Genomic DNA, 72,089 nt, shown 5'->3' with positions numbered 1-72,089 from the left:
TCTCTCTCTTCCCCCTCTCTCTCTCTGCCCCCTCTCTCCCTGCCCCCCATCTCTCTGCCCCCCTCTCTCTCTCGCCCTCTCTCTGTCGCCCTCTCTCTGTCGCCCTCTCTCTGTCCCCATCTCTCGGTCCCCTCTCTCTCCCCCGCTCTCTGACCCCCTCTCTGTCGCCCTCTCTCTGCCCCCCTCTCTCTGCCCCCCTCTCTGTCCCCCTCTCTCTCTGTCCCCCCCTCTCTCTATCCCCCACTCTCTCCATCCGCCCACTCTCTGTCCCCCTCTCTCTGACCCCCTGTCTCTCCCCCACACTGTACCCCTCTCTCTCTCCCTCTGCCCCCTCTCTCTCTCCCTCTGCCCCCTCTCTCTGTCACCGTCTCTCTATCCCCCCTTCTCTCTGTCCCACCTTTCTCTGTCCCCCCCTCTCTGTCCCCCCCTCTCTCTGTCCCCCCCTCTCTCTGACCCCTTCTCTCTCTGACCCCTTCTCTCTCTGTCCTCCTCTCTCTCTGTCCCCCTCTCTCTGTCTCCTCTTTCTGCCCCCTTCTCTCTCTGTCCCCCTCTCTCTCACTGACCCCCTCTCTCTCTGACCCCCTCTATCGCCCCCACTCTCTGTCCCCCTCTCTCTGTCGCCGTCTCTCTGTCCCCCCCTCTCTCTGTCCCTCTCTCTCTATCCCGCTCTCACTGCTCCTCTCTCTCTCTCCCACTCTCTGACCCCCTCTCTGTCACCCTTTCTCTCTGCCCCCTCTCTCTCTGCCCCCTCTCTCTCTGCCCCCACTCTCTCTGCCCCCCCCACTCTCTGTCCCCCTCTCTCTGACCCGATCTCTCTCCCCCACTCTGTATCCCTCTCTCTGTCTCCCTCTCTCTGCCCCCCCTCTCTGTCACCGTCTTTCTATCCCCCTTCTCTCTGTTCCCCCTTTCTCTGATCCCCCTCTCTCTATCCCCCTCTCTCTGTCCCCCCTCTCTCTGTCCCCCCTCTCTCTGTCCCCCCTCTCTCTGTCCCCCCTCTCTCTGTCCCCCCTCTCTCTGCCCCCCTCTCTGTCCCCTGCTCTCTGTCGCCCTCTCTCTGACCCCCACTATCTCTGTCCCCCTCTCTCTCTCTGACCCCCTCTCTCTCTGACCCCCTCTCTCTCTGACCCCCTCTGTCTCTGACCCCCTCTGTCTCTGACCCCCTCTCTCTCTGCCCCCCTCTCTCTCGGTACCCTCTCTTTCTGTCCCCCCCTCTCTCTGTACCCTCTCTCTCTGTCCCCCTCTCTCTTTGTCTCGCTCTCTCTGTTCCACCCCTCTCTGTCGCCCTCTCTCTGACCCCCCTCTCTCTGTCCCACTCTCTCTGTCCCCCTCTCTCTCTCTGTCTCCCTCTCTCTCTCTGTCCCTCTCTCTCTCTACACCTCTCTCTCTCTGTCCCCTCTCTCTCTGTCTCCCCTCTCTCTGTCTCCCCTCTCTGTCTCCCTCGCTCTCTGTCTCCCCCACTCTGTCCCCCTCACTCTGTCACCCTCTTTCTGCCCCCTCTCTCTCTGTCCCCGTCACTCTCTGTCCCCCTCTCTCTGCCCCCCTCTATCTACTCCACTCTCTGTCCCCCTCTGTCTGTCGCCCTCTCTCTGACCCCCTCTCTCTCCCAACCGCCTCTCTCTCTCTCTCCCCCGCTCTCTGCCCCCTCTCTCTGTCGCCCTCTTTCTGTCCCCCTCTTTCTGACCCCGTCTCTCTCCTACCTGCCTCTCCCTCTGCCCCGCTCTCTGCTCCCTCTCTCTGTCGCCCTCTCTCTGTCCCCCTCTGTCTCCTACCCGCCTCTCTCTATCCCCCCTCTTTGTCCCACTCTCTCTCTGTACCCCTCTCTCTGTTCCCTCTCTCTCTGTCCGCCTCTCTCTGACCCCCTCTCTCTCCCACCCGCCTCTCTCTCTGTCCCCATCTTTCTCTCTGCCTCTCTCTCTGTACCCCTCTCTCTGCCCCCCTCTCTCTGTTCCCCTTTCTCTCTGGCCCCCTCTCTGTCACCCTTTCTCTGCCCCCTTCTCTCTGCCCCCTTCTCTCTCCCCCTCTCTCTCTGTCCCCCCCTCTCTCTCTGTCCCCCCCTCTCTCTCTGTCCCCCCCTCTCTCTCTGTCCCCCTCTCTCTCTCTGTCCCCCTCTCTCTCTCTGTCCCCCTCTCTCTCTCTGTCCCCCACTCTCTCCATCCCCCCACTCTCTGTCCCCCTCTCTCCCCCCACTCTGTACCCCTCTCTGTCCCCTACTCTCTGTCCCCCTCTCTCTGTCCCTTATATCTCCCCCTCTCTCTGTCCTCCTCTCTCTGTCCCCTATCTCTCTCCCCCGCTCTCTGACCCCCTCTCTGTTACCCTCTCTCTGCCCCCTTATCTCTGTCCCCCTCTCTCTCTGTCCCCCTCTCTCTCTGTCCCCCTCTCTCTCTGTCCCCCACTCTTTCCATCCCCACACTCTCTGTCCCCCTCTCTCTGACCCCCTCTCTCCCCCCCACTCTACCCTCTCTGTCCCCCACTCTCTGTCCCCCTCTCTCTGTCCCCTCTATCTTCCCCTCTCTCTGTCCCCCTCTCTCTGTCCCCTCTATCTCCCCCTCTCTCCCTGTCCCCCTCTCTCTGTCCCCTCTCTCTCTCCCCCCCGCTGTCTGACCCCCACTCTGTCGCCCTCTCTCTGCCCCCTCTCTCTGTCCCCCACTCTCTCCATGCCCCCACTCTCTGTCCCCCTCTCTCTGACCCCCTCTCTCTCTCCCACTCTGTCCCCCTCTCTCTGTCCCCTCTCTCTCCCCCACACTCTCTGTCCCCCTCTCTCTGTCCCGTCGATCTTTCCCTCGCTCTCTGCCCCCTCTGTCGCCCTCTCCCTGCTCCCTCTCTCTCTGCCCCCTCTCTCTCTGTCCCCCCTCTCTCTCTCTGTCCCCCACTCTCTCCATCCCCCACTCTCTGTCCCTCTCTCTCTGACCCCCCTCTCTCCCCCCCCCCCACTCTGTACCCCTCTCTCTGTTCCCCTCTCTCTGTCTCCCTCTATATCCCCTCTCTCTGTCTCCCTCTATATCCCCTCTCTCTGTGCCCCTCTCTCTGTCACCCTCTCTCTGCCCCTTCACCCTCCCACCCGTCTCTCTCTTTCCCCCATCTCACTGTCCCCCTCTCTCTCTGTCCCTCTCTATCTTCCCCACACTCTGCCCCCCCTCTCTCTCTGCCCTCCTCTGTCTCTGTCCCCCTCTCTCTCTGTCACCCTCTCTCTGTCGCCATCTCTCTGTCCCCCTCTCTCCCTGACCCCCCTCTATCTCCCTCACTCTCGGTGTCCCTCTCTCTGTTCCCCTCTCTCTGTCGCCCTCTCTATCTCCCCCCTTTCCCTGTCCCCTCTCTCTCTGTCCCCTCTCTCTGTCCCCCCTCTCTCTGCCCCCCCTCTCTCTGTCCCCCCTCTCTCTGTCCCCCTCTCTCTGTCCCCCTCTCTCTGTCCCCCCTCTCTCTGTCCCCCCTCTCTCTGTCCCCCCTCTCTCTGTCCCCCCTCTCTCTGTCCCCCCTCTCTCTGTCCCCCCTCTCTCTCTCCCCCCTCTCTCTGTCCCCCCTCTCTCTGTCCCCCTCTCTCTGTCCCCCTCTCTCTGTCCCCTCTCTCATTATGTCCTCCCCTATTTCTCTCTCTCCCTCCCTCACCTTATCTCTCCCTTTCCTCTCTCTCCCTCTGTCTCTCCCTGCTCCTTCGCTCTCTCCATCTTCTCTCACTCTCGATCCCCCTACCTTGGTCTCTCTCTCTCCCCACCTCCCTCCGTTTCTCTCTGACTCAATCTCTCTCCCTCCTATCCTGCCTTTCCTCTCTCTCTGACACACTCTGTCTCCCTAGTCCTTCCCTCTCCCTCTGACCCAGAGACTGGGGGTTGGTGGTGAGGCTGCGTGTGGGGGGTGGGGGTGAGATGATTGAGAGATGTGGGAGGTGGGGAAAATGGGGTAGAGACAACATTGTGGGAGGGAGAGAGAGACGGCAGGAGAGAGAGAGAGTGAGGGTGGGGGGAGAGAAAAGAATGGAGGCAGGTGGAGAAACTCATGTTGGGGTGTGAGAGAGAGAGAGGGAGAGTGAGGCAGAAAGAATAGTGGAGGCAGGTGGAGAAACCCTGGTTGGGGGCGGTGTCTGAGAGGGGACCAGAGAGAGTGAAAGGGAGAGGAGGTGAGAGAGAGAGACAGTGTGCAGAGAGAGAGAGAGAGGGAGAGAATTGAGGAGGAAGAGTCGGGGAGAGGAAATGGGGAGGCCACGTTGGAGTGGGGGGGGGTGTCAGAGGGAATTAAACCCAGCTCGTGAGCTCAGGGCGCGGTGCCCTCCCCTTCCCTGAGGACCAGGACTTGGGGCTGAGTCTGTCTCTCTCCAGCTCAGCTTCTCCAACACAAAGACACACAACAACATTGGTCACTCTGCTGCTCGGCACGCTTTAATCAACATTTTTATTGTTTACAAATGGAAGTGAAGGATACAGTCAGTGGGACGGTACCTTTTCTCACTGGCCCCTGAGTTGTGAGAAACATTGAAATGTGTCCCTGTAACCCCCCTGTGGGATAAGGATGGACAACCCAGCGCTACCCTCAGTCTGTTACCATAGCGACTGACTGCTCCATCGCTGAAACACTGAACTGAAATGAGAAAATCCCGGATGGTGTGATTAATGCGGGAATTTGATTGATGGATGGATCTGGGTGAAGGGATATTTCAGCACATTCTTCAGCTGCTGCCTGAACTTAGTCTGGGTCACGGCATAAATCGCGGTGTTTGTGCAGCAACTGAGGAGCTGCAGCATGAAGCCCAATTCCCGCACAAAGGGATAGAGATACACAGACCCAGACCCAAACTCCCACATCCGGTACCATATAGAATACAGCATTAACATTGACCATAACAGGATGAAATTGGCCGAGATCACAAACAGTAAAATGATGGATTTTTTTCGGTTTCTCATTTCAGTGTCAGACTGAGCATCCCCATTGGTGTGAGCGCGGAGTCTCCTGCGGGCTCTGCTGGTCACTACAATGTGTCTGACGGTGAGAACATTGAGCAGCAGAATCAGGAGAAATGGGACACACGCGGTTAGAATGTGGTGGAGGGACTCGATTGTGAGCCAGACACTGGAGAATACAACAGCGACTGTTACATCACAAAACCAGGGGGCGTTCACCAGCCAATACCGAGCCGTGAGCATAAAATACCAGGAAATGTTCTTTAAACAGCTCAGCACAGTCACTGCTCCCAGAACCACAGCCGCCGTCTTCTCACTGCAATATTTACTTTTCAACTTCTGGCAACAAATGGCCACAAACCGATCAAAGGTGAAAGTGACGGTGAACCAGACAGAGCAATCAGTGGCTGCATAAAGCAGGACGGCGTGGATATTACACACGCGGACGGAGTACAGGAAATAAAACTGTTCCCGATAAACAATGGGAATGTGTCTCAGGATCAGGTCGAGGATAATGACCAGGAGATCCGCCGCTGCCATGGCCCCCAGGTAACGTCTGACACATGGAGACAATCCACAATCTTTATAAAGCAGGACGTAGATGGTCACTACATTAACTGTGAGGAAGGAAAACAAACCCATTATCCATCAGCCTGGAGGCAAAGGGACCCGTTTGATCGGGGACCCAGTGAGATTTTCAAAAATGTCCCTGTATTCAGGGATTTATTAAAATAATTGGAGCTGGAATAACAAATGGGAAGGTCGGCATTACTGACAAAAATGTGACATAAACCACAAGAAACCCTCCCTCCCCAAACACACAGAGACACATCCATAAGGACAGATGGTTTCTAGAACATTCCCACACACTCGATCACTCGAGAGCAGACACAGGTCACTCCTTCCCAGTTCCTAATACGGAGGTTGGAAACGTTGCTGTCCTGAAGGATTCTGTCCCAGTTTCCTGAAGACAAACGGAGTTTGGGAATTTCTGTATTTTGGTCTAAATTATGGTCGATCCTGTGTCGGGAAGAAATGTAAATGCAGGGAAAACGTATTCACCCCTTTAACTGCCTGAGGGGCCTTCGGATCAGTGTCTCCTTCTCCCTGGAACGGGATCTCTTCCCTCGGGATCTTATCGTTTGTTCAATTCACTGACGTCCGGCCGTTCACAAACAATGTCAGGGACAGAACGTTCCGGGAATGTCAGGTATAGAATGTCAGGGACAGAACGTTCCGGGGAACCCCTTAACCTGTCCATCACCTTTCCCCCCTACCCACCCCACCAACATGATGTACTGTCCCTGGGAACACTGTAACATTAATGGAGTGAGAGACGGAGGGTCCAATCACAGGAATGGGAATTAAAGGCATTGCCAGATCAGCTGAGATGGTGAGATATACCACATTCTCAATCCACCTTCCAGAACCAGCCCAGACACCATCAACCCAGAGGGGATATCTGTTCACCGTGGAACACTGTGCAGACCAGGCCAGTGTCCTGCTCAGTACAACCCAGCAATCTGTCCAGATTCATCCATTGCACTGGTCAATACAACGCAGCAATCTGTCCAGAATGGAACACTGCGCAGATCAGATCAGGGCATTGGTCTATAAACCCAGACCATATATTTGTCCAGGGCAGTGAGCTGTGCAGATCACAGCAGTGCATTATCTATAAAACTCAACCAGATAGTCTGACCAGCACAGCGACCTGCGCAGTGATCACCCGTGAATTAATCTATAAGCCAGGAGCAGTTACCCTCCCAACATGTAGGACTGTGTGCACCACCCCAGTGCATTGATCTGTAACCAGGAGCAGTTACCCTCCCAGCATGTAGGGCTGTGTGCACCACCCCAGTGCATTGATCTGTAACCAGGAGCAGTTACCCTCCCAACATGTAGGACTGTGTGCACCACCCCAGTGCATTGATCTGTAACCAGGAGCAGTTACCCTCCCAGCATGTAGGGCTGTGTATCCCCCCCCAGTACATTGATCTGTAACCAGGAGCAGTTACCCTCCCAGCATGTAGGACTGTGTACCCCCCCCCCCCAGTACATTGATCTGTAACCAGGAGCAGTTACCCTCCCACCATGTAGTGCTGTGTATCCCCCCCCCCCCCAGTACATTGATCTGTAACCAGGAGCAGTTACCCTCCCAGCATGTACGACTGTGTACCCTCCCCCCAGTGCATTGATCTGTTACCAGGAGCAGTTACCCTCCCAGCATGTAGGACTGTGTGCACCACCCCAGTACATTGATCTGTAAACCAGGAGCAGTTACCCTCCCAGCATGTAGGACTGTGTACACCACCCCAGTACATTGATCTGTAACCAGGAGCAGTTACCCTCGCAGCATGTAAAGCTGTGTACATCGCCCCACTGCATTGCTCAGTAACACTGTGATAAATCACTGCCCAGCGTGGGGAAACTTGCAGCCCATGCTGGAAGTGACGGGATGGGTAGCTCCCATCCATTTCCAGCTCCATCTCTCCATCGTGCCCTGACAAGGGGGTGCTATGGGTGTGAACATCACTGCCAGAGAGAGATGGCGGGCGAATCACTTTAAATCTCACCACATGCGATGCGTTTGGGGTATAGACAGAGACGGGGAGACTGAGAGAAAGTGTCATGGAAGGATGTGTTCCCAGGTTTCAGAATGCTGAAGTGTAGACACTTCGATAACATCCTGTAACATGAGCCTGTCTTCCCAGGAAAGATGGGAAAAAGGGATATTGGTGTGAGGTCAGATGAGCATTTGTTCTGCATCTTTGTAACTGGAATTAGTTTCAACCGAATCTATGACTCATTGGGCAGATTCTAACAATAATTTCTCTTTGTTTGATTTTCCTTGAGTGTGACAGAGGGATTGTCCACACGAGGCTGAGCTAGTTTCCTGGTGCTATCGTATCTGACTCACCTCATTAACTGCCCAGCCCACCCTATGGTGTCCCTCTCATTCAATACCAGCCCGATTCTCCCACCCATCATGGCCGCAGTAACTCACCATCGCCCGGATGCCCCTGGATATTCTCTGATCCCTGGCATTGGTGCCATCTTTAAAAGGCCAATGGGCACATGTTTGACCTTTCTCCGTTTGGAGTTGCCCTGCACATTTTACTCCGAGCATGGCAGGTATTGGGCAATTACACCACGGTTTGTCGACAGGGACACGGAGTTCCTGGCGGAGGGCCTAGTACAGAGGGGGCCATTCTCTTCCTAGAGTGGGGGGCACACCACCAGACCCACCGAGCATGGTCTGAGCTCCCCACCCAGCTCAGTGCAGTATCTGCGGTCTGAGGAAATGTCCAGCAATGCAGGACAAGCATCAATAACCTTCTCTGCTGTATCAGGAAAAGGGTCACCGTATTCTCTCTGCTCCCTCACACTCACTTTATATCTGTTATGCCACCAACCCTCGAACGAGGTTCCTGCTCCACCATTCTCACTGCTGCATGCAGCACCTTCTCTCTCTCTCTCTGTCTCCATCCACTTTACCACCTGCATAGATACAACACTGTGGACTGACTCCCTCCGGACACCCCACCATACCTCCCCCAACCCCCACCTACACCAGCACTAACAGCAGGGCCTCCCACTCCCTCCCTCCCTTCCTCCATTCCAAGAGAAACAACCTGGAATAGCACGGGAAGGGCCAAGCCGGGCGGTGGAGTGCCCGATATCCATTCCCTCACCCCCTCTCCCCGCCATGTGGGGAGGACCCTGGTATGAGCCGGAGAGGACCGGGATGCCTCGTGTGGAGATTCTGAAACATCCACGTTCCACCAACCGAGTAAGTTGGTGAAGGGCAATGTTCAGTGAAGGGCAATTCTCACTTTAAACCCACTGGCAGCTCCGTTTCACCCGGCATAACCTAGAAGCCGTGGCCCTGATGCCATCTCCCTTTTGTGTCAAGCTGGTACAAATGGAAACCCCACGGTCTCGGTGGGCAGGAGGGTGGGCTCACAACACATCATCACCACCACCTCCCAGGGAGGGAGCACGGAGGCTCGCTCCTACACCTCACCCTGTAAACAGCTCAGATACTGAAACTAATCTGTGATAGTTACTGCTCTCCACACCTGTCCTGACATCTTCAATAATCTGTGCTCATATACACCCAGGACTCTCTGCTCCTGTACCCCCTTTATAATGGCACAGCCTGTTTTAAACTGTCCTTCATTGTCTTTCCTACCAAAGTGCATCACCTCACACTGCTCTGCACTGATCCCCAGCTGCCATCAACCTGAACACTACACCAACGTGTCACTGTCCTGTTAGAGTTCCACACTATCCTCCATAGACTTCAGAGTTCTTCCAGGTTCGGTGCCATCTAGAAACACTGAGATTGTTATCGCATCACGGTCCCCATGAAACAACTGAAATCCTGCCCCATACTCACGAGTATGAGCAAGTGAAATACTGCTATAGTCCCACGGGCAGAGTCGAATAATGACATGCTGTCAATGGAGCAACAAAAGTCCTGACCCATACGAGACAGGGTAGATGAAATATTGACAATCCACAGAACAAGAGCAATCCGGATCGGTCCCACTTATCAATATTCATCAGGGTATAATGGAATGAAGTTGAAAGTGTGTCCTGTACCTTTAAGAGAGGGTGAATGCTGTTCTGAACTGAGAGCTTAAAAGCACCTGTGATACGAGAGGATGGCAGACCCAGAAACAGTATATTACTACAGAGCTGGAGTCGGGTAATAAGCAGTTAAGAGGAAGAGGGTCCCAGAGTTGTGAACAGTTGATGTAAAATGTTCAATTTCAGAGTGAAAAAATGAATTGATGCTTTTATTTAAACAGTGGAATTTGGCAGATCTGTCACTCATATTTTAATAGTTTACAAGGCAAATTGAGCATTTCTTTATGTGTAGTTTAAGTTACCAGATGAGTTTCACGCAATGCCCTAACCATTCCCGTGTGTGTATCTGTGTGTCTCTGTGTGGGGCAGGTCTGGCAGTCTCTGTGGTGCTTAAAGTGATGCAATGCCACCCTCTGCTGACCTCCACACGCCACTGCACAGGCATTGGCAGAGGGTGAAAACCAACAGAGACTCTTTCAGAGAGGGGGAGGGCGAGGGCAGCTGCTCACAGCACCATCCAAACTGATGTCTTATAAATGGACTGTTCTAAATGTCCTTTAAACATTATAACTGTCCCTGCTTTCACCACTTCCTCTGGAAGTTCATTCCACACACAAGCCAGATTCTGTCTAAAATAATTACCTCTCATGACTTTTGGAAATCTTTTTCCTCACAGCTTAAAATATCCCTCAGTTTTGAATTCTCAACTCTGGGGAAATGACATCAGCCCTTCAGCTTATCTGTGCCCCTCATTATTTTATAAACCTCTGTAAAATTACTCCTTACTCTCATCCTCTCCAGTGAAAAACGTCCCAGCCTACCCAATCTCTCCTTATAGCTCAATCTCTCCTTTCCCAGCAACATCCAGGTTAATCTCTACTGAACCCTCTCCAGCTTAATAATATCAAGGTCAATAATATCCAAGTGAATCGTGAAGGTATTTTCTAAGGGTGCGGGAGCACAATACTAGAGGACATGGGCTTAAGGTGAGAGGGGAGCATTTAAAAGTGACCTAAGGGGCAGCTTATTCACCCAGAGGATGGTGTGCCGATGGAATTAGCGAGCAGGATGACCAGTCTAGACACAGTATTCCACAAGGGGCCTTACCAATGTCCAATACAACCTCAACATAATGCCCCAATTCCAATACTCAAAGGTCTGACCTATGAAGCCAAGTGTGTTAAGCACCTTCTTAACCACACTATCTATATGAGATTCAAATTTTAAAGAATTAAACCTGACGGCCTAGGTCTCTGTATTACAACACTGCCAAAGATCCTACTTTTAATTTATAGGTCCTACTCTTCTTTGATTTACCAAATCCCATACCTCACATTAATCCAAACTAAACTCCATCAGCCACCCCTCAGCCCAATGTGTGATATTACAACCACCTCACTCTCCCCCTTCAATTTTAAAATACCCATCCCTCTCCAGGTGGCCTGCACACTCCGGCCTTGATTTTCACAAAGACCCTGAGCTTGATTTGCCTTGTGTGATGAGGGGGAGGAGGGACAGATTGCAGACGCAGTAGGTGGGAAGGAGAGGCTGGACAGTCATCACCGGCCTGATATCATTTCATGGTTTTAGGAAGAGGGTAGTCGCAAGTTAGAGGTGGGTAATACTGATCGGTGTTGTGGGACCAGAAATTAAGCTCTTCATTGATCTCTGGTGTTCAGTAATAAATATCCATTTGAGACCCTTCATTGGGCAGAGTGTGTCTGCAGGATTTCGTTCCCTAATATTGCAGGCTACAGATAATAGCGATTAAAGTTGTTCACAGTTAATTTCGATGTAGCACGTACACTCAATATCCTTCAGTTGAGACAAATATCTTGCATTTGTTTAACAATGCAAAGTGTTTTTTGTAGTTCAGTAATGGTAACCTGATTATAATAAATCCACACCGAGCTGAAAGTGGGCACTCAAATATGACCCAAAATCTGGGTATGGTAGTGTAGTGGGTAGTGTCCCTGCCTCTGAGCCAGAACTCTGGATTTGATTCAAATTCCTGAACTTGTGTGGTAGTGTTCCTAGCTCTGGACTAGAAGGACTGGATTCAAGTCCTGCCTGTTGCAGAGGTATGTCACAGCATGTCAGAACAGGCTGATGAACAAACACACAGGAGAATAATGTTACAGCTTTGTGGGTATTGCTGAGTGATGCCAGTGCCCCTACTTCCGGGCACAAAGGTCTAGGTGTAAATCCCACAGACGTGTCTCAGGATATATCTGAACAAACTGATTAAAATGCATTTAAAATTGTGACTTGCTGGAGAAGGAAGAGGTGTCAGGATTGAATTTCAGAATTTAGGCCTAGGATGACTGAAACTGCAGCTATTTGTGCTGATTGGAGTCACATTTCGCAGCAGTAGCGGTTTATAAAATCAGAATGGTCATGGATAGAGTGAGTAGTCAGGGTTTTCCCCCGGTTAGGGGTGTCCAAAACTAGAGGGCATTGGTGGAAAGTGAGACAGGAAAGGTTTTGAAGAGGCCTAAAGGGCACCTTTTCACTCAGAGGGTGGTGTGTGTATGGAATGAGCTGCCAGAGGAAGTGCTGGAGGCTGGTACAAATACAGCATGTAAAAGGCATCTGGATGCTGACAGACTTGCCGAGCTTTTACAGCAATTTCTGTATTTCTTTAAAAACTGCATTCATTTTAACACAGGTATTCTGAATAAATTAAACATTTTATTTTTAATGGCGCAGGGCCATGTAAACATAGTTCTGCTCAGGGTATGGCTTTGTGCATGACGGCAGCTATGTTGCACCTACATGGAACAGGGAATGTGATGGAGACATAGTTTGGACAATGTAAAAGGAGACCTCACATGGTCCAGTTTGGGAGAGGATGACATTACTGTATGATTCAGCTCAGAGAGAGAGAAAATGTAATCTGCCTGAGAAGGAATGGCCTATTGCAGTATCTCTCTTTCATTGTTCTTCATCACAGCAATGCGTGCAAGCTAAAAATAAAGCTCTACAGTCATTGTGACCATTCTTATTTTTATAGAATCCCTGCAGGCCCTTCGGCCCAACAAGTCCACACCAACCTTCCCAACCCTTTCCCCTACATTTACCCCTGATTAATGCACCTAACCTAGAAATCCCTGACTACAGACAATTTCGCATGACCAATCCACCTAACCTCCACAGTTTGAGCTGTGGTAGGAATATGGAACACTCATTAGAAGCTCACACAGATACAGGGAGAATGTGCAAACTCCACACAGACAGTCACCCAAGACTGGAATCGACCCCAAGTCCCTGGTGTTGTGAGGCAGCAGTGCTAACCACCGTGCCACCCTTTGGGTGATCACTGACCAGAATTCATTAGAATCTACTCACCGCCTAAAGCAAAGGGAATTAAGCCAAATCCAACTCTCTCAGGATGAAATCCCATTGTCAGCAGCTTGTGTGTGGGTAGAATATTTTCAGAAGCAGAATAACATTTTGGACAATCTGAATTTTTACTTTTGTCATGAGTTACACTAATATTTGGACAAAGGTCTTTCAAATTAAAATTGCAGAGATTTTGTTAACCGGTTTGTGTGTGTCTGTGTGTGTATGCGCGCGCGCGCGTGTGTGTGTGTGTGTGTTTTAATCATGGAACTATCGATGATATATTTGCAATACCTGATCACTTTTCAATTCATCTTTCCATCGTAGTTTGAGTAACATTGCTGTGGATCATAAATGTGTTAAAGAAACTAGCCTGACTTGTTCCTAAAACTGTCCCTGACCCAGTCTCAGACCGATATCATCGGTCATATCACCGACCTGGTTACATTTAACATTTGTTGTGAGCAGTGGAGCAGTGGGACTAGTAAAGAAAACAGAGACCCAAAAAGTCGGGGAACTATAGACCAATTCGCCTGATGTCAGTGGTGGGTAAGTTGTTGGAGGGGATTCTGAGGGCCAGGATTGACATACATTTGGGAAGGCAAGCTAAAAATAAAGCTAGGGTAGTCAACCTGTCTTTCTGCATGGGAAATCATGTCTCATTATTTTGGTTGAGTTTTATGAAGAGGTGACAAAGAAGATTGATGAAGGCAGTTTGGTAAATATTGTCTATGTGAACCTCAGCAAGGTGTTCATAACATTCCGATTGGTAGACAGATGAGCAAGGTTCGGTCATTTGGGATACAGGGGAAGGAGTCGTAATTGGCTTGAAGGAAGAGGGTAATTTTCTGACTGGAAGCCTGTGAGCAGCAGTGTGCTGTAAGAATCAGGACTGAGTTCACTGAATTTAATCATTTATATCAAGGATTTGGATGTGAACATTGGCGCCATAGTTAGTAAGTTTCCAGATTACATCAGAAAGGTGGTGTAGTAGATTATCTCAGAGTACAACGAGACCACAATTAAATGGTACAAAGGGGCAAGGAGTGAGAGATGAAATGTAATTTAAATAAATGCGAGGTTTTGTATTTTGGGAAGGCAAATCAGGGCAGAAATTATACACTTGATGGTAAGGTCCTGGGGAGTGTTGTGGAAGAAAGGGACATAGGGCTGCAGGTACTTTGTTCCTTGAAAGTGGAGTCGTAGGTAGACAGTGGTGCAGTACACATTTGCCTTCATCAGTAAGAGCATTGAGTATAGGAGTTGTGGGGGCATGTTGCATCTGTGGTAGGAAACTGGAGGAGCACCCATTAGAAGCTCACACAGACACGGGGAGAATGTGCAAACTCCACACTGACAGTCACCTAAGGCTGGAATCGAACCCGAGTCTCTGGTGCTGTGAGGCAGCAGTGCTAACCACCGTGGTACCTTTTAGATGATTCCCTAACCAGAATTCACTGGAATCTCCTCACTGGCTAAAGCAAAGGGAATTCAGCCAAATCCAACTCTCCCAGGATGTTGGTGAGGCCACTTTAAGAATACTGCGTGCAACTGGTTGTCTGCAGAAAAGATTTATGTGGATGCTCCAGGACTGGAGGTGTGAGCGTCGGGGAAAGGTTGATTAGGTTGAGATCATTCCCCCAGGAGTGTCAGAGGTTGAGTGGTGACATCAGATGTATGGATATTCTGAATAGCCACGTTCTGATCCCAAGATAGGGGAGAGTGCGAATGATTTAGAAGGGACAGGAAGATAAATATTTCAGACAGAGAGTTTTGTGTGTACAGAAATTGCTGCCAGAGGAAGTGGTCCAAGCAGATACAATCACAGGAGGGATATTGGCCAAATGCTGGCAAATGGGATTAAATCAGATTTGATATCTGATCGGAGTGAACAGATTGGATTAACGGGCCTGTTTCTGTTCTGCGTGACTCTCTGATTCTATAAGAGGAATGACGAAAAATTCAAGTGGGAATTCTCTTCACTGGAAGTTTTTATTGCGCCTCTATGTTCACATGGACTGAAAGCTGTGTTAGTTATTCATTTGACAGGGAAGTGAGTGACAGATAATTGGACACAGACAGGAAAGTGGGACTGAGACCACAACTTGATCAGGCACAATATCGGTGCCTGGTGGAGAAGGGTCAAAGTATCTAATGCCCCACTCCTGCTCCTCAATCCCATGTTTCTGTGTTCCATTCAGGCCCTCAAATCTGCTAGACAGGTACAGTTGGAGGCTACTTTCATCTATAACCTGATGCACAGAAATGGAGGAGACCATTCACCCCTTCAAGGCTGTCACATGCTTTGAAGTGATTTGGGAAATGTAATTGAAGAATCCAGGTCGGGTATGAAAGAGGCCCGTCTCTCTATTTACTGAGCTACCGGTCTCTGAAACTGTGTTTCATTTGTTGATCATGTATAGACCCAGATTCACTGTGAATATAGCTCCCATACCTCACCCAGAGATGTGTCACAAAATCCTCTGGCCTCCTGACTGCAATGTTCAGCAATTGCACATTTATGTCAATGACACCCACTAACTTTCCAATAACAGAATGGGAGAACATCAGAAACAGGGGCAGGTCGTTCACTCCCCAAGCCTGCCTTGCCCTTCACTAAGATCATGACTGATCTGCTCTTGGTCTCAAATCCTCTTCCGTACCCAATTCTTCATAGCCCTCACCTCTCTGACAGGTCAATGTCCATCGACCTCCTCTTCAAATACTTTCAGTCACCTAGCTCCCCGAACACTCTTGAGGACAGAAATCCTGACATTCAATCCCACCTGTTTGAAGAAAACACTTGCTGTTCCTATACCATGGCCTCTTGATATGAACAAAAGAGGCTGACACAAGAGTTCAGGTAAAAATGACTGGCCCTGATATCAAGGCATTGGTTGCCTTCTGTTGACATCATGGAGCTTAACAAAACTGGACTTGATAGGAATCAGAGTAAACTCTCCATTGTTTGGAGTCAATAATGGCACAAAGGAAGATGCTCATCATCTCAGTCCTGGGTCAGCTCTGTGGGAGATCCTCAGGGTAGCTTCCTCTTCACAAACATCTTCAGCTGCTTCATCAATGTCTCCCCGCCCCCACCCTCCACACCATAAGATCAGAAGTGGGGATGGTCACTGAAGATTCCACAATGTTCAGAACATTTTGTGCCCACTCAGCTCCTGAATTGGTCTCTGTCCATGTGCAGCAAAACCCAGACACCACTCAGGTTTTTTCTGTTAAAGTGTCTGTAACATTCATGTAACAGCACTGCTTGACACTGCACATTTCCACAATAAAACAAGAGTTCATTCAGCACCTCACGCTGGTTTCACAGGAATATGAGGAAGCCATTCAGCCCATTGACACAATTGGAGAAGAACAGTGACAGCCCATTCAGTGCCCCCAGCCTATTACTCAGGAAGAGAGGGACTGTAGTGTGATGGACCACACCAGAGCCCCTCGAAAATATTTGAAGGCGGTAGCCTTGACTCTAATGTTTTCCTATTTTAAAGGAAATGTAAACTGTCTGTTCCAGATGCAATGTGACTGGTCAAACCACTCGGTGTGAAGCAAACACCATTTATTTAAACACGGAAGATAAAATGAAACCAATGAAACGGGAATTTAGAATAACGTAATTCTATTGGCCAAGTTAACAGAATAATAGATCTAGGAACTATTCCTAATGAACTGTTCCAATATAGGAAAATCGCATAAACACAACCCTTGGCAAAAAGGGATATTCAGACACAGATTGTCACAAATATTTCTCCAATCCTGGAATTAAAAACAGCATCAAGAGAAAATTCAGACAGAGTAGCAGCCAGGAGATAGTCACTGAAGCTTCCAACTCTGTGTTGACCCCATTAGTTTCTGATGTTACTGAGAAACCAAAACCCAGAGATCCTAATCTGTGAGAGCTGGCCACACCTATTCAGGCTGCATTAAAACAAACCCAAGGCCTCCCTAGCTGTTTACTCCAGTGGTCTTAACTAGCCAGCTTGGTAACTATCGCTCAATCTCTCTCTTAAAAGAAACCAGGACAAAATAACCTCTTAAAGCTGCAGCATCTTCACACCTGTCAGTACATCGAGCTGGCAAATAGGAACCAGGGGTAACCCAATCCGGCCCTTGGCCTTGTCCAATGGGACGAGGAAGAAGTCATTCAGTCCTTTGAGTCACTGACACAGCAATAGGATGACGCCATTCAGCCCCTTGAGCCACTTATACAGGAACAGGAAGAGTCCATTCCCCCTCAACGCACTTACACAGGGACAGAATGAGATACTTGATGCTGATTCCTGATGAATGGCTTATGCCCGAAACATCAATTCTCCCGCTCGTCGGATGCTGCCTGACCTGCTGTGTTTTTCCAGCAATCCATTCTCTATTCCAATCTCCAGCATCGGCAGTCCTCAATGTCTCCTAATTGATGCTCTGACGTGATGAACAAGTGGGGCAGAGGCTGTACAGACAGACTGCTCCACATTGTTCCTCCTGGCTCATGATACATACGTGGGACTTTAACGTGGTTTTCTAGTGGTGAGCAGGGAAGCTATATGTCTTGTGTGAAATCTCAAGAAAGCATATTTCATCTCCGAGAAGACAGACTGGTGTTCTCTATGTAGAGCGGAAGCTGGTGGGAATGGCTACCTGTTTCAGATGGAAGGTATTGTGGCTGCTTTTGGGGTTTGTGAGCAACCTGAGGTTCAGTACGGGTTCACACGCCGACAGCACAATAATGTGGGGAGAGTTCATCTAGGCATATAAACTATTAGGAAAATCGCGATATACGGAGGCATGGACTCTCTAAGTTCAAATAATGATGATATTATTCATGTTGATCTTGTCTAGTTCATGTCCTGTTCGGTGCAACCTGTATGACTTTTTCTGTCCAAATTTATTTTCTCCCTATGACCTGTACAGCCATGCTTCCTATGACCTGCCTCCACTGCTCATATATGAAATGTTTCCCTGTACTGAGGTACACGTGGCACAAAATCAAACCAATTAATCCTGGGTAAAGTATGGAATTTCTTACCCTATCAATGTCTCTTTTGGAAATAAGTGATCGCTTATTTCCTCGTGTTTCGGCATCACCATTTCTTCATCTCTCACAGCTCTACCGATTAAACACTCAGTTTCTTCACTCTAATCTCATGTTACTATCATCCGTGTCTGTGGTAAGGACATCATTCCTTACAAAGGAGATCAACTCTGTAGAGAGTACCCCAAATACTCTCTCAGCAAGGCTCTGCAACAGCAGGAAGATGGCTTTACTTATGTACTCGAATCATCTTACAGTGAAGGACAACATACCATTATCTGCACCCATTACGTACACAGGGATTGATTCAGAGCAGTCAGCATAGACTTGTGAGTGGGAGATCATGCTTCCCAAATTTGTTACAGTTCTTTAATGAAGAGACCAAGAAAGTTGACGAGGGCAGAGCGGCAGGCGTGGCCGGTATGGATTTCAGTAAGACTTTGATAAGTTTCCAGATGGCAGGCTGGTCAGGAAGTTTCCATCACGTGGAATGCTGGGGGGACTGACCAATTGGATACACAGTTGGCTTGTTGGTAGGAAGCAGAGGGTTGAGTGGAAGGATGTTTGTCAGACTGGAGGATGGGTCCATTGCTGCTTGTTATCTATGATTTGGTTGAGAATGTACAAGGTATGATTAGTAAGTTTGTAGATGACACTCAAGTAAGTGGGAGCATGATCAGTGAGGAAGTGTATCAGAAATTGCAGCAGGCCCTTAATCAGGTGGGGAAGTGGGCCGAGAAATGGCAATTAAAATTTAATATAGAAGTGTGAGGTCTTGCATTTTGGAAACATAAATCAACGTAGGAGTTTCATGGTGAATGGAAGGGTCTTAAGGGGTGTAGTGGGTAGAGAGACCTTGGTGTTCAGGTGTACATATTTCTCTATGAGTGGAGTCAAAGGCAGACAGGGCACTGAAGAAGGCTTTTGGAACATTGGCCTTCATCAGGCAGGATATTAAGTATAGAAGTTGGGAATTGATTTTGCAGTTACCCAGGACTTTGGAAAGGCCGCACTTGGAGTAATGTGTTCAGTTTTGTCACGTTGTTATAGGAAGCATATTATTACATTAGAATGAGTGCAGAAGAAATTTACAAAGACCTTGCCAGGACCCAATGGTCTGAATTATAGGGAGAGGTTGGACAAGCTAGGACATTTTCTTTAGCGTGTAGGAGACTGAGGGAGTCCTTCTAGAGCTGTATAAGATCACGAGGGGTATGGATAGGGTTAATCTTCTCAGCCTTTTCCAAGGTGTAGAGAATCAACGACTGGATGGGATCAGTTTAAGGTGAAAGGGGAAGGGATAAAAGGGAACCTGAGGGGCCACTTCTTTATACAGAGGATGGTACGTGGATGAGCTGCCAGCAGATGTGGTTGGTGGGGGGTACATTAACAACATTTCAAACGCATTTGGATAAACATGTGGATAGGAACGGACTGGAAGGATATGGGCCAACTGCAGCGAAATGGGGCTAACGTGGATGGGCATTTACAAGGTGGAGTGGAACCCCTCTATTAATTAAAATCAAACACCCAGAAAAGCTCGCCTCACCTCGTAAACTGTTAAAATATGAGCGACACAGATCTCCTACATTCCACTATTTAAACAAAAAATAACAAGTTAGTTTCTTAACTTTAATCGTGAAAACTAAACAAAAACTATTCACCAATACAAGCCGCTCTTTTCTTAGCTACTTACTATCTGACTCCAACTCTGTATAAATATGCTCGTCGAATTACTCACATATTAAACATTACAATCTCAAACGCACACAGAATCCATCTTCCCTGCTGTGTTCACTCTTCCAGCTGCTGATCTCCCTGGGTCTTTTTTTTATTGCACGTAGCTTTTAAATGGACATGCATCATTGATAGAAAATGTTTGAGATGGCCAGTTAGCACTCCTGCTCTACAGCAGTTACTCTGCTGTTGGATGGCAGTGGCTCTCCCTCTAATGTTCAAAATGCTGAATTTATATACTTCCCATGATACAATAATTCTCACAATTTGATTTCTTTCCAGGTGTCCAAACAATAATATTCAAATTTCGTTGGCTTCTTGTATCCTGAGCGTTATTTAAAATCTTTGGTTGCATTTGAATTGTTGTCAAAACAGCAACCAAAACTCAGGTATCCATTTCCCAGCTAATGATGACATATGGAACAGGCTGATCTTTAGCAGGCATCTGTGGCTGTATTTTCATTCAGCAAAACCCGTTCTGTCTTGAAGTGACCGGACATGCTTTCGGCTTCTTAACATGTCCCCTCTTCAGAAAAAAAAACACATGAAACAGCAGGATGAAAAGATGGCTTCATTTCTTTTCCTCTAATTCTTAATCCCATTATTATGAATTACAAGAGTATGAATCTCAGTTACACCATTCATATTAATTCTGCACAAAAATATAACACTGCAATAAGTCAAATCTCATCTAAACTTTTTCCTTTAAGTCTGCGATAACACATCTGCTACCACATTTTAGGACCCACAGCATGTACATTTAATAAATTTAATGTCGGTAAGATAGGATTCCAATTAGATATTCTCATATTCTGACCTTTAAATATTCAAAAAATGCGAGAGTTTGTCGTTATCCACAACCATCTCCGACAAGTTGTTTGTTATATACACATTAAAATATTGTCAGGCCAGTGTGAAACTTAATCATTCCTGTTCAATAATGGAGATTTTATATATTTTTTTCTGGTGAATATTGAGTTTTTTCAACAAGTCGTCAATTGGCCAATCAATTCCATCATCATCTTTCTGCATCAATACATATCCGACCCCTATATCCCGAGCATCTAACAAAATTTCAAAGGGTTTCAATATATCTGGTATAGCTAAAACTGGTGCGGTGATTAATCCTGCTCTAAAATTCTCAAATGCCACCTGGCATTGTTCTGTCCACCACAGTTCTGTGATCTTCTTCAGTAAATCCATCAGTGGTGCCAATACGCTGTTGAAGTTTGCAACAAACTTCCGATAGAATCCACGCAGTTCCAAAAATCGAAGCACCTCTTTCATCGAGGATGGTTGTGGAAATTTCTCAAAACCCTTCGGCTTTGTGTTCCATGGGGTCAACCTTCCATGTCCAATGTAATGTCCCAACAACGTCACCTCTGATTTCGCGAATTCTGTTTTCTTTAAGTTTATTACCTAGTTTGCTTCTTGTAATCGTTCAACATGTCCTGCCAACTGTAACATTTGAGTTTTAAATCACTTGCTAAAGATCATTACATCATACAAATAAACTGCACAATTTGTTCATCTGGCCACAACTCTGTTCCTGAGTCTTCAATGTATCTGGAGCATTATTCATTCACATAACATTCACATGACATTCTTGTCATATCCGGTATCTTTACCAAATAGTTTAACTGACTCAACATTTTTTTAATTTGAAAGGGGCCACTATACCTGACTTTGAAAGGATTTCCTACAACTGGTAGCAATACTAATACGTCATCCCCACCGGAAATCGGCAAAGTTTTTAATCTGCCACCTGCTTCACTCTCTCCTGTGCCCACTTCAGGTGCTGTTTAGCTAACTCACCTACTCCATCTAATTTCTCCCTCACCTCAGATACATAATCCAAGTATGACTTTGGTCCTGCCTATTTATATTTAATTAATTTCAAATGACCTCTCAGTACATGTACGAATATTAACTCAAAGGATGGAAAGTGAGTAGATTTATTTGCGCCATCTCTAATGACAAACAATATAATGAGACGCCTTTATTCCAATCATTCGGGTAATTCTGTCAGTACGCTGTTAATATTGTCTTCAGTGTCTAATGCCAACTTTCCAAGGCCCTCTGGGATTCGGGATGCGATGCACTTGATTTAAACTGCTGTGTGCCGAAGCTATCCATGACGTCCTTTAACAAATGATTGGTAAAATGAGATCCTTGGTCTGACTGAATCACACTGCGTAGCCCACAGTGAGTAAACGTACCTACCAACTTCTCTACCTCCCTTTTTGCCTTAACACCCCATAATGGAATTATCCATGGAAATCGGGTAGACACATCCATTATGATCAGCAGATATTGGTTTCCACTATTATTTTAGAAAGGAGAGCTCCACAATTGATCATAACACACGTGAAAGCTTCTTCGAATACAGGAATTGGCAACAAAGCTGCTGGTTTTATTACTGCCCGTGACGTACCTACTATTTGGAATGTATGACATGTACAACAAAAATTAACCATGTCCTTGTGCATTCCAGCCACTAGAAATGCTTTAGCCTGAGTCTTCCATGCATCAACTCCTTTGGCTTTTTCTTTCGGTTTTCCTTCCTGTTGTAACGTATGACAGTGGGATCTTTTTACTTGGTAGTCTGGAAAAATCCCTGGGTATTTTTATTTTAATTCCCAAGTTCCCTTGTGTTACTTTTTCTTCTCCACCACAAGGGGTGCCAGTCCCACCTTGGATCCTGCTAAATCATTCCCAAGAATAAACTGTATTCCTGGAACTGACACTCTCTCACTCACTCTCATTGTTATTTCCCCAATCTTGATTTGGCACTCCACCTAATGTTACACAAGGGAATGCTTAATTTCTGTCCCCAATTCACAAACTATCACGCTGTTGAATGACATGTCAGAAAGAGTGAAAATACTTCCATCTCTTACTATTAGAGGCGGAGGGAAAGTGAGGACTGCAGATGCTGGAGATCAGAGTTGAAAAGTGTGGGGCTGGAAAAGCACAGCAGGTCAGGCAGCATCCGAGGGACAGTAAAGTTGACGTTTCAGGCATAAGTCCTTCATTAGGAAAGTGGGAGGCAAGGAAGGGGGAAGGGGCTGAGAATTAAATAGGAGGTTGGGGGTGGAGCTGGGTGGAAGGTAGGGTGGAAGGCGATGGGTTGATATAGGTGGGGTCTGATGATGATAGGTCGGAGAGGAGGGTGAAGGGGATAGGTGGTAGGACAGCTGAAACCGTCAAACTATACAGCATCAACGTTGACTTCACCAATTTCCAAATCGCCCTTCCCCCAACCTCATCCCAGATCCAACCGTTCAAATTAGCACTGCCCTCTTGAGCTGTTCCAACTGTCCATCTTCCATCCCATCTATACACTCCACCCTCCCCTCTGACATATCACTAACACTCCCACCTACATCTTCCTGTCACCCTCCCAGTGACCCTCCCGCCAGCCCAGCTCCTACCCTCCTATTTATCTTTCAGCCCCCTTGTCCCCCCGCCATATTCCTGACGATGAGTTTATGCCTGATACGTGAATTGTCCTTCTCTTCAGATGCTGCCTGATCTGTTGGGCCTTTGCAGCTCCTCACTTCTCAACTATTAGAAACTGAACAGATCCCATTTCATGCAAAATTATAACTTCTTGTCCTCCCTTCACACCCCATTTTTTCTTAGTGGGTTTACTTACAGAGCCAAATTCTTTATAGTGATCAGGCACTGACTCCATACACAGCCCCTGCCTCGGCCGTGCACTCTCCTGAGGCTCCTCGGCTCTACTTGGGGTCTCCTTTACCAGGTTCACTGATGCCACTGGCTTAAACTCTTTTACCACATCTTTTCCCAAAGTGTCTTCCTTCAACGCCCAGCACTGCGTGTCCCAGTTTCCTGCAGGGAAAACAGTTTTCCCAGTGCTCTTCTTAAACCATTGGTACTGTAATTTTATGTGTTCCAATACGTTATAGCGAGACTTGAGGCCTTTCACTTCCTTTCAAACACTTTGGGCTTTTTTCCACCTGTGGTAAACTATTGCCAGTGTGCTTTACTCTATCTTTTGTAGTGTAGGATTTTCTCTCCCTCACAGGATGAAAATCCTCTCAGAAGCTAAATTTCATCTCATGCACCAATGCATACTTAACTGCCATTTCTGCTGCGCTTCTCACTTCTTGAACTTCCTGTTCATTCACATGAAATCTTACCATCTCTGGAAGTGAGCTTTTAAACTCGTCCAGCAGAATAATCTCCCATCGGGTCTCACAGGTCTTATCTATTTTTAAGACTTGCACCCATTTATCAAAATGACTGTGATTAATTCTTTCAAACTCATTATAAGTCTGACCTGGTTCCGTCTCTATATTTCTGAACCGCTGTCTATATTCTTCTATCACCAATTCATAAGCACTCAAAATAGCCCGTTTGACATCTGCGTAATCTATTGCTCCCTCATGTGACAGAACTACACATACCTCTTAAGCTGTGCCAACCATCTTAGTCTGAACTAGCATTACCCACAGATTCACTGGACACGCCATCTGCCGAGCCAATTTTGCAAATGAAATAAAAAAGTTTTTGGCATTTTTCTCACCGAAATATGGCAACGTATTAACTTAGTTGTATACATCCCGACGTTCTCCCTTCATCTTCATCCTGCTAATTTAACTTTCTTATCTAATTCCAAACTTCTGAATTTCAAATTCTCCCTCTCTTCCTTTTTTCTCTCTTTCTCTTTCTCTATCTTCTCTCTCTCTTTCTGTCTCTCTTTATCTTCTAACTCCAGTTACCCCACTTGCAATTTAAGTTTTTTTCCAACTCGACTGCAGTTGTCTGCTTCTCTGATACAACAAAGTGCTTGACCAACTCCATTATGGTGATAGCTTTTGTCCCTGGTGAAACCCAATTCTAATCTACATGCTAATTCTAAAAGTATGCCCTTCCTATGTCTTTCTAAACATTGTCGGCAAACTTGTGAATCGTCTTCAAACCTCAGAACCTGTTTAGTAATGTTAAAATCCATTTCTTTTAATTTAACCAACTACAAGGAAACAAAATTAAATGAATTTTCTCACCTGTTTTATTTGAAGGTCTAGGTCACTAACTGCCAAGTGATGGAATCTGCTGGGACCTTTTGTACCCCAAATCTGTTCAAGTCCCATACGACAAGCCCTCAAACCGTTATGATGTCGATGTCTAACCCCTCTGTTAATTAAAACCACACACCCAGAAAAGCTCAGCTCGTCACGTAATCTGTTAAAAGATGAATGACAGAGAAGTCCTAAATTCCACTATGAAGAGAAAAATAACCATTTATAAGTATGTAAGTGAGCTCGCTGAGCTTGAAGGCTTGTTTTCAGATTTTTCGTTACCATGACTTGGTAACATCATCAGGGAGTGTCTCTGGTGACGCATTGTTGGTATGTCCTGTCTTCCTATTTATAGGTCTTGGTTTCTTAAGGCGCATGATGCTATTTCCAGTTTTTTTCAAGAGAAGGTAGATAGGATCTAAATTGATGTGTTTATTGATGTACTTCTGGCTAGAATGTCATGCCTCTCAGAAGTTTCGTGCGTGGCTTTGTCCTAGGAAGTGTGTGTTGTCACAGTCAATGTGGTGTCCTTCTTTGTGATAGTGGGTCATGTCTTTTGATGGCCAGCTGGTGTTCATTTGTCCTACTAGCACGACAACAGGACAGTTTGAAATGGACGAAAAATGATTTTATATACACTGTTTAATCAGTGTGTGTGCAGATAAATAACACTTTTCATATGTGTACAACACATTCCGAATGAGCAACGGAAGTACAGTTAACGAAAAATGATGCACATGATGTACAAAATTTATAAAGCATTAAAACATTATTTGATCCTCGCCTGAAGTGATACATTCCCTTTCTCTCAACGTTCCCCTCTTTCTGATATTCCCAACTCTAGTCTCATTCTTATCGGGATGTGTGTTATAAGTTCTTGCTTCTCGTGTCCCAACTTATTTTAGTTAATCCCCTTTCTACCGGGAATTCAATACATTGGCCTGCTGGGTTCTTTCAAAAGTTAGTGTCTGTCATATTATTGGAGGAAATGTTCTGGCATCAGACCCAGCATTTGAACATATTACTCTGTTGTACGTGCACTAACAAAGGACCACATCACACAGGAATTGCCAAACATTGAGGGATGTACATCTACTTCTTTCGATAATGTAGTTTTCTCATTTTCCACATATCCTCTCTCTCGTTCTAACTTTGCATCTAGGTAAGAAATCCATCAATTATTCTTCGTGGCCCATCTCTCAAAACTTCTCCTTTCAGTTTATATCTAATGTTCTCTTCAAGATGTAATGTGGTTATAATTAAGCAATGTAACTACAAAGATATGCGGGAGGAGCTGGCCAGAGTTAATTGGAAGGGGAGCTGAGCAGGAAAGGCCATGGAGCAGCAAGGGCAGGAGCTTCTGGGGATAAGTCGGAAGATAACACCAGAAATGCAACCCCAAGAAGATGAAACATACTCATGGGAGGACAAGGCAGCCATGAGTGATAAGGGCTCAGACCAAAAGAGAAAACATACAATGTGGTGAAGATGATTGGGAATCCAGCGAATTCCTTGGCTCTGAAACTACATAAGGTTTGCATCACTGACACTACAGGGTCCAAGGAAGTTCCTGTGGAGTGAAGAGTGAGGCTTTTGCTCAGAAGTCCTTGACAAGGAGGTTGAGTGAAGTGATTACGCCACAGTTGAAGAGGGTGAAGACATGACTGCCCAGCTGGTTCAGTGCGCTACGTGCTTGATGTGGGAGGTCAACGACTCTGGTCTGTCTGGCTCCGATAAGTGTGGAAAGTGTGTGCACGTTCAGCTACTGACCGAGCATGTTGCAGCACAGATGAAAGAACTAGAGGACCTTAGAATCATCCGAGAGAACGATATCTTTCTGGGCAAGACCTTCAGTGAGGTTATTACACCGACCATACCAGAAGAGAGCAGAAGAGAGCAGATGATGAGGAAGGCAGAGAGGAGACAGGTGCAAGAGACTCCAGGGGAAATACCTGTCAGGAACAAGTTCAATCTTTTGGAAACAGTAGAGACAGATGACACTGCCAGTCCGCCAGGCGGCCAGGTCTGTCAATCAAAGGTTGGCGTGGAGACAGAGCGGAAGAGTCGGACATCGCACAGAGCCGTGGTAATAGGGGACTCCACAGTGAGAGGAACTGACGGGGTTTTGTGGCAGCAGGCGGGACTTAAGGATAGTGTGTTGCCTTCCTGGTGCCAGGGTTAAAGACCTCACAAACAGAGTGCAGGAAATCCTCAAGGACGAAAGTGAAGAGCCAAACGTGGTGATACATGTCGGCACAAATGATGTTGGGAAGAAGAGGAGGAACATACTACAGCTGGACTTCGGAGAACTAGGAAGAAGGCTGAAAAGCAGGATGTCCAGGGTGGTTATCTCCGAATTGTTTCCAGTTCCTCAGTCTGATGAGGCCAGAAACAGGGAGATAATGGACTTGAACGTGTGGCTGGGGAACTGGTGTAGGAAGCAAAGATTTAAATTCTTGGATCACTGGGGTATGTTTTGTGGTAAGCATAAATTATACAAGAGAGACAGTTTGCACCTTAATAGGTTGGAGACTAGCATTTTGACAGGCAGGTTGGCTACTGCCACACAGCTGCGTTTAAACTAAGCGGGGGGGGGGGGGGGGGGGTAGGAGGGGACAAACTGGATGTTTAAGAAGGAAATTGAAGGGAAAGTTAGAACAAGGGAAGTCAAGAAAGACAACTGTATCAATGAAGCAGAAAACGCAAAAAGGGATCATACTGTAAGGTTGCGTGAAATAGGAGTTGATGTGAAGAGTGAGGGAAGTAACAAATTAAAAAATACTTTAAATATGAATGCACGAAGTATGATAAATAAGATGGATGAGCTTGAGACTCTTTTGAAAATTGGCAGATACCATATTCTGGTGATAACTGAGGTGTGGCTTCAAGTGGACAGTGCCCAAGAAATGAATATTCAAGGCTACACGTGCTATCGTAATGATAGACTGACGGGCAGAGGGGGTCGGGTGGTCCTGTTGGTAAGAGGTGATATTCAGGCCCTTGTGCGGGGGGAACCTAGAGTCAGGGGATGTAGAGTCAGTGTGGATAGAGCTGAGAAATTCTAAGCGTAAAAAGACCCTCTTGGGAGTTATCTACAGGCCCCCAAACATTAGTCTGGATGTCGGATGTAGGTGAAATCAGGAGCTGAAATTGGCCTGTCGCAAAGATATTACTACAGTTGTTATTGGGGATTTCAACATGCAGGTAGACCGGGAGAATCAGGATTGTATTGTACCTCAAGAAAGAGACTTTGTGGAGTGCTTCAGAGATGGATTCTTAGAACAGCTGGTGCTGGAGCCAACCAGGGAGAAGGCAATTCTGGATTTGGTATTGTGCAACGAACCAGAATTGATCAGGGACCTCGAAGGGAAGGAGCCATTGGGAAGTAGTGACCATAATCCAATAAGTTTCAATCTGCAATTTGAGAGGGAGAGGATATAATCGGAAGTGACGATATTTCTGTTGAATAAAGGGAATTATGGAGCTATGAGGGAGGAGCAGGCCAAAGTTAAATGGTGCAATACATTAGCAGGGATGACAGTGGAGGAACAATGGCAGATACTTCAGTGTATAATGCAGAAGATGCAGGATCAGATCATTCCAAAAAGGAAGAAAGATCCTAGGAGGAGTCATGGGTGGCCGTGGCTGACGAGGGAAGTTAAGAAACAAATAAAGTTAAAAGAGGAAAAGTATAACACAGCAAAGATAAGTGGGAAAACGGAGGACTGGGAAGCTTTTAAAGAACAACAGAGGATTACTAAGAAGGAAATATGCAGAGGAAAAAAATGAGGTACGAAGTTAACAGACCAAATATATAAAGGAGGATAGTAAACGTTTTTTTAGGTATGTGAAAGGCAAAAAACAAAATGGTTAAGACTAAAATTGGGCAATTGAAGACAGAAACAGGGGAATATATTACGGGGAACTAAGAAATGGCAGAAGAATTGAATTGGTACTTCAGATCTGTGTTCACTGGGCAAGACACAAACAATCTCCCTGAGGTAACAGTGGCTGAAGGACCTGAACTTAAGGGAATTTATATTTGCCAGGAATTGGTGTTGGAGAGACTGTTAGATCTGAAGGTTGATAAGTCCCCGGGGCCTGATGGTCTACATCCCAGGGTACTGAAGGAGTTGGCTCGAAAAATCGTGGATGCGTTGGGAATTGTTTTCCAGTGTTCGATAGATTCGGGATCAGTTCCTGCGGATTGAAGGGTGGCGAATGTTGTACCACTTTTTAAGAAAGGTTGGAGAGAGAAAGCAGGAAATTAAGATGTAAGATTATTAAAGGAATGACACTCTGGAGGTAGGACACAGCTTAAAAATATGGGGTAGACCATTTAGGACAGAGATGAGGAGAAACGTCTTCACCCAGAGAGTGGTGGCTGTGTGGAATGCTCTGCCTCAGAGGGCAGTGGCGGCCCAGTCTCTGGATTCATTTAAGAAAGAGTTGGATAGAGCTCTTAGGGATAGTGGAATCTAGGGTTATGGAAATAAGGCAGGAACAGGATACTGATTAAGGATGATCAGCCATGAACATATTGAATGGTGGTTCAGGCTCGAAGGGCAGAATGGCCTACTCCTGTACCTATTGTCTATTGTCTACAGAGCTCTTAATCATGGTCAGGGAGGGAAACGGAGGAAACACATTCACTTTAAAGACAGAAAATGGCATTTCTCAAGGAAAAAGAGTCAGGTGAATTAAACATTTGAATTAAGATCAGTTAAATGCTTTTGTGGAATGTGTCAGTTTGGAAGCAAGACCCGGGGAGACAGACACTCAGCAGAATGAGAATTTGAAAATGGAAGTATTTTCACATCAGAAACCAGGTCAAGTCACTGAGTGCGGGGCTGATGGGTGAATGGGTCTCAGGGAGAATTGGGGAACAGACAGCAGAATTGCATTGCAGGTATTGCAGCTCGAAACTGCGTATTCATGGAGTGCTGTAGACCACAGCATCAGGAGAAGCAGACCTGCATTCAACCATAACCTGTAACTTTTTGCCAGGGTAACACCTCAGTCTGTCATTACCATCAACACCATCTATGGCTCAGTGACGAGTGTGGGTGAACATGTCAGAGTCAGAATCACATGAACTTTAACCTGATGCTAACCCATTAAAGCTACCAGTCTTGACCAACAGATCTGAACGAAGCCCAGCAGTTCTGCCACAGTCAGTCATAAATGGTGATGGACGATTAAACAAATGACTGGAAGAGAGGGCTCCACAAACATCCCCATCCTAAATAATGGAACAGACCTGCACATCAGTGTAAAAGAGAAGCATGTTTTATCTGCTAGAAGTGTTGAGTCGATGGTACACCTCACCCTCATCATGATGCCAACAAAATAACAGATGCCAGTTTCAACTAATTTGATTCGCTGCACGTGACATGAAGAAACAGCTGAACAAATAGATACGACAAAGGCAATGAGCCCTGACCCCATTCCTGCAATAGGACTGAAGACTTGTGCTGCACAACAAGCCGTGTCCCTGGGGAAACTGTTTCCAAACCTGACATCTCCCTGGCAATGTGGAAAATTATTCAGCTGTGTCCCGTCCACTAAGTAGGGAAATATTACAAACTGACCAATTACTACCCCCTCAGTCCCATTATAACAGCCAAATTGGTGAGAGTTCTTTTTGACAGAGATGTCAAGCAGCACAGAAATAACCTGTTCAGTGTGGTTTCCGATAGATCCCCATGTGGAGATGGTGCTGTGGAAATGTCACTGGATTACTAATCCAGACCAGGCTAATACTCTGGCAGCGGGTGGAAGTTAAAAGCAATTAATAAAATATCGAGATCTAAAATCTGGTGTCAGTAACAGTGACCTTGAAGCCAATATCGATAGTAAACAGAATTTCCTTCGCCAATGTACTTTTCGGAAGTGAATCTCCCATGATTTCCTGGGCTGGCCTAAAAGTGACTCCAAAGACCCTGACATGTGATAAACATTTCAATGGTCTCTGAAACGGTCAATCAAGGCACTCATTTGTATCAAACTACTCCGAGGTATGAAAGGATGACACCGGACAGAACATCCGGCCTCAGCATCAGTGTCGGAAAAGGGAATGGAAACACAGTCCTGTCGACCCTGCAGTGACCTCCTTCCTAACATCTGAGAGCTTGTGACAGCATTGACAGAGCTTTCTCACAGACTGCACAGAAACAGTGGGAAAGGAGTAGGTCATAAAACACATTGAGCCTCCCCATTCTAGTTCATGAAAAAAATCTCCGCAATGCACTTGCCCCACACGATATACATTTCCGTTAATGTGAGTAACCTTGGGAAGCTATAAAATAGGAAGAGCAGTAGTACATTTGGTCCATCGAGTTTGCTACCCAATTCAATGTAATGATGGTTGGCCCTTCATTTCCACACCGTACTCCTGCTCTCCCACCATCCCTTTACTGTCTCTAAATCCTTATTTATAATCAGTGTCTTGGTTTCCAGGTGCGAGAGAATTCCCCAGGTTCCCCAGTCAGCGAGTGCAGACATTTATTCTCATCTCAATGCAGAGTGACCTGCCTGTACCTAACACTGTGGCTCCTTGTTCTAGACGTCCCAGCCAGGGGAATTATCACCCCTGCTTCCAATCTGTCTCACCCTGTCAGACTTTTGTACATTTCTCCGATTTCTCCATTCATTTTCAAGTCAGGATGGTGAATGGCTTGGAGGGGAACCTAAAGATGATTGTATTTCCATACATCTGCAGCCCTTGTCCTTCTGGATAGACTTAGTCGTGTGTTGGGAAAATGGTCTCTGAGGATCTTTGGTGAATCATTTCACTGCAGCATATAGATAGCAAAACACTGCTACTGCTGAGCGTCGATGGTGGAGCATTGTGGATATAGGGACAGTCAGACTGGTTGCTTTGTCCTGGATGGTATAAAGCTTCTTGAGTGTTGTTGGGGCTGCACTCATACAGGCAAATTGGGAGTCTTCTATCACACTTGTGACTTATGCATTGTAGATGAAGGACAGACGTTTGGAAATCAGGATGTGAGTTACTCGCCACAGTATTCCTAGCTCCTGACTTGCTCTTGTAGTTACTGTGTTAATGTGGCGAGACCAGTGGGTTTCTGAGCAATGATTACCCACAGGACTTTGATACTGGGGGATTCAGTGATAGTAACACCATTGAATACCAAGGGGCAGGTTAGATTGTATTTTATTGGTGATGGTCACGGTCTGGCATTTGTGTGGCCTGAATATTACTTGCCATTTGTCAGCTTGGATACTTTCCAGATCTTGTCGCATTTGAACATGGACTGCTTCAGTATCTGAGGAGCCACAAATGTTTCAGAACATTGTACAATCATTGGCGAACATCCCCACTTCTGACCTTAAAATGGAAGGAAGGTCATTGACGAAGCAGCCCTGAAGAAGTTTTCGGTCACTGTTCGAGGGACTCCTACAGATTTGGAGCTGAGTTGACTGATCTTCATCCACCATGACCATCTTCCTACGTGTCAGATACGATTCTAACCAGCGGGGAGTTTGCCCCTGATACCCATTGATTGCAGTTTTGTTAACGCCCCTTGATACCACACTTGGTCGAATGCAGCCTTGAATTAAAGGGCTGTCACTCTTACCCCACCTCTGTAATTAAGCTGTTTTGTCCATGTTTGAACAACGGTAATGAGGTCAGGAGCTGAGTGGCCCTGGTGGAGCCCAAACTGGGCGTCATTGAGCAGGTTATTGCTGAGCAGGTTGCTGCTTAAAAGCACTAAGACCTTCCAACACTTTACTGATGAACGACAGTAGACTGATGGAATGGTAATTGGCCGGATTGGATTTGTTTTGCTTTATATACACAGGAGATACTTGGGGTAATTTTCTACATAATCGGGGAAAGCCATTGTTGTAACTGTATTGAAACAGTTTGGCTAGGGGAATGGCAAGTTCTGGAGCACAAGTTTTCAGTACTATTGCCAGAATGTTGTCAGATTATGGACCCTGTGGAGTATCCAGTATCTCCAATTGTTTCTGGATATCGCGTGGACTGAATCAAATTGGTTGATGACTGGTAACTGAATCGCTGAGGACCACTGGAGGAGGCTGAAATGGATCATCCACTCAGCACTTCTGACTGAAGATTGTTGCAAATGCATCAGCCTTATCTTATACACTGAAGTGCTGGGCTCTTCCATCATGGAGGAAGGGGTCATTTGTGGAATCTCTTCCTCCAGTGAGTTGTTTAATTATCCCCAACATTTCTCGACTAGATGTGGAAGGACTGCAGAGCTTAGATCTGAACCGTTGCTTGTGCGATCACTTCGCTCTGTCTATCACTTCCTGCTAATGCTGTTTGGCGCACAAGTTGCCCTGGTTGTTGGTTCACCAGGCTTACACCTCATTGTCAGGTATGCCTGGTGCTGCTCCAGCCATCCTGCACACTCCATTGAACCAAGCTTGATCCTCTGGATTTATGGTAATTGTTGCGAGGGGGATATGCCAGGCCATGAGGTTATGCGGGAGTACAATTCCACTGCTAATGATGACCCACAGCACCTTATGGACATCCAGATTTGAGCTGCTAGATCTGTTCGAAGTCTGTCCTATTTAGCACCGTGATATTACCACCCAAATGATGGAGGTTATTCTCAATGTGCAGGTGTGACTTTGTCTCCACAATGACTATGCGGTGATCACCCTTACCGATACTGTCATGGACTGATACTTCTGTAACTGGCAGATTAGTAAGGCTGTGGTCAAGTATGTATTTTCCTCTTGTTTGTTCCTTCACCACCTGCAACCAGTTATATCCTTTAGGAACCGGCTAGCTCGATCAGTAATGCTGTAGCTGAGATACTGTTGGTGGTGAACATTGAAATCCCCCACCCAGAGTACATCTTGCGTACGTGCTACCCTCAGTGCTTCCTCCAAGTGTTGGTCAGCATGGAGGAGTACTGATTCATCAGTTGAGAGAGGCTGGTACATGGAAATCAGCAGGACGTTTCCTTTCCCATGTACAAACTGATGCCATGAGACTTCATGGGATACGGAGTCGCTGTTGAGGACTCCAAGAGCAATTCCCTTCCAACTGTATCCAACTGTACTGCCATTTCTGCTGTGTGCGCCCTGCTGATGAGACAGGAGATATCTGGGGAAGGTAATGGGGAGCCTGGGACATAGTCATACTCACAGAATCATACCTTTCAGACAATGTCAGGCTATTACTTGTTGAGTCTGTTTATTTCGATTCACTGTTTCCTGCCAGCTGTCCCATTCTAGAAACATGTCCATATATTAGCCCCAATCCACTCAGATTTGATTTTGCAAATTGGGCTTGGAGCATTACCAACATTTTTCTAAAAATCAACATGTTTTACATCCATTGCTTCTCTTTCATTTGTCTCCCAGTCTGTTTCTCAAACATAATTCCCATTTCATAAATCTATGTTAACGTTGTCTATGACCATTACTTTCAGCCACAATAATTTCTGCTAAACCATTTACTTACTATGTTTATTGTTCCATGTACTCTACCATTTTCCCACACCAGACTCGGTTTTCCTTGTATTGTTAGAAAGTTCTGTGAAGACAGAACTGAAGTAGTGGCTTCATAGTTCTGCCATTTCCCTGTTCCCCATTCTCCATTCTCTGGTTTCAAACTGTAAGGAAACTGCACTTGTTTTCTCATATTTCTCACATTGACATAATTTAACAGGCTAATACAGTTCACTCTGATAACCCTTATGAATATAACTCTTCAGAAATCCATCAATTCCTGCCTTAAACTGCTCAATAATTGACCTTCCACACCGTACACTCACAGGGGCATAGACTCTGTGCCAACAGAAATACAGCACGATCTATATTAGTCCCACTTTCCTACACCAGGCCCATAGCCTGAAATGTTATGACACTTCCAATTGCTCGTCCAAGTACTTTTTAACGATTGTGAGGTGATCATTCCCCTCTCAGGAAGTAATCCCAGAACCCCAGACCTCGAGGTGAAAAAATGTTTAAATCCTCTCTGAACCTCATACTCTTCACTTTAACAGTGTTCTCCTTTGTTCTTGACCCTCTCACTAAAAGGAACAGCTGCTGCCTATCCACCATGTCCGTGTCGCTTTTAATATTATCCTTCTGAATCACTGACCCCTCAGCCTTCTCTGCTCCAAAGTAAACAACCCGAGCTTATCCAGCCTCTCTCCATAGCTGATATGCTCCATCCCACGGAAAATCCTGGTGTATCACCACTGCACCCTCTCCAGTACTTTCACATCCTTCCTGGAATGTGGTTCATACATACAGTACTCCATTTTGGCCGAACCAAGGCCCTGTATTGCTCTTATAATCTACACCCTGATTAGGAGACGCTACACACAAGGTCCAATTCTTAACTAGTCCATTAACCTGTCCAGGAGAAAGTGAGGAATGCAGATGCTGGAGATCAGAGCTAAAAAAATGTGTTGCTGGAAAAGCGCAGCAGGTCAGGCAGCATCAAAGGAGCAGCAGAATCAACATTTTGGGCAAAAGCCTTCTTCAGGAATCTGCCCGAAACATCGATTTTCCTGCTCCTTTGATGCTGCCTGACCTGTTGCGCTTTTCCAGCAACACATTTTTAAGCATTCACCTGTCCAGTCACATTCAGGGATGTGTGGAGAAGCACAATCTGAGGTTCCCAGTGTGCTGCCATTCATTGAGTCCTCCCTTACCTGGTTCCATCTCCCAAAGTGCATCACCTCATATTTATCAGGGTTACATTCCATCTGCCTTTGATGTGCCCATCTGACCATTCCATCTGCATCTTCCTGTAACGTAAGACCTTCCTCCTCACTGCGAACCACCCAGCCAATCTTTATGTCAAACATACACTTACATATCACACCTTCCCCACTCTCCACCTAGCCTCCCCCCCCCCCACATTCTGATCTATATTTTGTTATAAATAACACAAACAATAAGGGACACAACACTGATCTCTGTGGTACACCAGGGGACACTGGTCTCCAGTCACACAAACAGCCTTCTCCCCCCACCCTCTGTCTCCTGCTACTAAGACAATTTTCGTTGTAACTTGCCAAGTTATCCATCATATTGTGAGATTTTACTTTATTTTTCAGTTTCCCTGGTGGAAATTTGTCAAAGGCCTTCCTACAAAACTAAAGAATCGACCTCCTCAAAGTAATTCAATCAAATCAATTGGATGTGACTTCCTCCTGATAAAGTCATGATGATTATCCCTGATCAAACCTTGCAACTCTGATTGGAGTTCGATTTTCTCCTTCCCTATTTTCTCCAGTAGTTTCCTTATAAGTGATCTAATACTCGCTCGTCTAAACTTCCCTGGTCTATGTCTCCCACCCTTACTGTGAAGTGGAATCGTATTAGCGGATCTCCAGTTCTCTGACACCTCCCTTATGGTCAGAATCTAATTAAAATATTCAGTCAGGGTCTTTCCTCATTTGACCCCAACAGCCGCCTGTGATACAACTCATTCAGACATGGAGATTGGTCCAAATTTGTACAGAACAAACCTCAAATCCAATCTCGTATTTTACATCAATCTGTTCAAGAGCTTCCCATTCCATCTTCTTGAATTCTGTACCTGCCTCCTCCTTCTCCCAAGTAAAATAGATGTGAAGGTCTCATGTAACAATCCAGCAATGTTCTCCAGATTGACACACAGATTGCCCCTTTGATTTCTAATGGACATTAACTGTTTGCTGATTATTCTGTTCTACTTGTAGAATATCGTGGTATTCTCCCTTATATCGCCGACTTGTACTACTTCATGTCCCTCTGTTATTCAGTCCTTTCGATGTTTCTAAGATTTACTACAATGAACTCTCATGTTTTGAAACTCGAGATTACAGGCTGAGGTTCCCCATCAGACAATCTTGCCATTTTACGGATTAATCTGGATAATACCTTTTAAAGTTCCTCTGTAGTCAATATATTCTTTATTAGATTGGGACTCCGAACGATACATAATATTCTACGTTCAGTCTCACCAACGCTCGATGCAACTGGTGCACGACATCCTCTAACTTCCAATTACATTCACATGAATGTAAACCTAATTTTTACTTTCCCATTTGCATATGTTCTTCCCAATACCTCTCGCTTTAATTTTTCTTATGAACTTGCTGTGTGAGTTCTTTAAAAGAAAACTCAGGAATATCCAACTATACGTTATCCAATGGTTCATCATTGCCTATGTCCACAAGAATCATCTTCAAACCATTCGAAAAATATTTTTGCCACTTCTGGTTTTCCTTTCATCGGTACATTCTCACACTCCCCAGTTATGTTATTACCTTCTAAATATCTAGTAGCATGTTCTTTGTAATCGAGTCCAACAGATACATGACTGCGGATGACAAGATAACTGGTCTGTAGTTCACCATTCTCCAAATTCATTCTTTCTTAAACTATTGGATAATATTTATATCCTTTGCCTTATCCTGATTGGCTATTTGCCTTTCGGCAATGTATTGGAAAGTAAAGTGAAAATCCGCGATGCAATCAACATGTCAATTGCTGCTTCCTCTGAAATTCTTGTATGAAGTACATCTAGTCTGTCAGATTAATAAATACTCAATCCAGCTTTCTTTTCAAAGATGATCTCAACATTGATAAGAATGGTCTTAGACTTTACTTACACAAGTCCCATGGTCAGTTAGTATTTCTGGAAGAATTTCTGGACATTCTTCCATGAAGTTAGACACAAAGAAACTGTTTCTTTTCCCTGCGATTTCTCTGTTCTCTGCAATAAATTATCCTGAACGCATACCACATTTGACCTTGTTTTTAGGTTTTTTTGCATACATTGATAGACGCTTTTTAGCAGTCTTTATGTTTTTCTTTCATTTGTTCGCTTTTTCTCTTTCTGATTTTCTTCTCAGTTTCTTGGTCATCCTTTGCTGGATCCTTCATTTCTCTGAATCCACTGGCTTACTGAAACACTTGGCATTTTTCTAAGCTGCCTCCTTTCATCTAATAGGAAGATGAAGGTGGGGTTGAAAGTGCCAGTCGGAGAGGAGGGTGGACCAGATTGATTGGGAGGAAGGTGGACACATAGGAACGTTCAAAAAGACGGTGCTGATTTGGAAGTTTGGAGTAGGATAATGTGGGATTAGGGGAAATGGGGAAATGGGGAAATCCACTATGATCCCCTGTGGATGGAGGGTCCCAAGGCAGAAGATGAGGCTTTCTTCCTCCAGGCGTCTGGTGGCTCGGGTTTGGTGATGGAGCAGGCCCAGGACCCTCATGTCCTTGTCAGAGTGGGAAGGGGAGTTAAAGTGCTCAGCCACAAGGTGATGGAGTTGTTCAATGTGTCTGTCCCAGAGGTGTTCTCTGAAATGATCCATAAGTTGACCTCCTGCCTCGCCAATGTACAGAAAACCACATTGGGTTTAATGGATGCAGTAGATGAGGCGTTCTGTCTCCCTTCGTCACCTATCACTTTCAACCCCACCTTCATCTACCTATCGAAATCCCAGCTACCTCCTCCCTCCTGCTGCACCCCCTTCTCATTTATCTCTCAACCCCCTTGGCCCAGAAGCTTAATTCCTGATGAAGGGCTTATGCCCGAAACATCGATTTATCTACTCTTCGTATGCTGCCTGACTGTGCTTTTCCAGCACCACACTCTTCGAATCTGATCTCCAGCATCTGTCGTCCCCACTTTCTCCTCACTCCTTCATGGCTGCATGGCTCAGATTTATAACGGTTACTGCAAATAAAACAAAACCTGTCGTGTACTCAAACACCACAAAAGAAAACCAATACATTTTGGTCACTGTTCCCAAAAGGTCCTTTCCAGCAAGATTTTCAATTAGCTCTTCTGATCACTCGACACCAATTCCTAAATAACCTGATCTCGAGCTCAGTGCTCGACATAATGTTCATGTAAACCATCTCACACCTGGTCATGAAATCCATTTTTCCCAGCATTAGCATTCAATTGGGTTAACACAGTTTAGATATAATTTAAAGAGTACATTATTACTGAATACCCACAAATGTGTGTATCTCATTTCCTGTTTTATAACAGGTCCAGCATTTGTATTGCAGCTTTCACTTTGATATATAACTCCCATCAATGTTTGCTCCTCCTTGCTGATTCTGGGCTCCACCTTACTAGATTCTGTGGAATCTGAGCGACGTGGGCTCTGGGGACATTAATGGTAGACATCTCTCACATCATTTATGATCTTCTCCAACTTTAACTTCTCCAGATCTCCCGTTATGCTGATGGAGTAGAAAAGGACAATGATGTTCCAACAATGCCCTGTATTCGGCAAGAGAGCTGAGACAGCTCTAACTTGGGTGAGAACTTTACAGCAGGCTGGTAAAGTGTTGCTGCTGCTATACAGAGAGACCACATTCTACAGTAGTGTGTACAGATTTAACCTCTTCTATGAAGAAAGGATGTTGTTATATTGGAAGCAGCTCAGAGATGGTTCCCTCAACTGATTCCTGCAATGAAGGTGCTTGCTTATAACGAAAGGATGATCAAGTTGACCCAGTAGCCATTGGAGTTTACAAAAATTAAAGATGATCTTATTTGAACATAGCTGACAGAAGGAGTTAACAAGTGAATCGAATTACACAGATAGTGGAGGAATCCATTCTGTTCTCCAGCCTGTTACACAGGAACAACAGAAGGATATTCAGGCCTTCGAACATGTTACACCAAAACAGAACGAGGCTATTCAACCCCTATACATTTACAGAAGGAGGCCAATCAGCCACTCGAGCCTATAACAGTAGGCCATGCTGCACCAGTATCCTGTTTAATAGCAACAGGATCTGTCCATTCAGCCTCTTCAAGTCTGTAACAGAAACTGGAAGAGGTCACACAGTGACTGGAGATTGTTACACTGGGATAACAGGACGCCATTCGGACCCACCGAGCCTATTGCAAGGGATTTTGATAGGATAAAACTATCTGAGACTTCTTTCATGAGAAAGAAGAGGTAATTTCGACACGTGTCTGTTGTATGGGAACAAGCGAAGACCAATCAATCCCTCGGTCCCATCTCCGGGATACATGAGGAGACCGTTCAGTATATCCACCTGTTGTGGAGAAGTATGAGAAAACCCATCAGCCCCTCAAAATGTTACACAGCAACAGAAAGATTCCATAATCTCCCAATCCTCTCAAGCATCAACAGGAGCAGGTCATTCTGGTCTTGAAGATGGCAACATGAGAACACCAGAAAGACGTCAGCACATCGATATTGTACACCAGCAGGATGATGAGTCCATTCAGCCACACATGGCTCTTACTCAGCAATTGGAGCAGATCTCTTAAATCCTTGTGCCCATTAAACAGGAATTCAAAGAAAACGTAAAGGTTATCAAAAGGGAAGAGCTTGTAATAATGGTATATATTAGGGAGTAAAGTGTAACATTAAACTAGCGGCACGGTGGCACAGTGGGCGGCACGGTGGCACAGTGGTTAGCACTGCTGCCTCACAGAGCCAGAGACCCGGGTTCCATTCCCGCCTCAGGCGACTGACTGTCTGGAGTTTGCACATTCTCCCCGTGTCTGCGTGGGTTTCCTCCGGGTGCTCCGGTTTCCTCCCACAGTCCAAAAATGTGCAGGTCAGGTGAATTGGCCATGCTAAATTGCTCGTAGTGTTAGGTGCAGGGGTAAATGTAGGGGAATGGGTCTGGGTGGGTTACTCTTCGGCGGGTCGGTGTGGACTTGTTAGGCCAAAGGGCCTGTTTCCACACTGTAAAGTAATCTAATCTAATCTAAACTATTGCAATTTAAGGCAAATTTTTAGAGTCCATTGTTCAGGACATTTGCAAACTCAAACCACAATTCGTCAGAGTCAGCATGGTTTTCCGAAGGCTAAATCGTGTTTGAATTGTTTGCTTGAGTTACTTGAAGATGTCACAAACAAGGTGGTTAGTGGGAATCCTGGAGATGGAACATATCTGGTCTTCCTGAAGTCATCGGATACGTCACTTCTCCAAAGAGTAAATGGTAAGATCAGACAACATGGGTTTAGGAGTAATTTATTAGCTTGGATGGAGGATTGGTTAACCAACAAAATGTAGTCAGATGGAATAAATATGTCATTTTCGTTTGGCAAATGCAGTTTGTGCCATTGATTTCAGTACTCATGCCTCAAACATTTGCAATCGATGTTATTACTGTACTCGGTTGACGGGAGAGAAAATACAATGCCACATTTTCAGATGACACTAACATCGATGGGAAACTACTTCGGAATGATGATGCAAGAGATTTTAAAACATATGGATGGGTTGGGAGAATGGGCCAACATTTAGCAAGGAAAATTAAAGTGAATAAATATGGGGCTATTCAAGTTGGCCAGTATAATAGAAAGACAAATTAATATTTAAATAGAGAGAAATTTCAAAGTGTTTAGGTGCAGAGGGATCTGGGTGTCTGCTTGCATATCACAGAAAACCTGCCTGCAGGTACTGCAAGTAATGAGAAATGCAAGCATAATTTCAGTGTTTATTTATAAAAGGATAGAGTAGAAAAGTAGGAAGTGTTGATGTAGCTATGCAAGGCATTAGTGAGGCTGCAACTGGAGTACCGTTTGGGTGTCCTGCAGAATGAGGTATTTGCATTGGAGGCAATTCAGAAGAGCTTCATTAGATTGATTCCATATTTGAAGTATTTGTCTTATGAAGAGTAATTGAGCAGTTTAGGCCTATCCTCTCGTTTTTATAAGAATGAAAGGAGATCTCATTGAGGTGTATAAAATGCTAAAAGTAAATGAATGTGTAGATGTGGAGTGAATTTTTTTTTCATGTGGCGCAATCTACAGCAAAAGACTAGAGTTTTAGGATGGAGAGATGGCAGGAAAGTGGAACAGAGGCCGCGTTGACATCAGCCTCATCGAGGGGCTGGATAACTCACAGATGCTCCTTGTTCTTATTCAACTCTTCTACTGTGTTGCCCAGGAATGGGGGAGGACTGGGTATCATACAGGAAGCAGGCACTCAGGATAAATCAGTTAGAGAGAACGTAACCAGGAGGGTGAAACAGTGACCGCGCTGGGTTCTCAACTATTTACAATCTATATTAATGATAAGGAGGATGGAACAGATATACAGATGCTGAGTTTGGTGATGTCCATAAGACCATGAGGCCATAAGACATAGGAGTGTAAGTAAGGCCATTCGGCCCATCGAGTCCACTCCGCCATTTTATCATAGCTGGTGGGCATTTCAACTCCACTTACCCGCGTTCTCCCCGTAGCCCTTAATTCCTTGTGACATCAAGAATTTGTCAATCTCTGCCTTGAAGACATTTAGTGTCCCGGCCTCCACTGCTCTGCGCGGCAATGAATTCCACAGGTCCACCACTCTCTGGCTGAAGAAATGTCTCCGCATTTCTGTTCTGAATTGACCCGCTCTAATTCTGAGTCTGTGCCCACGGGTCCTAGTCTCCTCGCCTAATGGAAATAATTTCCTAGCGTCCATCCTTTCCAAGCCATGTATTATCTTGTAAGTTTCTATTAGATCACCCCTTAACCTTCTAAACTCTAATGACTATAATCCCAGGATCCTCAGCCGTTCCTCGTATGTTAGACCTACCATTCCAGGGATCATCCGTGTAAATCTCCGCTGGACACGCTCCAGTGTCAGGATGTCCTTCATGAGGTGTGGGGGCCAAAACTGGACACAGTACTCCAAATGGGGCCTAACCAGAGCTTTATAAAGTCTCAGTAGCACATCGCTGCTTTTATATTCCAACCCTTTTGAGATAAATGACAACATTGCATTCGCTTTCTTAATCACGGACTGAACCTGCATGGTTACCTTAAGAGAATCCTCGACTAGCACTCCCAGATTCCTTTGTACTTTGGCTTTATGAATTTTCTCACCTTTTTGAAAGTCGTCCATGCTTGTATTCTTTTTTCCAAAGTGCAAGAACTCGCATTTGCTCACAAATTCCATCAGCCATTTCCTGGACCACTCTCCCATACTGTCTAGATCCTTCTGCAGCCTCCCCACTTCCTCAGTACTGCCTGCCTGTCCACCTAACTTCGTATCATCGGCAAACTTCGCTAGAATGCCCCCAGTCCGTTCATCCAGATCATTACTATATAACGTGAACAGCTGCGGCCCCAACACTGAACCCTGCGGGACACCGCTTGTCACCGGCTGCCATTCCGAAAAAGATCCTTTTATCCCAACTCTCTGCCTTCTGTCAGACAGCCAATCCTCAAGTAGCTCACCTCGAACACCATGGGCCCTCACCTTACTCAGCAGCATCCCGTGTGGCACCTTATGAAAGGCCTTTTGGAAGTCAAGATAGACCACATCCACTGGGTTTCACTGGTCTAACTTACTTGTCACCTCTTCAAATAATTGTTATGTTGCTGTGGTAAGCAAGAGATTAAATTATCAAGAGAGGGTGGAGAGTCTGCAAATAGATTCAGAGAAGTAAAGACAATAGATAATAGTTTGGCAGGTGAAATTTAACATGATATAACCTGTCATTTCATTAACAGGAATAATGGAAAGCAGCATGTTACTGAAATGGAGAGGGATTACAGGACTTTATGATACTGTGTACTGGGGGGGGTTCACTCAGATCCGTTCAGACATGGGAGGTTTTGCTCCATCCTTGATTGTCAGCTCCCAGACACTCCAAGTGACCCCATTGCTCTCCGTACACATGGAATACTTTGATGTAGTTGATTGGTGGTGGGGATGGTGTTTTGAAACGTGCATCATGGGGACGGCCTTTATCCAAGATATATTCATTTCTTTCCACGTGGAGACCCGATGACGAAGGGAATGGCTGACTGCTTTTGAATGAAGAGGCCGTGACTGCTGCTAGGACAGTGGGTATTCACCAACATGATGTACTGTGCATGGGTACACTGTAACATGAATAGAGAGAGAGAGAGAGCTCCTACAGTTCCTCGACCTCTCCCCATTGACATGAGTACTCTGCAGATGCCATGTACACCATCTGGAATCCCACTATATTGGATACACCCGGCAGCTCCCTGCTGGGGGAGAAACAATCTATTGACCTCATCCACCAAATATATCCTCCATCACCGAATGGTGACATTGATGTTGAGATACTGGGAGATGATGGATATGTCACCTAGTCCTGCCTGGAAAGTTATGGATCATAGAAGCTGAATGAAACAGTGACCCTAACAGCCACTGGCAGCACCATGCTACCCCTGGTGTGAAGCTGCAGGTCGTGTTGAAGGAGGTGACACGACTCTGTGACCAGCTTCTTGTTCAGTCAGGATCCCCTCACACTCTGCTCCTGGGTTAAGTGAAGCTTGGGAAGCTGTTCCTGGAAAACCCGATGTGGATACAGCAGATTACTTTCCCCACACACACTCACTGCGTGGTTTCAGAGCTTCCCCTCTCTGCAGCCTCTGCTCCATTTGTTGTTCATGTTGCAGACCCAGATACTGTAACTACAGTCCCCAGGCTCCATCCAGAGTTGGGTCACCAAATCCTCAGGTCTCCCTGAATGTCTGAGGCAGCTCACAGCACAACCTCCAGCAAACCATCCCCAGCCCCTCCACTAAATTTTCAATAAAAGGAGTCAGTCAGAAACCCCTCGGCTACAAGTGTTGTGGACCAGACCAGTTCCCCCCAGAATGTTTTAAGAAGGCCGCTTAGACCCAAACTTGTTCTTATTTTGAATAAAGATGTGAAGTGTGTGTTCCAGGTATGTTGTGACTGGTCAAACCACTCAACATTAAGCAAAATATAATCTATTAAAATGCTTTAGTTAAAATACAATCAAAGGAAAGAACATTTTGGGATAGCTTATTTGTTGGAACACTTACACAAACATTAGATACCGTACCTTCTTGGTATACACCACTTGGCACAAAGATATATTCAAATACAGATTCTTACAGCAGTTTTCCAATCCAGGGGGAAACAACATCAACAGAGATCTCAGAGAAAAGCAGCTAGGTATCCTGTAATAAAACCTCCACCCCTCTGGGATCCCCAGCAGCTTCTGAATGCTGCAGCTAAAAACAAAATGAGAAACCCTGGTCTGGGAGAGCTGGCCACTGCCCTTCCATTGTTACCACCGTTTTAATGAAACCTAAAGGCTTTCTCAGTTATTTACTTGGAGTGTTTTCAGACAGCAGTTCTGCACCTCTGCCTTTAAAACCTCTCTTTAAAAAAAACCCAAGCGAAAATACAGTGGTAATATTCTCACAACTCCATCTTTAATCAAATAATCCGTCAATATACAAAGGTAATTCATTTTAGACCTCCTAATCTTCCTCTATTCGTAGACTGAAATGCATATACATTACATTGACTGTGAGCATACAGATGTTCACAACTAGTTTCGATTTCAGGCATTTTACTCCTGCCACAGAATGCCTTTGTCTTTCTTCATCCAAGGGTCCACAACGTGTCAAAACTTAAGTTTTCTCGCCCTGTCACCTGTATAATTTCAAACTGAATGGCAGCAATAATAAGCTCAATCGAAACAGACTGGTATTTTTCTCCCTAAACTTCTCCAAAAACTTGAAGAGGTCACGATCAGTGATAAATATTTGTCTCATGTATGTTATTCGCAATTTAAATGCTGAAATGTTGAAACGCCAACATCAAGCTCAAAGCCTCCTTCCCCATTGTGGAATAAATCTGTTGATGTCTCCACTGGACACTCCAACCACACGTTACATAATGGAGCACTTCCCATCTCTCCAATAATCCTTCTGAATGGCATAGCTCCTCATGTCTCAGCATAAAAGAGTTACGTACGTCTGTACGTCTTAATGCTCTAATCTCTTTACCTGCTTCTCCTGGCCTATGCCAATAAACCTTACTCTCACAGGTATATCTTTTAAGAAGATCTGGCACATGCTTCTCAATCTCTCACAGAAACCAAACTTAGATTTCTGAACTTAATCATCATCATCAGCCATTTCAGCTTCTAATCTTGCCATTGTTACTCTCTGCTCTTCCACACGAGTTCTCACGACTGCAGGAAGTGAATTGTTGAACTTCTCCAAAATAAGAATCTCTCTAAGAGTGCCATAGGTTTGCTCTGCTTTTAATACCCTTACCCACCTTTCAAAATTACTTTGTTTGATCCTTTCAAACTCAATGTGCGTTTAACCACGGATGCTATTTTAGATCCCTGAAACGCTGTCTGTTGGCTTCTGGCACAAGCTCATATGCACTTCAGATGGCTTTCTTCACCACCCCATACTGGTCAGATACCTCCTTCGATAGGGATGCAAATACCTATCGGCTTTGTTTGGATAAACTAAATCCACATGGTCACTGGTCACTGCATTTGTTTAGCCACTTTCTCAAATGAAATTCAAAAGGCTTCCCATCATTCTCATCAAATTTAGGTAATGTCTGGATGCATTTAAACAGAACCCCATTAGGCCATTGGTTACAATAGGGTTGTTCAACTTCATTATCCTCCTCATCCCGCCGACGTCTACCTTCATCTCCGCCCTCTATGTCAACTTTCCTCTCTAATTGCTAACTTTTAAAGTTGAAACTCTCTGCTTTTCTTCTGTCCTTTCCTCTCTTTCTTCTTCATTTCCTTTTCTTTTATTTCTACTTTTCATCATAATTCAAACTGTTTCAATTCCTTCTCATGTTCAAAATGCCTCATTTGAAATTGAATTCCAACCATTTCCAAGAGTCTAATGGCAGTTCTACCAAATGTAATTGCCGAGCTAGAGCTGTAACTATCTCTCATTTTCTCACAAACAAACATAACCCCAACTCCAGCTTGTCTGTCAATTCCTACAGCTTTGCCTTCATTACCTTTTGTAAAACCCCCAACTTCACTTCGTCCACACCCAGAGAACTCTTAGTGACTGAAAGAATCTTTATTCACAAAACACTGTTTAAACCAACCGAATGCAACATCCGGAACAAAAGACGCTAACAATTACTATACACAACCTTTAAACGCAATAGTCTTCCGGTGCATAATCTCCAGTGTCTGCATGAGCTTATTCTAGATTCTCTGGTTTCCTCCCACAATCCAAAGATGCGCATGTCAGATGAATTGCCCATGCTAAATTGTTCACAGTTTTCAGGGATGTGTGGGTGAGGTGCCTTAGTCGGGGTAAATGTGTAATAATAGGGTAAAGAAATGTGTCTGGGTAGGTTACTCCTACCAGTTTAGTATTATCGATTTAGAACCAGACAAGAGCCCCCTGTTTACTATAGACCAACCAGACTGCCTCAAACTATTTGAAGAGGGTAGCTTAGATGCCAACCTTTTCTTATTTTAAAGGTAGATGTGAGTTGGGTGTTCCAGATGTGCTGCTACTAGTTAAACCACTTAACATTAAGCAAAACACACTATATTTTAACACTCTAATGAAAATCCATTCAAAATGACGACGAATTTAAAATAATTCAACTATTGGAAACCTTAACTGAATAATGGATACGGTACCTTCGACAGATGAACTGTTCCAATATACTAACATCCCATAAACACACCCCTTTGCAAAAAGGTACATTTAGACAGACATTCCTGCATACAGTTCTCCAATCAAGGAGGAAAAAGCATCAAGTCAGGTTTCAGAGAGTAGCAGCTGGGGATAAGTTACTAGGCCGTTGTTACTGCTATTTATTAAAAACCCTAAAAGCGTCATAAGTTATTTACTTGAGCCATTTTCAGCAGGCAGTTTGGCCTTTAAGATCTCTTTAACTTTTTTTATATAGTGACAGCATTGTCACACAATTTAGATGCCTGGTCCTTTACTCTCGGGGCTTCCTCGTGCTACTGATCGCAAGGTTACCTGAGAGGGAGAAATTCAGGTACAGACCAAGTTACAAGGATGTGTCTCATAACTTCTGAAACACCCCTGTCCATGGACCATCACGTGGGACATACCGGGAAGGGAACAACAGCCTGACATACACCATTTCACTGCTTCTCAGCTTCACAAAGCCAACACTCGACACACGAGGGAACCAAAAGCAAAGGCCATGTAAAGATACAGAGGGACAGAAAGATTCACATTAAAGACAGAAACAGGCAGTTAATTAACTGAAAAATGTTGTGGAAATATGGGGAAAAAGACAGGGCAGTGGGACTAACTGGAGAAGTGAGATCTTCAAGAGAAAACTTACAAGAATGACAACATTGAATAAAGGCATTGTCAGATCAGCTGAAACAGTTTGTTACATCAAATTCTGAATCAGTTTGACAGAACACCACAAACAACATAAACTGAGACAAGGTGACAACTCAGCATGGAGAGCTGTGCAGAGCATGCTAGTGTGTTGCTCAGTAAACTGCACTATCTGCCCAGCATGGAGAGTATTGTAAACTCTACTATCGTATACTCACCATACTCGCATCAGATTACTGCCTACAATGGGAAGATTTGCTGCGTGTGTGTGTTCATCAGAAACTGAGGGAGAGTGCGTGTGTGTGCGAGATTGGCGTGGTTGAATGCGAAACTCATTGTTTGAGAAGGAACACACATGGAGGAAATTATTTTAAATACGAACTGGCTGGCTTTTTGTAAATCGACAGAGAGAGAACGAGAGAAGTTTCATGGACAGATGAGGTAAAGTGTTTGAGAATGTTAGAATAAAGTAATTGCCAGACACAAAAGCAATATACATCGGCATGCACATGAATAACAGATGGGTGGGAGTTTGGTGGGACATCGAATCAGATTTGCTTCGGCAGGTTTGAAGCCGGGAGCGTCAGCAGCAGACTATCAGCTTCTTTAAGACTGCTGCTCAGCAATAGGCCGAAGCAATTCTGTCCCTATGGGCCGATTACAGTGGGATAAGAGAAGGTCATTCAGCCCATGTTAGCCTGTTGCTACTTGAAAAGGTGGAAATCTAGAATATTGGCACATTTTGCCAACAAGGAGAAAGTGAGGACTGCAGATACTGGAGATCAGAGCTGAAAAATGTGTTGCTGGAAAAGCACGAAACGTCGATTCTCCTGCTCCTTGGATGCTGCCTGACCTGCTGCGCAACATATTGTTCAGCACATTTTGCCAATAGAATTTTGCCAACAAGGAGAAAGTGAGGACTGCAGATACTGGAGATCAGAGCTGAAAAATGTGTTGCTGGAAAAGCACAAAACGTCGATTCTCCTGCTCCTTGGATGCTGCCTGACCTGCTGCGCAACATATTGTTCAGCACATTTTGCCAATAGAATCATTCAAAACAAAGAGATGTGTCGCTGCAGCTGTATGAGGTGTTACTGAGAGGGCACCTGGAGTACATTGTGTTGGTTGTGTTTCTGTAACTGAGAAGGGATGGACCTCCATCAGATACAGTTTAATGGCTGCTCGTAATCCAAGGGTTGCTGTCTCATTTAATGTCTCGGGTCTGTTATACAAGGAGAGGAGGAGGCCATTCAGCCTTTCCAGTCTATTACAGAGGGCCACGAGGAGCCCATGCAGCCTCTCGAGCCAGTTACAGAGGGGCAGGAAATGTTTATTTAACTTTCCGTTACGCATAAATATTAGTTTTAAATTAGTTGTGGAATAGGAAAGACCTGATGTAAACATTAAAGTTCTAACTTTGAACAAGGCCAATGCTGAAAGTGTTAGGCGCGCCCTGTGAAAGGTTAATTGGAATACCCTATTCACAGGTAAAAGGATGTTTGGAAAATGCAAGGCCATCAAAACCTCGTTTCGGAGAGTCCAGAGGCAACGTGTTCCTATTAGTGGGAAAGGATGTACATGCATTTGAAAAGACAAGGACTGAAGAGGGCTTTGTACATTGCAGATCACGTCTCACAGACTCGGTGTAATCTTTTGAGGAAGTGATGAAGATGATTGATGAAGACAGGCCAGTGGATGTTGTCTTTATGGAATTCAGTAAGAAAACCAAAATGTTCTACATGGTAGGCTGGTTAACAAGGTTAGACTGCCTGGGATCCAGGGAGTGCTCGCCATTTAGATCCAAAATTTTCTTGAATATTGGAGACAGGGCGTGACAGTGGACATTTGTTCATTAAACTTGGAGACCTGTGACCAGTGGAGTGCCGCAAAGATCAATAATGGGTCCACTGCATTGTATCACAGATACAAATCATTTGCATTTGAGTATATGAAGTATGGTCAGTAAGTTTGTAGATAATACCAAGTTTGGTGGTGTCGATGACAGTCAAGAATGATCTCTCAGATTATAATGGGACCTTGTTCAGGTGAACCAAGGAGTGGCAGATAGAGTATATTTTATTTACATGTGAGGTGTTGCATTTTGGCTGACAAATTAAGGCAAGCGTCCTGTCGAAAGCTGCCAATCAAGTAGAACTCCATAGATATTACCGAATCCCGACAGTTAGGAAACAGGCTTTTCGGCCCATCGAGGCCACACCGTCCCTCTAAACAGTATCCCACCGAACAAACCCCTACCCTATCCCTCTGAGCCTGCATTTCCCATGGCTAATCCACCTCCCCTAAACATTCCTGGGTACGGTGCGCAATTTACATGGCCAATCTACCCTTACCTGTATATCCTTATACTGTCAGAGTAAAACATAGCACCCGCAGGAAACTCACGCAGACACGGGGAGAATGTACAAACTCCACATAGCGAGTCATTCAAGGATGGAATTAAACCCAGGTCTCTGCCCTGTGAGGCAGCAAAGCTAGACTCGTGTTGTAGGTTCTCCGTTCCTTGAAAGTGCCGTCACAGGTGAACAGCGCAGTGAAGAAAGGCACTCGGTGACCTTGGTGCATGCTTTGAATCGAAGCATTTGCATGACATGTTAAATCTGTACAGGACGTTGGTTTGGCCACTTTTGTAATATTGCCTTTAATTCTGGTCTCCCTGCTGTCGGAAAGGCATTGTCAAACTTGAAAGGGTGCAGAAGAGATTTCAAAGAATGTTGCAGGTGTTGGAGGGTCAGAGTTACAAGGAGAGTTTGAATAGGTTAGGATTATTTTCAAGTGTTGAGGCTGAGGGTGGACCTTAAAAGGGTTTATAAAATCATGAGGGGCATAGATAAGGTAAACAGTCAATGTTTATTCCCAGGAAAGACGAGTCCAAACTTAGAAGACAAAGGTTTAAGGTGAGAGGAGAAAAATTTAAAAAGGGACATGTGGGACAACATTTTCAAACAGAGACTGAACAGACAAAAGAGGTGGTTGGGGCAGGTACAGTTAGACCATTTAAAAAGCTTTTGGATGAATAGATGCATGGGAAGTGTGTAGAGGGAGATGGACCACCTGCTAGCAAGGGAGACGAGATTAATTTAGGATATTGGACGGTATGGATGACCAGACCGAACGATCTTTTTCCGTGCAGTACATCTCTGAGAGTCTATGGACTCTTCAGTTTATAACATTGGAACAGGAGGAGGCTATTCAGCATCTAAATTCTGCCAGTCAGCTTGTTTGCTCCATTACTGACAGTGAAATACAAAAATACATCATTCAGATTTTGATGTTGTTTTACAGAATCAGAAGAATGGTCTTTCGTCAAGAAAAGCTGTAAAGAATGTGAAGAGGCCATTCAGTCCCTCACCTCCATTCCACAGGAGCAGCAGTTGAGCACAGAGCTATTGGAGCCTGTTACTCAGGAGCAGGAGGAGGACATGTATTTTCACAAAACTTGGGATCAGGAGGGAATCATTCAACTGTTTGAAACTGGGGCACAGGGACAGGAGACAGTTACTCAACTGTTCGAGACTGTGACACAGGATCAGGAGCCAGTAATTCCACTGCTCAAAACTGGGGCACAGGGAACTCTGGAAGCTAGTGAGGCCCGAGGATCCTGTTACGCAGGAACAGGAGGAGGTGACTCACTCCCCACCAGTATGGGACCCTGGGAGAGAAGGGGAGTTTGCTTGGAACAAACAGAAATATATGAATAAATTGCATTTGTGGTCCATTCAATCCTGCCCCAACATTCACTAAGACCACGGCGGATCTGATGGTGATTCCCTCATTCAATTTTGCGGAGACTGTCCTCTCTGCAGCTTCTGCTCCATTTGGTGGTCATGTTGCCGACAGAGATGCTGTAACAACAGTCACCATGACTCATCCAGAGGGATTGGTCTAAGCGGATGAGTCTGGATTTGAAGAGTCCAATCACAAGAATTAAAACACAAAATAAAGGCATTACCAGATGTTTAGTACTCTCACATTCGCAATCCAAGTCATATAACCAGCCCATCCATTACATATTCAGGATGGAGCACTGTGTAGATCCGCTCGTGTACTGCTGAATGCAACCCAGCTATGTTCAGAGTGAAACTCTGTGCAGCCCACACCAATGCTGGATCGATAATCCTGGGCTAAAGGTCCAGCGTGGGGGGCTGTGCAGTCCACACTGTTTCATTCATATATAAACCCAGGCTGTTGCATTGTTCGGTAACACTGTTAGATCGCAGCCCAGTTTGGGGAAACCTGCAGCCAATTTTGGAAGTGACAGGATGTGCAGCTCCCATCCATTTACAGCTCCATATCTCCACTGTGCCTTGACAAGGTATGATGCGAATGTGAAAGTCACTGCGAGGAAGAGATATAAATGGAAACAATTTAAATACCAATAGTTCTGATTAAGGCGTGTATCACTCTAGTATTGAGATAATATCCAATGAGATTTTGCAAATGATGCAAACAAGTAAGAGGGGGATGGTGCTGTTATAGTGGTTGTACTATACGCCTTCAAATAATCAATGGGAATTAGAAGAACAAATATGCAGGGAGACTGGTGAGACTTGCAGGAGGCAATAGGGTTGTCATAATAGGTGATTTTAATTATCCTAGCATAGACGGGGACTTCCAGAGGGTTAAGAACTTAGATGGAACGTAATTTGTTAAGTGTGTTCAGGAAAGTTTCCACAAGCAATATATAGAGTATCCTACTCGGGAAGGGACAAAGTCGACCTACTGTTGGGAAATAGGGATGGATAGGTGACGGAGGTAAAGTGGGGGAGTATTTTGGGAAAAGTGACCAGAGCTGTATTAATGTTAAAATAGGTATGGTAGAGACAAAATTGCTCCACAGATTCATGTTCTAAATTGTGGCAAGGCGAATTTTGGTGGAATTAGACAGGGGATTGCAGGGCTTGATTGGAGTAGTGTGTTTCCAGGTAAAAGGATCCCGAGAAAGTGGGAGGGCTTCAAAAGTGAGTTAGCTCAAGTTCAAGGTCGATATGTTCCTGTGATGGTGAAGGGAAAGTGAGGCTGGAAGAGAGAACCCTGTATGACAAGAGATATTGAGGCTCTGACCAGAAACAAAGGAGGCGGCGCTCAGGTCCAGGCAGCTGGGACCAAGGGAATCTCTGGAGGTACACAGGGGATACAGGAGTTTACTGAAGAAGGAAATCAGCAGAGCTAAAGTGGGATATGAGATAGCCTTGGCTGAGCAGACTAGGGTGAATCCAAATTCAGTATAGTAAAGGAAATGATCAACTAGAGAGAGAATACGACGCCTTAAAATCCAAAATGGGCATGCATGTGTAAAACCACAAAAGATGGTTGAGGTCCTCAATTTCCCCTCTGTGTTTACCACGAAGAAAAACATGAAGACCTGTGACCTTTGGGAGGTTAATTGTCATATGTTGGTACTGTCCATATCACAGTAGAGGTGTTGATGGACATATTAGAATGCACAAAGTCAGATAAATCTCTTGGTCCTGACCAGATATATCCAAGAGCACTGCAAGAGGCGAGAGAAGACAGGGGCCAAGGTCCCGGAACACTGGGTGGTAACACATATAGTGCCCTTCTTCAAGAAGGGCTGCAAATATATGTCTGGTAAATATGGACCATCTGTTTTCGGTAAATTACTTGAGAATGTTCTGAGATGCAAGATATGCATGCATTTGGAAAGACAGAGTTTGACTTGGAGCAGTCAGCATAGCTTTGTGCGTGGCAGATCATGCCTTACAAATTTTATTAGAGTTTTTTGAGGAAGTGACCAGGAAAGTTGTCGAGGGCAGGGCGGTCGACATAATCTATATGGATTTCAGTAAGGCCTTTGGTAAGATTCCAAATGAAAGGCCGCTCTAGAATGTTAGATCGCACGGACTCCAAGATAAGCTGGCAATTTGGCGACGCAGTTGGTTTGACATTATAAAGCAAATGGCTATGGTGGAGGAATGCTTGTCGGACTGGAGGCCTGTGACTAGTAGAGTGCCTCAGGGATCGGTACTGTCCCCATTGCTGTGTGTTATCTAGATCAATGATTTAGACGATAGTGCACAATGCAGGTTAGTAAGTTTGCAGATGACATTAAAATAGGAGGCATTGTTTACAGTGAGGAACGATATCAGAAATTGCAGCACTACCTTGATCAGCTGGGGAAGTGGGCTGAGAAATAGCAAATGGAATTTAATATAGATAAGTGCGACATTTTTCATTTTGGAAAGTCAAATTCAGGTGGGAGTTTAATGGTGAATGAGAGGGCCTTAAGGAGTGTAGTGGAACAAAAGGATGTTGGAAATCAGGTGCACGGTTGTCTGAATTTGAATCGCAGATATACAGGACAGTGAAGAAGGCTGTTGGCACACTGGCCTACATCAGGGCATTGAGTATAGAAGTTGGGACGTTCTGTTGCCATTGTACAGGATTTTGGTGAGGCTGCAGTTGGAGTATTGTGTTCAGTTTTGTTCACCTTGCCCTTGAAAGGATATCATTGAACTAGAAAGAATGTAAAATAAATTTACAAAGATGTTTCTTGGGCTAAAAGGTCTGCGTTGTAGGGAGAAGTTGGACAGGTTAGAACATATTTCTTTACAGCGTAGAAAACTGACGGGGATTATATAGAAGTGTAGCTCTTATCAAGTCATGAGAACAATGCATAGGGTGAATATTACAAATATTTTTGCAAGATTGGGGAACCAAGGACGAGAGGACATCTGTTAATGTTTAGAGATGAAAAAAATTAAAAGGAACTTGTGGGTCAACGTTTTTCCACAGACTGTGTTTTGCATATGGACTGAGCTGCCAGAGGAAGTGGTTGAGGTGGGTACAATAACAACATTAAAAAGGTATTTGGATAAATAAATGGATAGGAAAGGAGCAAGGGCAGGGAAATGGGGTGAGTGTGGATGCATATTTTGGTCGGCATGTACCAGCTGGGGCGAAGGGCCTGTTTCCATGCAGTAGAAACGTATGACTGTAAATACGTGTGTTTCGGGATAGACAGAGAGGGACAGACTGAGAAAACATGTCATGGAAAGATATGTTCATAGGTTTCAGAATGCTGATATGAAGACATTTCGATAGTATCATGCAACGCGGGTCAGTATTATGAAGAATTATGAGTGAATGGAATATTGCTGTGAGTTCAGGCGATGGAGAGTTTTGAATGAACATTTGTTCTGCAGCTTTGTAACTGGGAGTGAGGACAGCAGAGTCTTTAGCTCATTGAGCTATATAAAACAGCAATCTGTCTCAGTGTCATTTTCTTTGAGTGTGACAGAGGGATTGTCTGGACGAAGCTGAGCTAGTTTCCTGGTGCTATCTTATCGAACTCACCTCATTAAATACCACCCACCCCACCCACCTCTCATTGAATTCCATCCCGATTCTCCCACCCATTATGATTGGAGGTACTCACAGTCGCCAGGATTTCCCTAGATATTCTGTGTTCCCTGTCACTGGTGCAATCTTTAAAAGGCCAAGGGGCACACGGCTGAGCTTTTTCAGTTTGGAGCTGCCCTGTACAGTTTACCCCGAGCATGGCAGATAAGGGGCAATGATACCACAGTTTGTTGACGGTGCATGGTGTGCATAGTGGATGGGCTAGTGCAGAGCGGGACCATTGCCTTCCCAGAGGGGGCTATACCACCAGACCCACCGAGCATGGTCTGTGCTCACCACTGAACTCAGTGTAGTATCTGCGGCCTGAAGAAATGTCCAGCAAAACAGGACAAGCGTCAATAACCTTCCCCGCTCTGTCAGGGTAATTGGTCACCGTATTCTCTCTGCTCCCTCACACTCACTGTATATCTGTTATAACCCGAACAAGGCTCATGCTCCACCACTCTCACTGCTGCATGCAACAGCTTCGCTCTCTCTCTCTCTCTCTCTCTTGCCTTTGCAATACCCCCCACACAGTTAGAGTATATTCCGGAGAATACCAAATATGGAATGTTCCAGGTAGTGTTCCAAATAATGCCCAGTTTCAGGAAAATGGCTGTGCTCCAGTGTGTAACCACATAAGAGGAAGGAGTAGAGATGCACGTTTTCCAAATCACACATATTTCAAACCATGTTGAGGCCATTCAGCCCTTCAAATGTGCTCTAGCATTTAATAAGCTCCCGGCTAATCTGATGCTTTTCTCAGATACAGGAGCTTTCAGTCAATCAACCCTCTGGGTTCCTGTCACTGTCCAGACGGCACTCAGGCACTTTTACCCTAATTTTCTTCACGCACCTGTTTGTGGGCATTTCCCATGGAACGCACTCTCCTAACAGTATATTACATCAACTGTACACTTTCATGCAACAGTCAACATGCTTTACACAGACCAAACAAAAATATACTCTTATTTTATGGTTATAGATATCCAATCACACAGTGTAATTCTGGTTATTTTAGTTGACTCACCTTAATGATATTAATTCAAAAACAGCTTCTAAACACGTCTTGTTATAAAATACAATTTCGAGCAGAGAATGTTTTTACCCTCAGCCGTTATCTTGACCGTTATCTGAATTGTACCACTTTGCTTGTTATGAATGTTTTCTCTTGCCCTTTGTCTGTGACTGTTTCTGTGTGTACCAGTTACACAGTCTCACACTCAGTTGGTTGGACGGCTGGTTTGTGATGTAGAGGGAGGCCAACAGCGCAGATTCAGTTCTCACACTGACAGAGATTACCAAGAAGGGGACGCTCTCTCAACCTCACCCCATCAACCGAGGTGTGGTGATCCTCAGGATAAACCACCATGAGTGGTCTCTCTAATGAGCGTTCTTTGGGACGCTATTCTATCAATGATTCGGAGATGCTGGTGTTGGACTGGGGTGTACAAAGTTAAAAATCACACAACATCAGGTTATAGTCCAACAGGTTTAATTGGAAGCCCACTAGCTTTCGGAGCGGCCCACAATCACCTGATGAAGGAGCGTCGCTCCGAAAGCTAGTGTACTTCCAATTAAACCTGTTGGACTATAACCTGGTGTTGTGTGATTTTTAATGTCAACATCGTTTTGGTCACTCGGTCTCTGGTCCCGCTGTATTATCAGATATCCAATCGGTGTAGAAATCTTGAGTCAAGACTTCCTTTCCCCTGACCTTGACAGTGCTGATAAGGCACTTCTCACTACACACTGAACGTTTATTTGTGCGTCTTTTTCACATGAACGCTCTCACCTGGCACGTGTTATAACCGCCCTCCCGTGAATATATCTTGGCAGCCAATTCTTAGGAGGAAGCAAAACTTACAGCATCGGTACGGACCTGACAGTAAGGCAATCAGGTCAGTGTCTGGAGCATACCGAGATTCTGTGTTAAAGTTCTCAGACTTATCCTCAGATATTCTGCTGATTTCAGTCAGAGCCTGTAATTCTGTTGGCTGTGCAGACACTCTGGGTTCAAGAGTGTTTCACTGGAATTGTACAGCAGGTCAGGCAGCATCCGCAGTGCAGGAGAATCGATGTTTCAGGGATAAGCCCTTCATCAGGAATGTTGCACCTTGGGTAGGCTTCTCAAAGTCACGACACTGCCAAGTTTTCCGATCTTCTGTAGTTAATATTCAGCATTCTCCCGTCCGACCCTTGCCTTTCACATGGACCACACAGAGGTGTTAGAGCTGTGGGTTTTTATTATAGTCTTTCTTTTTATTTTAGTGCATGATGGAGGCATTCCTCTAAAAGTGGCGGGTTCCATGTTCAGAAATATTTTGTCATATTCTGTTAATGCTGCAGTGGCTTTTTTTACAACAAGCTGTGACTTTTATCTAATCGGTCTTATGGAGACTATAACCCTGTACCCACTGTTTGATTTCTGTCCAGCCGGCTTGTAAGTCGTGTTACTATTCGCCAAAAGCATAATTAACTACCTTCATGGCGGCCACATCCTTCTCTTTTAGTTTGAATAACGTTCAGAATCTTTACACCGTGCGAGGGATGGAGCATATATATTCTCCTCAACCAGTCTAGGTTTTCTCATATCTTTATTGGCCCCTTCTTTGGGTGAGACATTTCTTTAGACTCCTGTCAGTATTCTCAGGGGTTGCAGGTCCATGCACAGTGTGTAATATACTACTTTCTAAACGAACATCCAATTCAGTGCCACCGTCTCATCTCTGCCTGACATTTAATTATCAACATTTGCTTTCCTGATCTTAATGGATCAGAAAAACGTCACCAGTATATCCAGTCCACATCGCTTTTACTGCTAATGTCCCTCTGTTTCCAAACAGCAATACATTTGTTTTTTTTTCATTCTCTGAATCGCTTCTTCGCTTTTTTTGTGTTATGAATTTGTCATTGTGAGAGAGTATCTTTGAGAGAGTTGAAAAGCTAGCAAGGATTGGCTGACGCAGCACAAAATGTTCTGATCAATGTAACAATGTACCTCTTGTTCGCCACAAATAGTGTAGCTTTGCCATGAAACAAAATTAACTTCACTTTCGGCCAATCACTTTAAAATACACCTAAGAGATCAGAATCCAATCAAATTTCATTTTGGTATGTTGACAATTTTAATGCCATTCAAACTGAACCGATGTTTTAGGGCATAAAGCCGGACATTTTGAACAGATAGCGAGAAAACTGCCAAGCCAGCAACAAATGCAGACAGCTAGCAGAACAGCTCTATAAGTAGTTAGGTAGAGCAGAAAATCGAAAGGTTGACAGCGGAAAATCTGCAGAGGGCTATACTAAGAAAATATTCGACAGCTGACTTGTTAATTTTCACTTTGATTAATGAAAGCTGCGACAGATCGTTGCCCTCAATTTTTAATAGATTACGTCGAGAGGTGAACTTTGTCTGTATTGCTCTTTTAAATTAGCAGAGGGGTTAACCCCGTGTCATAACACGTGACCGGTTGGGGACAAATTCTCTGTGGGCTTGGGAACCGGGGAAGAAACTGACTAGACTGTTATCTCATCCTTCAGTTTATTGTTCTATTTGTCAAATTCCTGATTTCTTCCTGTTTGAATCTTTCTCTCTGCTGCTATTCAAGGATTTCTTTAAGATGCGATATGGCACTATCATCAGCTGATCAGGATATGGCTTCGCTTCTCTGACGATTTTGTTCCACTAATGCAAGGGACCATCTAACTTTATCCTGGTTTTTCTGTTAGTGATATGTCTCTATCGCCGTCTGATGTCACCGAGGATCCATTGTCCTTGGGTGTATTCTACATCTGCCTGATTTTGGTTAGGGTCTGCCCTAATGAGTACATAACCTCAATGTAGTTGCGTAACTACAGCAGCATTTCGACTTCAGTTATGTCACGAGGGGATAACCTACCTCTTGATGTCATGCAGACTTCCTGAAGTCACTCCTGATGTCAAACATTCATGTGTCACTGGCAAAGGGGAGGTGAGGCGATGGCCGAGTGATGTTATCGCTGGAGTATCTATCAAGAGAATCGTATAATGCTCTCAACACCTGGTTTCGAATCATGGCATGGCAGAGAGTAGAATTTGAATCTAATAAATGTATTCAACTAATAGTCTAATGATGACCATGAATGCAAGAAAACAAAACACACGTGGATCACTACTGTCCTTCAGGGAGGACGCTGTTATCCTTACCTGGTCTGGCCTACAAGTGAATCCAGTCTCACAACAATATGGTGGAGACTTAACTGCCCTCTGCTCAATTAGGGATAGGCAGTAAGTACTAGCTAGTGAGCCATCTCCTCATTCCCCAAAATGAAGAAAAAAACTTCCTGTCATAGACTGTATTTGCAGAAATGAGGTCGAGCCGTAGGGCACTCAAAATAAAATAGCAAACGCATGAAAGGGTCGGGATCATTTTTGTGGACTAAATCACGACTCGAGGAAGGAAGCATCTTACACCCGAAGAACTGTCAGTGAATGATCAGTTTAGATGGTGTCCCCAGCGATGCTGCCTGACTATGCCAAGTTATGGGATTGTATTCAAATAACGACTGGAATCGGTGAGTGGCAAACATAGTTGTTTTATTCAACAATTACACCACAAGATTGAGGCAGCAACAGAGTCCGAAATTGAGTTCTGACAATAGCTGCTTTTGTGCACTCTTCATTACGATGGCGTTTGCATCTATGTTACGCAAAAGATTGGACGGCTTCTGTCCTGGGAGACTGGAAATGTATTAAAACGTGTTAAGTATTACTTCTTTTTGGATGAACGGTGTACATCCAGTTTGATTGAATAATCAACAACTGTCACTTCTTTTGTCTTGTAAGTTAATAAATGATCGTAAAAGTATGAGGCCTATATAATCTGAACAAGTTATGAATTGCAATAGAAAAAATAAATGATATTAAAATGATTAGTGAAGCTGGGTGGTAAGAGTTATTCACTGTTTGCCGGTACGAGTTTCATTCATTCAGGCAAATTCATGCAATCACGACATTTTCATTGGTTTCCTGAAGAGATGATTGCCCAGTTAAAAAGGTACTTAACAGAACCTTAATCTATTCAGCTCCAGGAGTTGGTTGGGAAGAGCTACTGAATGTTACAATGTTTCGTGCAGACCTGATGGTGATATAAATGTTCGGAGTGAGATGTTTGGTGAGGGCTGAGTAATATTGCAACGTTTCATGGAATGTTCACAGGGATGGTATTGTTCTATTTGAGCTGGTTAGTGAGTGTTGAATAATATTATAATGTTTCATGGAGGCTTGATGTGGAAAGTATTGAATCAAATGCTGAAACGTTGTGCAAGTGCAGTAATACATTTCAAAGACATTTTAAAAAGATTGGAACCGTGGTTTTGCGAATGAATGGATGAAATCATATTATATTAAATAATGGGTTATCAAAGGGCTATGAATAAATGGGAACCTGGCATTAATAGATATCGTCAGCTGGTAATTGAGTTTATAAGTATATCCTATAATACAATATAACACGGATCCCTTCACAAGCGCATTACAGATTCTGAACATGATGTTTTTTTTTCAAGTATTAACGTAAGCATTTGGGATCATGTTCAGGGAATAAATCACAATGGAATTTGGATGCGTACATGAATAGGAAGGGTTTGGAGGGATATGAGCTGGGTGCTGGCAGGTGGGACTAGATTAGGTTGGGATATCTGGTCGGCATGGACGGGTTGGACCGAAGTGTCTGAATCCATGCTGTACATCTCTATGACTCTAAGAAGGAAGCCTCTTACACCCGAAGAACTGTCAGTGACCGTTCAGTTTAGACAGTGTCCCCAGCGAGTATGTAACATAGATAGCATGTGTTATCAGGTAAGGAGGCAGTGAGGACTGCAGATGCTGGAGATCATAGTCGAGACGGTTTTCCTGTAAACGCACAGCAGGTTAGGCCGCATGTGAGGAGCAGAAAAAAACGAATTCAGGGAGAATCAGGGAGTGTAGGGTGCGTATGCAATAAAGGTGGAGGCTGTGGATGGTAGATCCCCAGAGGAGATGTGCTTGTGGATGGTCTGTGATGTGGTCGATTGGTGATGGGAGGTGCAGTCCTGCCGAAGGTACAATAGGAGTAAATGTCTGCATGTTTGCGCCCGGCTTCAGTGCTACAGATGTCAGTACGCGACATTAGTACTTCGAACCTTTTCTGAGCTTTGGTGGTGAGGTTGGGGTTGGAGTGAAGGGAGAGGAGGGCATTGAGAGGGCGGGAGGTTACGGTGGGTGTAGGGGTGGACAGGTTGAGGCGGTTGATGTCACGGCACAGTTTAAAATGAAGAGTTCATAGGCGTGTATTGGGCCCGAACGGGGTGTCAAGCTGATTGGATGTGTTGGAGACGGAAGAATGGCTCCTCGGTAGGTGGGCGGGTGTCTTGGTTGAAAACGTGGGGCTGGAGGAGTAGACATCAGAAGAAACGGTCATGGTCGCAGTGTGTGTCAAACTCGTCAATCTGTGAACGTAGAGGAATGAAGATGATGACTAAACGTTCGTTGTCAGTGAGTGGGAGGTCTGGGGGAAAGGTGAACGCATAAAAAGGCTAGAAGCTTGGACCTGGGGTGGGGTTGGAGCTGGGGCTGGAAGTGGAGACAGACGCTTGAGTAGGCGTGATTATTGGGTTAGGATTGAAGTCAGCAACGAAAGGGACGTTTACAAAGCCGGCGGAAGTAGGGCTAACAGCAACTTCTACGGGGGCAAAGGCGATGTCAGGAGTGATGACAGCGCCGTTTGCATCTGGTCCTCAGCACTTGACGTCACTAGTAGCGGATGTGACGTCGGTGACAGCGTGTCCCATTTCCCGGTGAGTGATGTCTTTAGGTGCGTAAGTTGCGGCAGTGACAGCAAATGCAGAGGTGGAAGTGACATACTGGGTCAGTATCGCGTCTGTGCTTGCGGCGGGAGAGCTCATGGCGTCAGTGGATCTTGCGGCCGTCGGGGCAGTGGTGGTCTTCCCGGCCGTCATGGAATTGTTTGGATGGATGGCGATCACGGAGATAATGTGGTCAGCAGCAGTTTTCATCTGTGCGGCAGTGGCAGGACGGACGTGGCATCATCGTTTGTGACAGCAGATGTGGAAGGAGTGGCCGCATCGGTAATGGGGTCTGAACAGTTCCAGAGGCCAGGAGAAAGTTCTGCAATGTTCGAGGAAACCCGTTTATTGGAGTAAGTACATGGCAGTTGGTTAACCTACTTTTTTATGTTCAATATTCGAGAAAAATACAAGCCGTTTGTAAAGTGCATGAATTGTTCTAGGGATGTAGAAACGCGGTGGTACGTTGCAGATTTGCGAGAGTGTGACTCTGATCTGGGGCAAGACTGACTGCAGGTAGAGTCGATGGCTGTTAGCGGGGAGTGAAGGATCCAGAAAGACAATCGTTGCTGAAGGTGTCGAATTGGTACCTGTTCTGGTCCAAAATATGTTGCACTGAATGTGGTCCACAGTCAAGCTGGTAAGAGATGGCTCCGTGGCAGGAACTGAGGAAGGAGATATGGCTGTGATAGCCAGCTGCTTGAAGACCTGTGTGATTAGCTTCAGGGCAAAGGAGAGGAAATGAGGGCCACAGTGAGGGGACACACACTAACATCCTTGTGAAGAGAGAAGGAAAAATTCAAGGTAGGCATCTTCAGAAGAGGCTTTGCAATCAGGTTAGAATCAATGAGGAGAAAGTGAGACTGCAGGTGCTGGAGATCAGAATCAAGACTATGTTGTTGGAAAAGCACAGTAGGTCAGGAAGATTTTGACATGCAGGAGAATCGAAGTTTTGGGAATAAGCACTTCATTATGTCAAGAACTTACAATCTCGAGGCAGCTCATAGTTCAGCACACAAAACATCAGCGCAGGATGAGAATTGTCCAGTTCTTTGTTCCTGATTTCCTGGTGACAGTGCACCCTGACACTATTAATTGTTCTGATGTTGAAGGCGTGCATTGAACCTTTAAGTGAGAATGAATGTTGTTCTGAACTGAGAGATCATATATGTATATGACAAGATGGCAGTCTCAGAGTATTCTGGTTGAAAATATGTGTCATTTTAGATCTGAAAATCATGCCTGAGTTTTGGATGTTGCTTTGAAAACAATTTCAATTCATTCAATGAGATTAAATTATGCCCCAGCTCACTAAGACCCAATCGAATTTTAATTTATTGCTTTTTCAACATCGAACTCATGAGACGATCGAACGGTGGGGGTAAAAGTGGAGGCACTTTGAAATTCGGACAGATAACAGCTGCCATCGAGTCAGAAACGCATGGAGAGCTAACATCTTGCTCTCCAAGAAATTAGGAAACACTCATTATCAAAAGTACCTTTCCACATGAAAGATTCTCGCTGTAAAATGAAAGAAGAGGGCCCCGGGAAATCAGCAGCCAGAAGACTGAAGTCAGAGATGTAAACAGACGTTGTGTGGTTTTGAAATGAAATTTACGTTGACTTCATAAGTGTTTTATTGGAACAGCATATTGTTAGAGAGTTGGAGGAAGAAAATAAGCACTTAAGAAAAAGGGAGAATTTGAGTTCTGAATATTTGTCAAATGTTCACTTCTAGAGTTAAATAATAAACTGATGTTATTTTCATTCAATAGTGAAACTTGGGAGTTCTTTATCATTTGTATTTTAAGAGTTTAGGAGGCGAGGTGAGCATTACCAAGTGTTTGTTTTAGTTAAAAGAGGCGTTCACCTTCATGTTGTAATATGCCAAAGGAGTGAAACAACATCTTTCGTTTAAAGGTGACTCCATTTCGCCTCAAACACACTTCACAAACATTCAGAAGTGAAGAACAAGTTCCAATGAATTCTGAGGAAGATTCAGCGAACCAGAAGGGTTAACTTTGCTTTCTCTTCACTGATGCTGCCAGAATTGCAGAAACTTTTCCAGCAACATCTACTTTTGTTTTCAAGTCTCATTGCGTTGGTTTTATCTGAGAAGATGCGAAAATCTATCAGCTGACGTGTGCAGTAACTGTCCCTAGAATACAAAGGCTACATTTACTGCCCATTCCTAAATGCACGTGGGGCATTTTGGAGTGAACTACAGTACTTTGAATCTGGAGTCACATATAAAGCAGACAAGTTAAAACGGCAGGATTCATTCGCTGAAGAACATTAACAAAGTAGATAGCCCCTTGTTTTGCCATGCCCCCATGGTCCTCTGTGGTGGGATTTGAATGTGGTTTCACAGAACTTGAGCTTGCTGGACCTGCAAGTATATCCAGTGATAACGACACGAGACCACCATCCAGTCACAGTGCATTTGGGGAGATATTGAAGATACCTCTCATGAATGAGCATTCCACTTAAGTTATGAAAGCTTTTTGTACAGCTTTTTTTTTTAAACCTTTCCATTGGTAATAAATAAACGTGGTGTGTATCTTTTACAACCATCCGATGTCAATGAATGTCCGTCAATTACGTAGCTTTGATCACATCACAGTTGTCAAAGACAGATAGTCGACCTGAGGATGTCTAGTTTTCACTCTACACTGTGTTCGCATCAGTGACTGAGAGAACCCGTGCCTTAACAATGCATGGGTCAATATCGCGGGGTTCAGTGAACGCGGTGGCCAGTGACTCGAGGCATCAATGAACTCCTGGTGTTTGCTTGCCATCTGTAACCTTCAGCTACCAAAGTATTGGATGGTGAGCAGCGTTGTAGAGTATTACCATGATGAAATCAAGTTGCCTGAGAAGTGCTTCTTGTTTCTCCGTTGCTGAAAAACGAAAGAGTAAATGTGGGGCACAGCAAGGTCCATTTGAGGTTGTGCATAAAGCTAACTTCAGTCCATCCTGCTCGTACATATCCTCACGGCCCTGAGCCACTACTTCTGAATCGTGAATAAAGCTGTTAACAGTGTCACTCACATCCCGTGGCCCATGCCTTATTTCAGGTTGTGACCGGTGTGTACCATATTATCATTGGACGACAGACATGACAGATACATGGTCACCTCTGTCAGCTCCCAACTAGCCAAAATCTTGAAATCACAGTTTCGTGTCAATACTAATTGCCTGTATGAAGTATGGACGGAGGATAATAGACAGCAATTTGCAACCCCAAGGCCACTTTCATGCAGAGGAATAACGGCCAATTGTACAAAGGAACATCACTCCCTTCCAAATTTCCCTGGTTTGGCCACAAATCAGCCATTGTTTCTCGATCGCTGGGAGAACTTCCTGGAATTCTATCCCTGAGAGTTAATTATGAATCTCTCTGCATTTATGGACTGCAACCACTCCAGAAGGAGCTCACACACCCATCTTCTCAAGATGCACAACAATGGATGGGATACCAATGTCAGACCAGGCAGAATCACCAATATCTCATGAACGCATATAAATAAATAAGACAGAGGTGCAGTGGTTTCGGGGTGCTAAAGTGTGAGATGTCCTCCTCTCACGTGCTTTTTATCCTGTCGTATTCCGCTGATAGCGTTTCCATTCGACTGACCTCCTCCATTCTCGAGATCCGATTGTGACACTGGCACAGTGGAGAGCAGATTGACCCCACTGTATCTCCTTCAGTCTCCTGGAGGGGAGTAGACTGACCAATGTATCTGTTGAACTGACTGCCGGGACACAAGGCTCGCCCACTTGTGCGTGTAAGAAGGGTTTGCTCTGTCCTTTTTCACTTGAAGAGTTGCGTTGTGAAACTGGTATTGAGATTTCTACTTCTTGGCAAGTTGAGTAAATAGCATTCGTTTTCTTTTTAATCTTAGAACAATGAAGCATGAGTGGATGGAGTGGATGAAATTATGAAACATCTGGATACTAGTAACAGGATTGGTCAGAGTCAGCATGGATTTATGAAGGGGAAATCATGCTTGACTAATCTTTTGTAATTTTTTGAGGATGTAACTCTGAAGATGGACGGGGGAGATCCAGTAGATGTAGTGTACCTGGACTTTCAGAAAGCTTTTGATAAAGTCCCACAAAGGAGATTAGTGAGCAAAATTAGGGCGCATGATACTGGGGTCAAAGTACTAACTTGGATTGAAATTTGGTTGGCTGATAGGAAACAAAGAGTAGTGATAAACGGCTCCATTTTGGAATGGCAGGCACTGACTAGTGGGGTACTACAGGGATCAGTACTGGGACCACTGCTTTTTACAATATATGTTAATGATATAGAAGATGGTATTAGTAATAACATTAGCAAATTTGCTGATGATACTAAGCTGGGTGGCAGGGTGAAATGTGATGAGGATGTTAGGAGATTACAGGGTGACCTGGAGAAGTTAGGTGAGTGGTCAGATGCATGGCAGATGCAGTTTAATGTGGATAAATGTATGGTTATCCACTTTGGTGGCAAGAACAGGAAGGCAGATTACTACCTAAATGGAATCAATTTAGGTAAAGGGGCAGTACAAAGAGATCTGGGTGTTCTTGTACACCAGTCAACGAAGGTAAGCATGCAGGTACAGTCGGTAGTGAAGAAGGCTAATAGCATGCTGGTCTTCATAACAAGATGGATTGAGTACAGAAGCAAAGAGGTTCTTCTGCAGATGTACAGGGCCCTGGTGAGACCACACCTGGAGTACTGCGTGCAGTTCTGGTCTCCAAATTTGAGGAAAGACACTCTGGCGATTGAGGGAGTGCAGCGAAGGTTCACGAGGTCAATTCCTGGAATGGTGGGATTACCTTACGCTGAAAGACTGGAGCGACTGGGCATGTAAACCCTTGAGTTTAGGAGACTGAGAGGGGATATATTGAGACATATAAGATTATTGAAGCATTGGACATTCTGGAGGCAGGAAACATGTTTCCCTGATGGGTGAGTGCCGAACCAGAGGACACAGCTTAAAAATATGGGGTGGACCATTTAGGATAGAGATGAGGAGAAACATCTTCACCCAGAGAGAGGTGGCTGTGTGGAATGCTCTGCCTCAGAGGGCAGTGGAGGCCCAGTCTCTTGATTCATTTAAGAAAGAGTTGGATAGAGTTCTCAAGGATTGTGGAATAAAGGGTGATGGAGATAAGGCAGGAACAGGATACTGATTAAGGATGATCAGCCATGATCATATTGAATGGTAGTGCAGGCTCGAAGGGCAGAATGACCTACTCCTGCACTATTGTCTATTGTCTATTGTATCACTAATCTCAGCGATTTAATCTCCTTTCGGATATTGAAGTTTTTGTTTTATGGTGAAGCTGCCAATAGCCTCTCCCTCTGTCTGTCTCTCTCTCTCTCTCCCTCCCCCTCATCTCTCTCTCTCTGTATCTCTCCACTGCAAAAAAAAAAATGAGTGCCTTCTCTGCTGTTAACTAGTTGCTTAGAGAGTTGCTTTCTCCTGGACTGGTGGACATGGCAATTGTAGGAAACCTGTTTTACTGAATTTGCCTTTGCCAAGGGTATATTTCTCGGATGCTGCTGTATTAGTCGAGTTGATAAATACAATTTGATTAATACATTATTTTGTTATGCATTTCATTATATTTAAAGTTGTTCCAATTCTTCTTTATTTTGCAAGTGTTTTAACTGTGGTGTAAGAGGTAATGTGCCTTGCTTCAAGACTAGTCGTGTGACAAATCAAAGTCCACCCAGAACACAGTGCCTTCGTCCTCTCCACAATACTACAGACAACGTCTTACCAAGGCTCAAAATGACTGTTCTCAAAAACATTTGAAATATCGACCAACAGAGTTATCCACACTCGGGGTGGAATTTCATTGCACTGGTAAGGGGTCAGTGGAGATTTATCCGAATGTTGCCTCTGCTGGAGTGTTTCAGTTCTGAAGAGAAATTGGACAGACTGGGATGGTTTTCATTGTATCAGAGACGATGGAGTTAGGGCACCATTGAGATTTATAGAAGTATTATAAGCATGGTAGAGGATAAAGGAAGAAACATTCCCCACTGATAGATGCATTAATAACTCGGGGCATAGATTTAAGTGACGGAAATGTAATCCTTTCGTTGTGGGAGGAATAAATGGCTAGTGGATAAGAGAAAGAAAGTAATGTGGGTAATTAGAACTCACTGCCTCAATGAGTGGTCACTCGAGACGTTTTGGAAATATTTGATCGAAAATTCAAAATGCCACAGTGGACAAATCTACAGACTTGTGGAGACAACGAAGTAAGAGGGTTGGGCCGGGAGAAGTGGTGAAACGCATCCCTTTCCGTACCGGGCCGCAGAGCTCCACCCTCTCTGGTCTCACCCCTCCATAACCCTTAAACCTCCGTATTCTATCATCAGTCAGCTAATTTGGGTTTCATCACTGAACCTGTCTAGTGCACTGCAAGGAACAAAAAAGAAATTCACTCTCATCTGCTGCTGTACGAATCGTCTGTGTCTCAGAGTCATTTCTGAAATATCTCCAGGTCAGACTCATCCTATATCGGTGTAACTCTGTCGCTGTGTCACTGTGCATCACCCGTACACCTGAATGCCTCTGTCTGGAACTGTTTTGTGTATTCTATAATATTAGTATATCATAATCTGAAAAAATTGCGGATTTTAGTAACTCGCTGTGTGAAACAGAACAAATGTGACCTCACTAATTACACCACAGAGAGGGACCAGACATCATATTCGGTTCGTAAACTGTCTTCGTCTGAGGCACGAGACTGCAGGACGAAGCACACGGATGATAAGGCCACTGCACTGACAGTATTTCTGGCTGATCAGGCAGTAGACATTGAGGTTTGAAAGGTTCATCCTTTCTTTCCTCAAGTACTGACTGAGCTTTTGGGTGAAATGGGGAATTAGTGTTCTAGATATTTATTTTGAGGACATTTAGAGGTTATTTAATGTGTAAGATATAAATTGATTCTCAACAGGGTACAAAAATGTTAATTCCAAACGTTAGTCTTTTCCTCTGACCTCGCTATTCCTCACATCCTTACCACTGAGGTGCACCAAGTTTGTTAAACAAGATGTGCATTCGTGAACTGAACTGCTATCAACTTTAGGAGAGGATCTTGAAGTCCAGCGAATATGTACAGAAGAAGGAGGAAGAATGACTTGAAATTGAGGTGGAGAGGAACTGATTTGTTGAAGCTGGATGTCAGAGATTAGGATGGGAGAGGAATCTGATGGTGAGAATTGGATGGGAGAACATTGTGGCTGGTGCAGAGATAATGCCCTGCTTCACATTATCATTGTCCATAATTTTACGAGCAGTGCCAATCTCAAGAGTTTGTACAAAGACGAGCCATATGTACAGTCATGGTTCCCAATCCTCATCATCTTAAAAAATATGACATTGTTTAATCGCAATCTCGAGGTTTATAATTATCCTTAGATGACGTTGTCCATGGAGTTGAAAACCTTCACCCTCTGTTTTAACTCTCCTTGCAGACACAGTTCACAGTCACAACAGGGAAGTTTATATGAACATTTACGCCTTCCCAGTTTTGGGAAATCTCTTCTTCCTTTGTTTCCTGCGACTGTGATTAATTGCCTGTGGTATTTTCCAGGGTGAATAAGAATGTGTAGTTGTGGAATTGATTCAGATACTTTTGTTTTGTTCACTCTCTGCTGCAATGGCCTTGGTTTTGTGACATTCTGTGAGGCCTGCCCTTCCAGTGATGAACCAAAAGACTGATATCTGCACTTACCCACCGACTACCTCATTTATTTTTGAGTCAATTGCCAACAACATGTTTTAGATGTTTCCTGCTCTGCTTGCCTTTCAGTCGAATACAAGATTCTTCCTCAACATAGAATTTCATTTTTTCATATTCTCTTGCATAATTCCAAATACATGCTCATGATCATTGACTTGCCTCGTTAGCAGATCGTCTTGAGTTTTCATCGACTCCACATTGATGTTTTCAGCTCAGATCATGAAGGCAACATATTCTGGAAGTCCAGTTCCTATCGTCTTGGTTTCATTACCCCAGACCCATCCTCCAGGTTATGTTTAATCTCTGATCAGTGTCCATGTTGTGATGTCTGCCTTTCTCTCAGTTCTCAAAACGTATCTGTCTGGTGTCCTGAGTAACAGACCATATTCTCTCTCTCTCTCTCTCTCTCTCTCTGTTTCTCTCTCTCATTTTCTCCGTTTGTCCAACTTTTGCTCCTGGATCTACCCCAAAATGATTCATGGTTCACTCTTCATATTAATTTTCATTCTCAGTCTGAGCTTGACTCTGAGGTTACTGCTGCTTCAGGCTCCAGACCAAAGTAGCGTTGATGTTACTTTCCAAAAATAAAAAAAATGAAATCAAAAAGGACAAGTTCCACAGACATTTACGAACCCATCAACTGCCGACATAGCACAAACTTGAATTGAAACTACATTGCAATTCCACCAATGTCATTCCATCGAGAAATCCCGGAAATTTCTCCCAGGGATTATGTATATCAGTGAATTTGCATCCCTTCACAAAGAAGGATTTTCTCATCTTAGTATATCTCAAAGAGATTCACAGAAAGTGAATTTTCTTGAGCCGATGAAATATAGTCCCTGTTGCAACGTAGTAAAATGGCACCTGTATTACAAACACCAAATTTCTGCCCACCGTAATACAATCACAACCATATAATCATTCGTTTATTTAAGTGATGTGATGTGACGAAGAACGACTGTTCAGAAGACACTGGCGATATTTCTGCTATTTTTCTTTCAGTAGTGAGAGTGATCAGGTTAGTCTGAGAGAACAGACTGCATCCTTTAAGAAATTGTTGAGACAATGCAACAGCTCCTCTGTAGTGACCTTCCAATCATGCAAAATGTCCTCATTCATGATCATTCCATTTTCGGTACTATCGGAATCCATAATCTGATCTTTGATTATCCCTGAACATCATGCAAATTCACACAGCTCTGCACACCAACCCGAATAGTGTCGCAAACACTGAGAACTAACTGAATATAGTGCAGCTCTCTTTCACGACTGACCTCCCCACGTACATCACACCACAAAAATGACTACCACAAACACAGCGCTCTGTCATTATAGTATCTCTGACTTTGTTCACACCCCCTCATTATTGCTCCTTGAATGGCAACTTTGATTGTATCATGTGCTGTGTCACAAACATGATTTATCAGCACAGATTCACAACGGTCACAATCAGTGAAGTATTACAATGCTTATGAGATAGTGTTGTACTGAAATCTATCAGGTTTTGTTCGAACTGAGAATACGAATGATCTTGAGGTTTAAATATCAGCAAGGTAATTGTAGAATGGAGGTAGTGAACAATGGATCTGGAGTAAGTGTTTTAGAAACAGGTTGGGGTAATAATGACAGTGGAATTTGAGAGTTTTTGTCAGTATTATTTGTAACAGGTTTGAGCAGGGATGCACACTGTACACCTGTCACTGTTTTCGGTGATGGTCGGGTTATTATCACAGCTACAGAAAATGTGAATGCGAACACATGTTACAACTCAACAAATGTCTTGGAAATTACAGTTAATGTCATTTAATGGAGAGAAATTAGACATTGTTACCAAATTTGGTTCAATGGGTTGTGTACGATAAATCAAACGTTCGCTGCTTTCACTGATATTTAGTCTTGCTCTTCAAAAATGCCAAAGAAAAGATCTAAAGTAAAGCAAGATCCCGAAAACCTCCACTGAAACAATCCCAGGTCAGATACAGTACGGTCTGTTCATAGAGTAAAACCTCTCCTGCGCTGTCGCTATCAGACTCACAAAGATAGGCAAAGCTCTGGTTTGGATAAAGAAGAAACCAAACATTCTCAAGACAGGCATTTGCTGTAAACTTGCCACATGGAAAGCAGTATATGTTTATGAAGTTAAATGATGCCTCTGCACTGTATCATTGAAGCAGCTACAGTGTAGGGACAGCAAGAGATTGACAGAGCTCAAAGCGGTAATCTCACAGAGAGTGAGTTTGGTGGTTGATGGATTGGGCGAGAGAGGGAACAAAATATTCTTCGCCACTTTTCATTTACTTTCATTGAGTTGACAACGTCCCGGACTTGATTCCTAACATGGTGCAGCGGAAGGAGACAATTTGGAATTAACTGGCAATCT

The sequence above is a fragment of the Chiloscyllium plagiosum genome, unplaced genomic scaffold (assembly GCF_037043375.1).
Source record: "Chiloscyllium plagiosum isolate Xiang-an unplaced genomic scaffold, Cpla_swu_hap1 HiC_scaffold_38, whole genome shotgun sequence".
In the NCBI taxonomy this organism is placed as follows: Eukaryota; Metazoa; Chordata; class Chondrichthyes; order Orectolobiformes; family Hemiscylliidae; genus Chiloscyllium; species Chiloscyllium plagiosum.
This window is presented reverse-complemented; position numbering follows the sequence as displayed.